Source organism: Micropterus salmoides, unplaced genomic scaffold (assembly GCF_014851395.1).
Source record: "Micropterus salmoides isolate LMB-PRFRI ecotype aquatic unplaced genomic scaffold, ASM1485139v1 Ms_hic_scaffold_19, whole genome shotgun sequence".
Classification (NCBI taxonomy): Eukaryota; Metazoa; Chordata; class Actinopteri; order Centrarchiformes; family Centrarchidae; genus Micropterus; species Micropterus salmoides.
The window spans coordinates 30262963-30329041 of record NW_024041039.1 but is presented as its reverse complement, the minus strand read 5'-3'; the positions used below and the strand labels follow the sequence as shown (position 1 = coordinate 30329041).

At 40.4% G+C, this 66079-nt stretch overlaps 4 protein-coding genes across 6 annotated transcripts; all 4 read left to right on the top strand.

Annotated features, from left to right (window-relative positions):
- Positions 1–6547: 6547 nt before the first annotated feature.
- Positions 6548–7803, top strand: LOC119910010 (GTPase IMAP family member 9-like; the record flags this gene model as incomplete). Its single annotated transcript, XM_038728347.1, has 1 exon — positions 6548–7803. A coding segment is annotated over one exon (990 nt), but the record flags the coding sequence as incomplete, so codon positions are not given.
- Positions 7804–11359: 3556 nt separating this feature from the next.
- LOC119909990 (GTPase IMAP family member 9-like) lies at positions 11360–14664 on the top strand. The gene has a single exon (XM_038728300.1). It carries the CDS (start codon positions 11825–11827, stop codon positions 12611–12613), a length of 789 nt encoding a protein of 262 aa, XP_038584228.1. The 5' UTR covers positions 11360–11824; the 3' UTR covers positions 12614–14664.
- A 228-nt stretch (positions 14665–14892) lies between these two features.
- Positions 14893–28428, top strand: galcb (galactosylceramidase b). Of its 2 annotated transcripts, none has more exons than XM_038728297.1 (17): positions 14893–15080; positions 15259–15327; positions 15427–15490; positions 16287–16400; positions 17264–17403; positions 18699–18737; positions 20858–20988; positions 22877–23032; positions 23446–23570; positions 24592–24719; positions 24932–25021; positions 25103–25192; positions 25300–25444; positions 26617–26797; positions 26897–27060; positions 27230–27306; positions 28028–28428. In XM_038728297.1, the coding sequence occupies exons 1-17, from the start codon at positions 14937–14939 to the stop codon at positions 28169–28171; spliced, it is 2001 nt and encodes a 666-aa protein (XP_038584225.1). In that variant the 5' UTR covers positions 14893–14936; the 3' UTR covers positions 28172–28428. The 2 variants fall into 2 exon arrangements, with proteins under 2 accessions (XP_038584225.1, XP_038584226.1); XM_038728298.1 differs by lacking the exon at positions 20858–20988 and adding an exon at positions 18952–19079 and having other exon boundaries at positions 14894–15080.
- A 539-nt stretch (positions 28429–28967) lies between these two features.
- On the top strand, positions 28968–55826 carry ak7b (adenylate kinase 7b). 2 transcript variants are annotated; one of them, XR_005445575.1, is made up of 18 exons: positions 28968–29216; positions 29428–29586; positions 31037–31145; positions 33195–33289; positions 34891–35001; positions 35094–35177; positions 41554–41642; positions 41865–41955; positions 42283–42360; positions 45091–45240; positions 47010–47138; positions 47236–47341; positions 50854–50982; positions 51112–51174; positions 51387–51584; positions 53312–53532; positions 53979–54051; positions 54668–54801. XR_005445575.1 is itself a non-coding variant. In XM_038728296.1 (18 exons), exons 1-18 carry the CDS (start codon positions 29136–29138, stop codon positions 54957–54959), a joined length of 2091 nt encoding a protein of 696 aa, XP_038584224.1. In that variant the 5' UTR covers positions 28970–29135; the 3' UTR covers positions 54960–55826. The 2 variants fall into 2 exon arrangements, 1 of the variants encoding a protein (XP_038584224.1); XM_038728296.1 differs by lacking the exon at positions 53979–54051 and adding an exon at positions 54921–55826 and having other exon boundaries at positions 28970–29216; positions 54668–54826.
- The last annotated feature ends 10253 nt before the right edge of the window (positions 55827–66079 follow it).

Genomic DNA, 66079 nt, shown 5'->3' with positions numbered 1-66079 from the left:
TAATGAATGAAATAAATAGGCCTACTAGGCGCCTCTCTACTTTGACATTTAAGATTAGCTTGTTTGATCCACCTTCATACCATGTGACTTACTGTACAACTTGAGAAAGGTGAGTTGTTTTCTGCTCCAGCCTGCCTAAAAGAAAAGCGTTTTTGGATGAATGGACTTATTAGCTGCTGCAGTGCAGGATGACTCAGAATAGACCCATTTCTCACCTTATTATTCTAAATCATGCAACGAAGAAGAAGAAATGCTAAGAAATCCTGGGACAAATCTGTCCACAAATACTGTACGCATGTAGTCTGCTGACAAGACTTGTTTAAGCTGACTTGGCAGTGAAATGTTTAATTTTTTTAATTCATGTGGTCATAGTTGTCCACAACTCAAATCAGAAATAAGAAGAAATGTTTTATCCAACCTCAAGAAGGCTTCCTCAGAAAGGATTAGGAAGGTATTTCAAATGTACAACTGCAGTACTTAAATCTAAGTAAGTTAATTTCCCTGACATTTTTGTTTCTGTTACTTTTAATAGACCCTGTAAGAGGTTTTATACTTCCTGTGAGTATAATCCAATCAATCTTTTTCATACTGTATATCCGTTGTGTAATTTGATAATGTGTTGTATGGTCGTGCGCGCTCTCAGAGAAGACTCTGACTGCAACATCGTCTTTGTAAAGAGAGAACAGACAGAAAAAGTCTCTAACTCTGCCTGTCAGCTCGCTCTGCTCCGTTAAACTGAATTTACCATACAGAATTGAATACGAGTGCACTCCAGATTTAGCTGCAGCCAGCTGACCGTGTGCTTCTCCCTATACCGCAGTTCTGTGTCCATGCATGCAGCAACTGAAAGCACTGTCTGTCGGTGCTCTACGTGAAAAGAGAAGACATTGCTGGTAGTATTGTCTTCAGAGTTGTTAAACACCTCAGGCACTGAAGGAAGCCATCTGACTGTGTGAGGGGCAAGATCGTTGATGTCTGCAGGCAGAGTAGGAGCTCTCCTGTCTGACTGGTCCACCAATAGCAGAGAAGATGACCCCTGAGCACAGCCCCTCCTCATTTGCATAGTGAGGCAGAAATGCATACAAAAATTTAAGACAGGCAGAAATAAATACCATGGGTGAAATAAATAAGGTAAATAAATACAAAGGAAGAATAAAAGACAAAATATTAAAACACACACAAATAAATACATTAAAAAATTAGTAATAAATAAAGTTGAATAAACAAATAAGGTAATTATAACAAAGGTGAATAAGTAAAGGCACTAATTAAAATATATACATTTATGTCTCCTTGTATAATTTAATTACTACCTACATTTATTTATTTACTTAATTTTTTTGTGTATTTAATTGGATGCTTATTTATTTATTGAGCATTTATTTATTTGTATTTATTTCTGACTGTGTCAGGATCGGTCCTCCATAGCGGGGTGGGAGAGTTATCAAGCACGTAAAGTTTGGTTCAGATGTGAGCATGTACACTGAAGTTACAACAACTTCCTGTGTCATGGCGAAGACTTGATCTCTGACCACGCCACGGACACACCCATTGACGAAAACTCGCAAATAGCACAACTTTTCATCTTCAATGCCTTTAGAAGGCACAGCACAAATTTGAAGTCGGTCGGACTAAATCCCTAGGAGGAGTTCGTTAAAGTACGAAGTGTGTAAATCATCCAAAATTTGACGTAAAATTCAAAATGGCCGACTTCCTGTTGATTTTAGGGCATCGCTCCAAGAGGCTTTTTGTGCGTCTGGACAAGATACACGTACCACAGAAAATTCGTGCACGTAGGTAAAACGTGCGGCGGGGGCTGCTTCGTTAAAAGTCACTTCCTGTTGCCAGTAGGTGGCGCTATGACTGTCTGTGAATGTGAGCATGTACATGTGTTCAGGGCGGGACTCTCATCCTACATGTACAGTTTGGTCCAGATGTGAGCATGTACACTGAAGTTACGACAACTTCCGTGTCATGGCGAAGAGCTGATCTTTGACGCCACGTCACGGACACGCCCATTGACGAAAACTTGCAAATAGCACAACTTTTCATCTTCAATGCCTTTAGAAGGCACAGCACAAATTTGAGGTCGGTCGGACTAAATCCCTAGGAGGAGTTCGTTAAAGTACGAAGTGTGTAAATCATCCAAAATTTGACGTAAAATTCAAAATGGCCGACTTCCTGTTGATTTTAGGGCATCGCTCCAAGAGGCTTTTTTGTGCGTCTGGACAAGATACACGTACCACAGAAAATTCGTGCACGTAGGTAAAACGTGCGGCGGGGGCTGCTTCGTTAAAAGTCACTTCCTGTTGCCAGCAGGTGGCGCTATGACTGTCTGTGAATGTCAGCATGTACATGTGTTCAGGGCGGGACTCTCATCCTACATGTACAGTTTGGTCCAGATGTGAGCATGTACACTGAAGTTACGACAACTTCCGTGTCATGGCGAAGAGCTGATCTTTGACGCCACGCCACGGACACGCCCATTGACGAAAACTTGCAAATAGCACAACTTTTCATCTTCAATGCCTTTAGAAGGCACAGCACAAATTTGAGGTCGGTCGGACTAAATCCCTAGGAGGAGTTCGTTAAAGTACGAAGTGTGTAAATCATCCAAAATTTGACGTAAAATTCAAAATGGCCGACTTCCGTTGATTTTAGGCTATGGCTCCAAGAGGCTTTTTTGTGCGTCTGGACATGATACACGTACCACAGAAAATTCGTGCACGTAGGTGAAACGTGCGGCGGGGGCTGCTTCGTTAAAGGTCACTTTCTGTTGCCAGCAGGTGGCGCTATGACTGTGGGTGAATGTCGGCATGTACATGTGTTCAGGGCGGGACTCTCATCCTACATGTACAGTTTGGTCCAGATGTGAGCATGTACACTGAAGTTACAACAACTTCCTGTTTCATTGCGAATCATCGACGCCACGGACACGCCCATTGACGAAAACTCGCAAATAGCACAACTTTTCATCGTCAATGCCTTTAGAAGGCACAGCAGAAATTTGACGTCGATCCGACTAAATCCCTAGGAGGAGTTCGTTAAAGTACGAAGTGTGTAAATCATCCAAAAATGGCCATAAAATTCAAAATGGCCGACTTCCTGTTGACTTTAGGCTATGGGTTCTTGAGGCTTTTTGTGCGTCTTGATACGATACATGTCCCCAGAAAATTTCGTACATGTAGGTTGAACGTGAACGAGGGGCTAATCATTTCCAATTTTCAAGGTGGCGCTAGCGAGTCATTTTGCCACGCCCATGTGCGAAACTTGTAGAATACGAAATTTTCACCGGTTCTGACATGTTTGCAAATTTTGGTGAGTTTTCGAGTATGTTTAGGCCATGTCATTTGGGCCTACTTTGCAGAAAAAAAAAAAAAAAAAAAAAAAAAAAAAAAAATATAATCCGAGCAGATTCAATAGGACCTCGCACGGTCGTGCTCGGGCCCTAATAATCCGAGCAGATTCAATAGGGACCTCGCACGGTCGTGCTCGGGCCCTAAAAAAAAAATAATCCGAGCAATTTCAATAGGGACCGAGCACGGTCGTGCTCGGGCCCTAATTAATCCAACTTGTGAATCCTGTCATGTGAATCCATCGCTCTCTGTCGGCTAACTTCTCTCATCCTGCACCGTGTTGTTGTTTTCGTGAGGTTGCTGCCTTCAGAATAAAAGCGCATAAGCCGTCTGTCGGAGCTAGATCAAATGAATGACGTGTATTTGATATTAATTGATAATTTTTACATAAGTATCATTCTGTTTGAAATAAATAAACTGTTTCATGGTAGTTTCAGTTTTGTGCAAAAAGAATTAAAGGCCTGTCCCATATGGACGGCTGTCCCAAATGAAGGCAGGGTCAATTCAGTGAGTTTCACAGTATGTGTCACTATTAGCAGTAAAATAAAGGGCAGTATTCAACAGAAGTTTAGCTGCTGATCTGAGCTTCCATGGTATTACCGTTTTATTGCCAATAATATTCATCATCTGTCTCAGGAAGGTAACGGCACATTTCTGTCCACGCTGCAAAGCCATGACAGAGCGCTGTAGAATAACTACATGAAATTACAATCCAACTACACATTTCTTCTACCAGCGCAGTAAGAGCTTCGACGCTGGAAGCTGCCAATAAGTGATCAGCTGATTGTCTCATGAACATAACAAAACCAAAACAGCGCTGGAGAGAGAGAGTAAGAGTTTCCTCTTCTTCTTCTACAGACGCATTTAATGTAGTGACGGGCGGAATTACACAAGCAGAAGAAGAACGCCATAATGAGGAAACTGTTTGTCCGTTGTCGGCTACGGTAGAAACATGACCACACAATACAGCGACCTCCACAGCAGGGGGTGCCTGCGGTTATGTAGATTCTCATTCTAAGGTAATAAAAACATAACAGTTCATTATGTAAGGTCTTTATACACCACTGAAAACATAGTTATGGATCTTATATTGCATTTCTGTCAATAGATCCTAAGAAATATTACACACTGGACCTTTAAATATCATATACCTGCCTTTACCGTCACAAACTGACGCTACAGGGCTTCCCCCACTGCGTTGACCTATGAAGCTATAGGGATCCCCAGTACGTTACAAACAGACAACGATGGAACAGATGTCTTTTTTTTTTTGGTTTTCCGTTCCAGTTTTAAAACACAGAAACCAAAAAACGACTTGGTTTTTTAGTTTTTTCTGATTTGGTTTTGAAACAAAAGAACGAACCATACACAGATTTATCCACCGGGGCTAAGCTACCTGTTGATGGTCAGTAAATGCTGCCATGTCAAAGGCTGACTGCTTGTTAAACTACATGTCTCGTTTTGAACTTCTTCATGTATTAAATTTAGAATATGTGACAGTGGTGTGGAGGATTACGAGATGTTAAAAGCACCATCGACCGAGCTGGACCAGGTAACAGTGTAATGTGGCACGTAATGTGATTTATTTTACTGTGGAGTAATTTAAGTCCTTCGTAAATGAGTAATGAAAAGACTAATTTATTAAAATAACTTGGCCACCACTGCTCTACAATTCCACTAACCATTGTGACGACAATTTAGTAATCTAGTTATAGTAATAGCAGCAGATCTTGTTAATTGACATTTTGACATTTCATAATAACAACACATTTTATTTATATTGAGTACTTTTGAAGATATGCATATGCTTTATGTGACAAATCAGACAGATTAAAACCTACAAAACACTTCTGTCTTTACCTTTTTTAATTTTGCATACCACAAATAGCAGTTTGACAGCAGAGCATAAAAAAACAGATGAGACCTTACACAACAGGCACACTGCAATAACATGTTTTCTCACTGCAGACATTTTGACTGTTCACAGTAAGAAAAGCACAGGTGTTTCTAACAACATTAGGGGTGGCCCTGTTCAACTGCCCCGGTAAGCCCAGGCAGTGTGGCAGTGTGAACACACCCTGAAAGTGACACAGCTAAATGGAATTCAGCCATCACACCCTGAAACTGACACAGCTAAATGGAATTCAACCATCATGGCTGGGAATGTTTTCACCAACTTGTGTGTGTCAAACAGTAGCCCCTGGCACAGGCTAAAAACTGTCTGTGTCTGTGGACAGATTTTGAACGTCACCACTGTGCAGGTGTGTAGTTGCAGCCTGTCCTCACCAGAAATATGAACGTATATGTCGTTTGTTCAAGCAGCTTATTATGACCCATATTTGCGTTTATTGCTGCAGTGACCCCTTGTGGCCGTATGATGAAGTCAGATGACATAGCATAAAGAGCGAGACAGTCCCTGTTGGAACGGGGTGGATGGATAGCCTTTCACACTGGAGGCTGGTGTTGGAGTCTCATGTGAAAGTCAATGTTGAGGTATTTAGAGTTTTAAGGCAAATAGTATTACTGACTTACGTCGACGTCACGTGACATGTGATTTATGTTAAAGTTTTCCTAAACCTAACCAAGTAGTTTTGTTACTTAAACCTAACCAAACTGCGACCATTTGAAAACCATTAATCAAGTGTTTAACGTCATGTGCAGCATTGTTGTTCAGTCTTTTCAATGTTTGACATTGGAGTAAGAGCCGAGTTTGCAAGACAGAATTATTTTGTCGCTTCAGTTCATGATGCTCAGTATTTACTTGTGGATTCAAATGCCTAGAGTCTTGTACATGGCTGTGCTTTGAGGATAAATATTTTTAAGGCTTTTAGAGACACCTGTAAAGGCAGCAAGTCAAGCCCACTGAAAATAAACATACGGACAGGTTATTCTAAATCTTATAATTCTTTCTGACTATTAGAATTTAGGACTGGGTCCATGACTACACCAAGATTTCTGACTTGGTTTGCTTTTCTTTTCTTTTGCCACTTTGAATTTCCTCATGGTTGAAAGGTGCTATCATCAAGCTAAACATAGGCTATTTTTTCAGCTTTGTAACCCAGCTGTTTGATTAACAAGACATTGTCTCAAGAGAGGTGACTCATGAGACAAAAATGTGGTCAGAGATCTTTTTTTTTCATCTGGAGTCTGCACACAGTCCCTCCGCTTCACAACGCAGCTCTGTATGACGAACGCTGTATCTCTGTCCGACAGGGTTCAGAGGTGCCACAAATCCAGATGAAAGGAGGATTGTTCTAGTCGGGAAGACTGGAGTAGGGAAGAGCGCTGCGGGAAACACCCTCCTGGGGAGAGAAGCTTTCGAATCAGAACTGTCTCCGTCTTCCCTGACGTCTGAATGCCAGAAAGCCAAGGGGAGCGTTGGAGATCGAAAGGTCGCTGTCATCGACACTCCGGGGCTGTTTGACACTAATTTCACCCAAGAAGAAGTGTTGAAGAGGATCAAGATGTGCATCTCTCTGTCTGCTCCTGGTCCTCACGCCTTCCTGATAGTTCTGCAGCTGACCAGATTCACCAAGGAGGAGAACGAAACTGTGAAGATGATTCAGACCACTTTTGGTGAGGAGGCAGCTAAATACACAATAGTGTTGTTCACACACGGAGACCAGCTGAAGACGCAAACCATTGAGGATTATATTTCAGCGAGTGCTGACCTGAAAGCCTTCCTTCGGCAGTGCTATAATCGATACCACGTCTTTAATAACGAAGTCAAAGACCCTGTACAAACCAGTCAGCTCCTGGACAAAATTGACAAGATGATTATGGCTAACGGTGGAAGCTACTACACCAACGAAATGTTCATGAGAGCAGAGGAAGCCATAGAAAAGGAGAAAAAGCGACTCCTGAAGGAGTTGGAAGCACAGAAGCAGAGAGAGCTGGATAAACTGAGAGCCAAATATTTAGAGCAGGATTTGAGAAGGGAGGAGTCACGGCTGCAGAGGAGATATGAGAATGAAGCAAGAGCTCAAGCTGAAAGATCTAATGAGTTTGTCGCCGCTCCGGTAATAGCTATAGCAACAGCCTGTGGTGCTGCTGTCGGAGGTCTGATCGGAGTTGCAGGAGGTCCAATCGGCATGGTAGTTGGAGTCGCAGCTGGAGCCGCTGTTGGAGCTGCCGTGGGTGCTTTATCACTGAGAGTCTCAGAGCATTGCCATGTGCAATAAGGACAGTACAACTTACAGATAAATGTTTATATTTAATTGATTTCTTGAAAAAATATAGTCCTCTACTCTAGTGTACCATTGCTTCTTAGTAAACTCTTTGCATAAATAATTTGCATTAAAGATGATTAATAATCACTTTTTGTCAATAATTGAAATATTTTGTACCTGAAATAGAGCTAATCGACTTGTATTACTATGCATCATTAACAGTGTCTTGACTGTATAATATTTGTATAACATAATAAAAATCATTGATGTACTTTTCATGATGGATTATGACTGAATTATCATCATTTGGATTCTGTGCATTTGCATTTGATGTGTATATGAAGGAGGAGAAACAGATCATTTCCATCTTTTTGTAAAACGTTACTTAGACAGGAATAAATGCATTTGTTGGGGACTTTTTTCAGTGGATGATTATTCCACATTTGGTGCTCTAGTGAGTATTTGGGGCAGCAGGGTGTATGTGGGATAGTTCAGTTATTTATTGTTTGGCCAACATGAGTTCCATTTTGTCCAGACTGGACCGTTAGTAGCAGTCTAAGCTGGGCCAACATGGCTCCTGACCAGTTCTCTTTCCTCTCCTCTGAGCAATCACAGCACCACCATGGTACCTGGTTCGGTTGATCTGGCTGGTGGATTGGCTAAGGTCCACTGCTCTTTAATCCAAAACCATGTCTTTCTTTTCCAATTAGCATATTTCTGTCATAGGTAGCACAATAAAAGTGTAGCAAAGTTTGAACGCGCTACCGGCTGCTGCATCTACATGGGCTGCTCGTTGCCATAGCAATTTGCAATTTGGTTAGGGTTAAGCAGCGGCGTCGTTAGCCCTGGGCATCCACAGATGTTTTTTGAAAAGCCCTGGATCTCAGAAGTATTTTTATAAAACAAACAACAAAAGGCTGAAAATTGAACTAACTAATGTTACGTGCACAGGAGCGAGCGAGAGAGAGATTATTGTTATTATTTATTCTCCTGCAAATTAGCGGAGAATAAGATAATACAGCTGTAGCTCTGTGTCTGCCCTCTCTGCTCCACCTGAAGTTTTATTTCACAATGCCTTCCTGGCTCAGGCAATTTCGGAGCTGGCTCATATAGGAGGCGGTTTACTAAGAGACCAGTCACTCACTCACACTCTCTGCATCAGTCGCGGACAAAATGTAGCCGATAGAAATGTTGAGGGAGGAAAAAAGAAGTTGCTGAGGCCGGTGCAGCTTCTTCTTTTGTGCTTTCATAAGCCGGCAAGTGAAATACTTTCACTTTCCATTAATGATGCATTAAAAGTGTCTCTGCAGAGCAAATGAAGACGACTACACACTGTAAGATCTATGTCAGATGATCACTGCATTGATTGAGATTTTTAAAATATATTAAAAGTGTCCTGTTGTTGAACAGAGCATCACTTTGGACATAAGCCTGTTTCTTTTATTCAATTATTATGTGAAGATATGAAGTTTTATGAGCTGGGCTAAGCCCCCAATGTTTCAAGATCCTAAAAATGCCCCTGGGTTTAGGCAACAAAACCACTGGGTTAGGTTTAGGTAATACAACTACTCGGTTAGTTTTAGGCAATAAGGCGACTCGGTTAGGTTTAGACAACGAGACCACTCGGTTAAGTTTAGGCAATACAACTACTTTGTTAGGTTTAGACAACAAGACCACTTGGTTAGGTTTCAGTTAGGTTTAGGCAACAAGACCACTCGGTTAAGTTTAGGTAATACAACTACTCTGTTAGGTTTAGACAATAGGACCACTTGGTTAGGTATAGGCAACAAAACCACTTGGTTAGGTTTCAGTTAGGTTTAAGCAACAAAACCACTCAGTTAGGTTTAGGTAATACAACTATTCGGTTAGGTTTAGGCAACAAGACCACTCGGTGAAGTTTAGGCAGTACAAATACTCGGTTAGGTTTAGGCAACAAAACCACTTGGTTAGGTTTCAGTTAGGTTTAAGCAACAAAACCACTCAGTTAGGTTTAGGTAATACAACTATTCGGTTAGGTTTAGGCAACAAGACCACTCGGTGAAGTTTAGGCAGTACAAATACTCGGTTAGGTTTAGGCAACAAAACCACTTGGTTAGGTTTAGGTAATACAACTATTCGGTTAGGTTTAGGCAACAAGACCACTCAGTTAGGTTTAGGAAAAGATTGTGGTTTGGGTTAAAATACGTTTGTTACGTTAAGTCACGTGACATTTACCATGTGACTTAACTCATGTGACATAAGTGGGTAATGCTATTTAACTTAAAACTTTACATTACTCAACATTTACTTGGTCTCCTGTGTGAAAGTCCTGGGTTTGACCCATTCTTTCACCCCATGCATCTACTTAAGCTATTTCTCGCTCTTTATAAGATGTCACCTGACTTCCAATTTGCCAACTTTTCTGCACTATATTTAGAATGAGCCACTTATATCTACTAAACCGCGGGCACCCCCTTCCATGGAGGTAGCAGTATTGTGTCTTCATGTTTCTATGATAGCTGACAATGGACAAACAGCGTTACAGAGCGTGTTTCGTCATCACGGCGTTCTTCTGCTTGTATAATTCCAGCAGTGTAGACGCCCGTCACTACCTTAAATGCGTCCGTAGAAGAAGAAGAGGAAATAATAATAATCCATCCATCGTCAACCGCTTATCCTGCATACAGGATCTTGTATGCAGCCAATCCCAGCTGACATCGGGCGAAAGGTGGGGTACACCCTGGACAGGTCGCCAGTCCATCGCAGGGCCACACAACCACTCACACTCACACTAAGGACAATTTAGGGTCGCCAATTAACCTATCCACGTCTTTGGATAGTGGGAGGAAGCCAGAGAGAACCCACGCAGACACGGGGAGAACATGCAAACTCCACACAGAAAGGCCGGGGCAACCGGGGTTTGAATCCATGACCTTCTTGCTGTGAGGCGACAGTGCTAACCACTACACAGTCTCTGATTACTCCTCTGGTTTATTAGAAGTTAGAAGAGAAGTGACATTTGGACAAATGAACGAGCACACGTGTAATTTTACACGAGAGCCGACAGCATGTGGATCTTAATAAGATGAAGCCAGATGGAGTTGGGACAGATACAGAGAGCTGACGGCAAAAAAATCACGGACATGATCGGTGTGGATTTTCCCAGATGGAAGGCTACAATATGGGACAGATGTTTTCAAAGCGGAGCTTAAGTTTTTAATTGAGGTTGTCAGACTTTAGCGACGCAAATGAAAGCTGCTGTTTTATAGCTTTAGCTAGAAGCTAATCATAATCAATGACAGACCTGGCGTGTTTCTCCTTTCAGTGGTGTAAAATATGTAACATTAGTTGGATTCATTTAATGGAGCCTTGTTATTCTCCAGTGCTGTGGTTTGGCTTTTCCGGTCACGTTAGCTAGACAATCAGCTGATCAGTAAAGTTAGTTGGCAATAAAACAGTAACGTTAGCTCACAGCATGGAAGCGATCAGCCAGCTAACCTATTACTGCTCTGGTAGAAAAAACATGTAGTTGGATTAATTTCATGCAGTTATTCTCCAGCGCTGTACTTTGGCTTGTGGTGTAAAATATATAGTTTGATTAATTTCATGTAGTGACTCTCTGTCTCCAGTGCTCTGTTTTGGCTTTGTCACTACTTTGTGAGACAATCAGCTGATCGTTAATTGGCAATCAATCAGCTGATCACTAATTGGCAATAACAGGTAGCTTCCAGCATGAAAGCTCAGATCAGCCAGCTAAACTTTTACTGCCCTGGTAGAAATAAATATGTTGTTGGATTGTAATTTAATGTAGTTATTCTACAGCGCTCTGTTATGGCTTTGCAAGGTGGACAGAAATGTGCCGTTACCTTCCTGAGACAAACAGATGATGAATATTATTGGCAATATAACGGTAACAGCATGGAAGCTCAGATCACCAGCTAAACCTCTGTTTTATACTGCCCTGTTGGAAAACAGGTATTTACTTAACTGCTAATAGTGACACATATCATGACTGTGTGCCTATCAAGTGACCAATAATTAATACTTTCCGAATATGCATTAAAAAAGGTGTTTTTTGGATAGTGCCACTGTGCACGCAAATATGTAATTTGTACTTTCACATGCTAAATACCCATTAAAAACGTTGCACCATTTTACCACAAGCTGAAATTATGGCTGTCAGTACTACTTTGTGTTTCTGTTGTATTTCAAAAAATTAAAAAGACATTTTGGTAAGATTTGCAGAGTGCTTATCTAATTAAGCAAAGTGAGAGGAGCCTTGATCCTCACCAGCCAATGCCTTTGTAAACTTCATGTATTATGTTGCCATATTTTATCTCAACAGTATCTCGGAAGCAGATGAAAAGTGATGAACTCCGAATAATTTTGGTGGGGAAGACAGGAGCGGGGAAGAGTGCCGCAGGAAACACCATCTTGGGGAGCGAAGTGTTTCAGTCACAACTGTCTGCTGCTTCCTGGACATTTCAATGCAAGAGGGCTGAGGGAGAGGTTAGAGGTCGAAATGTCACCGTCATCGACACTCCGGGGCTGTGTGACACAAATTTCACCCATGAAGAAGTGTTGGAGAAGATTGAGCAGTGTATTTCTCTGTCTGCCCCTGGTCCTCATGCCTTCCTTGTGGTTCTGAGGCTCGGCAGGTTCACCCAGGAGGAGAAAGACACCCTGAGGATGATTCAAAGCACTTTTGGTGAAGAGGCAGCTAAATACTCACTAGTGTTGTTCACACATGGAGACAAACTAAAGAAACAAACTATTGAAAGCTTTGTTTCAAAGAGTGAAGAACTCAAAGAGTTCATTCAGGAATGCTATGGGAGATATCACGTCTTCAACAACCAGGTGAAAGACCAGGAACAGATTGACCAGCTACTGGAGAAAATTGACAGAATGACTCTGGACAATGGCGGAGGGCACTACACTGCACGGTTGTTCACAAAAGCAAAAAAGGCCTCAAAGAAAGAGAAACGAAGACTTTCAAAGGAGCAGAAGGTGGCAGAGCGGGAGAGGAAGAGCACCCTGAAGGCTAAAGTTAAGAGCGAAATGAATTTAACAGGAGGGTCAACTAAACGCAGTAAATGTATTCTGCAGTAGGTGATGGAGGTGTTCTTCAGAAGCAGTGGAATTTGTGAAGCATGTTGTGATGCTCTGATAATTATGGATTAAATGATATGATGCATTTTGTAGTGCCTATACAGATACTTTCATTTTGTGTCAAAAGTTTAGCACATTGGAGTCTGTTTGAGCCAAACAGTTGTAAAATACTTTATTCCAAAATTGCCTCCTCTGCCTGGGCTGCTTCTAGTAAGACTGTCCATGTGATGCTGGATGGGTCAAGTTCCTCCAGACCAAAAAGGGAAAAACTTTTCTTTAAGGGGCTGCTTTATGCATGTAGACATAGTCATGTTGAAACAGGAGAGGGACAAAGACAAACTGTTGACACACAGGTGGAACAACACTGTATATATTGTACATGTTAATTATTGTGTTTACATGTAGGCGTATTGTATAGAGATTTTCAGGTACAAAACTGCAGGAATGGTGTTGATTTGGATATCAGGATGGTGTCTTGAACTCTTTTTGTTGACTAGGATTGGATGCATTTGATGCAGGTGGTGGAATATTATTTTTTAGTTAGACAGTCCACGTGTGTTAGCCCTGAGGCAGCTGTACTCTTCCTCTTGCGCAGTGCATGCTGGGATACATTCCATCCCCCCATGGCGCTGAACAGGATCAGCAGATAGATAGAATTGACTGATGGGTGGCCACATGGTAACTTGGAGTAAATCTGTTAAGCTTGACAAATGTACACCACAAAAGTACTTTAAAACCTCAAAAAAAAGCCTAGTCCCAATCAGACGCCTGTCCGTTTTACTGGTCTGGTGTGGCTACAAGTTTTTATAAATAAACACAGGTCTCAATTAGATGGCTGCTCTGTTTTTTATGTATTAAACCTCACTGGGTCGCTGCTTAGATTGTGCATACCAATATAAATGTTTAAACCTTTGCCAGTATGAGAATGCTGTACGTCGTTAGATCATTTAGATTCTCCACTTTTCAATCGTTTAGTTCATTTCTCTGAAACAATAAGCTTCAAAGTATTATTCATTAAGATTTACCGGTGTGGTAAAGGAATTAAAGGCCTGTCCCAAATAATGGCATGGTGAGTTCAGTGAAGCTACGGCTTATTAATTGAAGTTTTATAGTATATATTATATTTTATCATGACTTAGTGTGCTGTATACATATGTATAAACAGGGAAAACAGGTAGTTTTAGAGCAATTTTAATTCAAATTTATAATATTCAAAATGTATCCAGTGAAGTGGAGCCCGATGATTTCCTACTCAAGTGTATTCATGTGCCAATATTCTACATTTAGCTACAGTTCAGCTGTATATTTCACTCTGGTGAAAACAGACACACCTCTTCAGACAGCTCAGTTCACATATCAAACAACAACTCCAATGACAAATAAACATACTTCCAAGCAACTATATTTAATGTCCTGTCCTGCTTTTAGTTTCTGACATGAGATGATGAATCATTTCCAAGCAAACAGATGAATTCAGTCTATTAAGGTGAACAATTAGCCTAAGGCTAACTCTGGTGTAATGCATCAAAAGTTTACATTTATGTTATTAATTGCACATGGTCCCTTCTAAATAAAAATCAATCAAACAACAGTGCCACCCAGTGATTGTGTCCTTTATTGCACATTTTGCTTGTTGCTCACATATAAAATACAGACCTCATTTGTTACAAAAGTTCTTTGGAACCATAAGTGACAGAAAATGTATTTTTAATTATGTGACTTCAGGCATCATTTAAATCACAATTTTGACAAAATACCAATACTATTTATGCGTTATACCTATAGATACTCTCAAAGAAACTTAAGAATACTCTTTTAATTTCTCTTTTTTCTTTTCTTGAAATAAGATTGGTAAAGGGAAGGGAAAAAAGCTTGATCATTTAAGTTAGCTGCAGTCAAACAGGTTTTTCCATCTACTGATGACAATTTCGTCTGTGCTCCTGTTTACTGGGAGAAATGCCCAAATGTCAAATAATTGCTGCTATGTACTTTTATTTTTCATATTTATTTTTACAGAATTTTTACATTTTTCATTATTATTATTTTTTATTAACACACACAAACACAACTTTTACTGTTTTACTTACTTATTTAATGAAATGTATGAAATTAATTGTTCTTATGTAATCTCTAGCTTTGGCAATATTGTTGTTATCCATTCATGCCAATAAAGCTGATTTGAATTTAATTGACTTGAACTGAATCGAAATTTGTTTACATATTTGAGACCACATGACCCCAGCAGCGCTATCACGTGACGTGCTTAAGTCGTGTGCGCGCAAGCAGCATCCGCGCGCATTGTGCGGACACTCCGGGCACCGGGATGGACCGCCGGGTGTCTGCGGCTGCTGTTTTATGTTGTTTTTATTTGTCTTTGGAGTGTTGCTCTTGTCAGACGTATGTGCTGAACGACAAAGAAGGGCTGGGCAGGGTTTTTGACGGAATTGGAGGTCTGAGCGGCGGAGGGGTGAGTTCACTCGGTGTCGGACGTTAACTTCCTGGTTATGATAGCACCAACGTTACAGTCCACACAGGACAGCGTGACGTTCGCTGTCTGAATCTTACTGTTGTTATTGTCCTTGTCCATGTAACATGTAACATGTAACATGCTCCTCATGTAACGTTGTGTGTACTGGTTCCTTCAGGCGACGTCCCGTTTACTGGTCAGTTATGCTGAGCCATACCGCAGCCAGATATTAGACTACCTGTTCAAGGTATGATGCTATGATGTCTAACGTTAGCACACATGCAGTGCTGTGTGAAGGACCGCTACCCGGGAACTCACTGTTATGGTTTTATTTTACTGTCTTAAGCCAAACTTTGGAGCCTCTTTGCACATACTGAAGGTGGAGATTGGAGGAGACGCTCAAACGACTGGTGAGTGATATTTAGTAACACTATAACGTTTTTAAAACTTGCTTAAAAGCTGGGGAAGGCATTTTTTCCCCGTAAGTTTATATATAACGTTATATGTGTGTGTGTGTGTGTGTGTGTTATACTATAGTTGTTGAAATTCTCTTTACATCCAGACAGCAGTCAATAAATCAAATACTCTTATCAGTGGCTGTATCATGCTGTGTTCCAGTCAGGGTTGAAAGGTTGGAATTTCCCCAAAGCTTCAAGGTGCATGACAAACACTGACATGTTTATTCGGACCAAAGATATTTAGAATGAATCGCTGAGAATTACTAAACAATTAAAAAAGACAAAATATTAATATAACCATGGTAATGTCATGTTAAATGGCTGCTAGAGTGTCAACAGTTGACATGTGGTGGAAAGACTTCATGTATTTCTGTTTTGTTGCTTGCAGATATTAAGTTGTGATTACATGGTTTTGGCCTTATGTAGATAGAATATCTGCTATCATCACTAAATATATAAATACTTCTTTCATACTGGCATTGGGCTGATTAGACTGATCGTTTATAGATCATGTATGGTAGTGAAACTGAATTGTTTTCTTTCTAACTCATCCTAGCTACAGAGCAGCAGACCTCTAACAGTGGACCAGATGTCATTTAGGATAGTCAGCTGTTAAGACCTACTGATAGAGAAAGTGGGTTGCGTCAGGGCCACGGGTAAACACTGTGTACGCCTTGGATCCACAGATGATGGATTGTGTTATGCTATCATGGTTTTCCCAATACTTTGGACTATTGTCTTTTTCAAGATGGAACAGAGCCGTCACACATGCACTATGAGAATGACGAGAACTACTTTCGAGGCTATGAGTGGTGGCTGATGAAAGAGGCCAAGAAGAGGAATCCAAATATTACACTTATAGGTAAGGAAGCGTGTGTAATCTGCACTGCAGGAAACTCGAACTAACCGCTGTGAAAAGGAAATAAAGATAACATAAGAACATGATACTAAGACACTGACATTAATTAATATTCAAAATATGACTGAATGGATGTCAGGAACTCCTGGTTGAATGCACCATGAATACTTTTTTGAATGCTTATACATACTCATTAGGGTTGGGTACTGTTTGGACTGATGCCCAACAGTACCTTTTCACAGTCCTGACTTCTCAATTTCAACATTGTGATTTAATTAGAACATCATTATTGTTAACATTAGTAATACGTAAAAAAAAGTAATTAAAATGATAATATTTTACAACTTAAAGTATAAAACAAATTAATAAATATGTGATAAAGGCAGCCCTGCTAGGATGTGTTTTCTTTTTTAAACACTAACCATTTCCCTTACTCACAGGATATCTGTAATCTGATATCTGTATGTGGCTACAGTTTTAAGGGACTCAACCTTTACTTTCTGGTTTGACAAGAGGCTGGATGTCATATTTATAACGTGCACCATCACGCGGGGATACTGCAGTGAGAGTGAGACCTGCCTGAAGTGTGGAACAGCGTGCTTATTAACAGCTTATTCTCGCTGCCGCTTGTCAAGTTTACAGTTAACGGCAAACAAAAACGGCCCTCAGGCCGGTGGTGGCTGCAGGGGTGAAGGAATCTCACTCTCGTAGTCTCGCTCGCTCTCTTTCTACTCTTTTACTCAGATGCTCTCTCAGAGACCAAAAAATGGCACCAATTGATTTTACGTGTACTCGGTACTCTGTAGAACCCTGATACTCATTAGATGTGGCGTGACATGTTTCACAAGGTGTGTGTCTTCATGTAGGTTTACCCTGGGCCTTTCCTGGTTGGGTGGGCCATGGAAAGAACTGGCCCTATGATTACCCAGACATCACTGCAGCATATGTGGTGAACTGGATCCTTGGTGCCAAACAGTACCATGACCTGGACATTCAGTATGTTGGGGTGTGTATTCATTAACTTTGAATCTAATTCCTGTTTAAGCTCCATGCTGTGTGTTGTAGAACTGCCCCTTATATCAAGACAATAGAAGTGTGCTTTGCTAATTATAATGCTGACATTTGGAAAAGGTACAACTTGAGTCTTCTTTTAATAGACCAATTAGACCAATATTTCTACACTATTGGTAATAACATTGTACTCACCTGTTAATAGCTGACATCAGTGTGATCAGACAGGCTGAAAACAAATCCCCGTGTTAAACACTTATTTGGAAGTGAAAACAAAGGTGAGTGGTGGAACTGTTACCAAATTGTCTGTTGGAAATGTCCATCACAAATAACGGTTTGCAGACCAACGTCCTGGATAAACTTTTAACATACATAGTGTAGTTGCGTGTTCTCAGTTTCCCTGTACAATAAGGAATGAGGAAATTGACATTTCAGGTAGGACTGTCGTGGTGAGGTCATTTCCCCTTTTGGCTTAACAAGGTATTATTGACATTTTTGTTTTGTTTCATGAAAAACTTAATATATCTGGTAATGTTATGTATAATTTTAACTTAAGTTAAAAAGGCTACAGCTGTAGAGCCCAAAGAAGCTGTTGCCATGGTTACTATCCATACAGCGCCTGTTTTATGCTCGTCTCCTTGTCTATTCACCTGAGAAGCGCAGAGCGACCCCTGTGACCCCAAGCTTCCTGTGTGAAAAGATAGTCTGAGCAAGCTAGGTGCTGAGTGCTAGTCAGAGTGATAAAACCCTACCAAACAAATTTTATTATTAAGTAAATTTACATAAACCGGCAACTTACACAAATACACACGCTGGTGCTGAGCCGAATGGTCTTTATTAACAACTGACAACTGCGCTGAAAGTTAGTAACGTTATAGTTTAAGTTCCACAAAAAGCAACATGAAAAAAGCGCTTGAATCGTTACGGCCCTCATAATGCATGAAATTTTGAAGCACTGATTTATTCATTTAGCATGCACTGAAGGGTAAAAGGAGAAGGTATGAACATTGCGGTTGCTTGCCCCACATTTAAACACTGAACTTTGGTGAGTACAATGTTATCGTAATCTATTAGAATAATAGCCACAGGTATGAAAAACCTTGCCACTACCTTGGGGACAGCATTTCAAGTAAATATAGGAGCTGTTACACAAAGCAGGTCTGACAGAGTTCAGTTGCATGTGGTATGAAAACCATGTAATGCTGGATTGAGGAGTTTGTTTGAACAACAGATTACATGTTACCTTGAGGAGGGTGCTGTGTAATTTATAATTGACTTTTATCTCTTTAGATTTGGAATGAGCGAAACTTTGACAGCAAGTACATCAAGGTAATCCTCAACTCTTATCTTTCAATGTCCTATCATTGATTTGACTGGCAAATGTTAATTGTGGGTAAGCTTAGCCTAAACTTGGAAGGAAATGAGAAAAACAGCCACCAACTTTGAGTTGGTTCCCACATGAGAGATTCAGTTTGATTTTCAGCGGCTGACACGATTTGAAGTTCTAGCTGGGTTCCTCTGAGAGCATGTGTTTGTTGCCAAGGTGCTCCGGAACATGCTGGATAGAGTGGGTCTAACTGGGATTGGCATCATCGCAGCAGACGGCGATTGGAGCATCGCTAAATCTATGATCCTTGACCCGTACCTTAATGATTCTGTTGAGGTGGTTGGGTAAGTACAATCGGCTTGAAGTAACACTCAGAGGTGGCACGAAATTAAAACTCCCGTGTGCTGCGAGTCAAGACAATTTGATACCTTTTTTGATACCTGAGAACTGTCCGCTGCGTTTGGGGGTGTCTTTACTCAAATCTCTTGGCGAGTTGGGCTTGTCCTGATCTGGCAATTTCTTCTTTGCTATAAATCTAACTGCTGTGCTGAATCAAAGCTGAATGTTTGTGGCTGTTTTTCTGTTGGGCTAGTAACAGTACAGTCATAGCTGCATGTGTGCATGCTTCAGTATGGTCCACCTACTGTAGGAGCATGGGAAAGTATTTTCCTATAAAGGGTGACATATTTAACACTAAACATTGGTCACTCATTTGATGTATGTAACTGGACAGTATATTGCTGCCGTCATGTAAAATAAAAACAAATGCAACATTGCATTTTTCAAGTGGTTTAAAAGCTGCGCTCCATACAGTGGATCAAATGACTTTGTGTAATGTCAAAGGTGTCGTAGAGTGACAACCTCACAGACAATAATCACCGGGACTGGAAAAAAATAATTACATCTTTTTTTCACATATAGATGACGCTTTACAAAGCGACTTACAATTGCTCTATATGTCAGAGGTCGCACGCCTCTGGAGCAGCTAAGTATTATGTGTCTTGCTCAGGGACACGTTGGTGTCTCACAGTGGATTCGAACCGGGGTCTCTCACACCAAAGGCATGTGTCTTTTCCACTGCCCCATCACCAGCCCTTAAGCTGAATTATCCAGTATTGATTGCTAAATGGTAAAATTGAAGAAGTAGTTAATTCAATGTACATAAAGTTATTTGCGGTCAAAAAATAATTCAGATGATGGCCGGCTACATTAGCTGTTTTGAGGCATGTGCACTGTGACATGATTAGCTACAGTTTACGGGCAAGATAGAATGATAAAATACTTGTCTTTGGTGATGAGACATTATCTCTGCTTATGAGAGGTGAGGCCATGGGAGCAGACTAAACTGTGGATAAATGACCTTGTTCGCCCTGTCACTACTATATAGCCAGGTAACCAACAATGACTCACACAACACAAAGAGTGGGCACTAAGCAATAATCGTCCAGCAATAACAGGCCTTTTAGCCTCTTTTAGTTGTTTTGGTGTTGGTGAACATGGAGGAGCATTTAACAGCTAAACAGTTGGGCTGGACGACATTTTGATTTTTGACATTTGTGAATTGGAAAAAAAAATACCCCCCCTTAAATAGTTATACAGTTATAGTAACAGTACGGGCCTTTTCGGTGAACTATGAGGGCCAAAACCAAATAAAAAACAAAAACAAAACAATCTTTATAATCGAGGTAAAATGTTCAATTAATTGTAATTTTGATTTTAGGTCATATCGTCCAGCCCTACTAAAGAGCCAGATATTTTTTTCTCAGCTGTCGATGGAGACCACTCCAGGACAGTGAGCATATGGCAGTTTCACAGGAAGACAACTACAAATGAATGAATGAAAAAATGTTAATGCTGCTCCGTTTCTGCTGGAGGTGTAAATAGTTAACATGTTAGGCACGCCGACGTAAGATCAGAATATGTCAGGTGTCGTGCGTTCAGCTTGTTTAACTCAGCTTTAAAGTCAGTTTTCTTTATTGCCGTATAGTCTTTGCAGGTGTTTGAGTTTTACATGGCCGCAGCAAATACTGTAAAGCCAGACCAAGTCAGAAATGTCACAGCGGTGAATCTGTGTCTTCCTCTGTTCTACGTCTTCCTGTGTGACTATGACTGGCTGTACCAGCTGTTGCGGTACACTCTGGATAAGAATGGTCTGGAGTGGGTCAGGATCATAGCCAGTGACAACCTGTGGGAGCCCATTGCCCTGTTTCTGCTGAACGACTCTGATCTCAGCAGTGCTGTAGATGTGATAGGGTAGGATCCCCCTCATGCATGACATGTGCACCTAACATCAGCTTGTTGTTGTTACTGTCTGTCTCTAACTTGATGCTTGTGCCTAAAAATACTGAGCTATTAACAGGTGATACATTATCTGTGGTGAGGGCTTGAGAATATAGTCTTTACCTGCATGCTTTATGTACAGTACCTACAACACTAATATGCCTATGATCACAGCATTTCTGTTTTGTGTGTGCGCATGTGCAACTTTTTTGAATTCTTCCACGTGTTTGTGGCTTTTAAGCTACTAGAGAATCACCAATCATATTATCTGTGGCTGAAGTTTCTGGAGTTTTATTTCCGTTCACAGTATTAAAAATATGCACTGCAGAATGTTCAGGGTGTATATGTGTAGGTACAATATATAGCCTTTGTGTATAGCTGTATATAAAATAAATAAAAGAAAACAAGATATGTTATTATATTTTATTACAAATTTAGTTTTCTGTTAAGGGGTGTGTGTGTGTGTGTGTGTGTGTGTGTGTGTGTGTGTGTGTGGCATGAAGGGACTACAAACCTTTGTACCTTGTGTATGGTGGACTCCTGTCTGTTGTGTATGTGTAGAATAACGAACATGAAAAGATGACTTAAGTAGATTTTGGATTACTGTAATGTGAGAGTAAATTCTGAAGTTGAATATTCAGAAGGATAAATGGATTTTGTCAAAGCTCTGTGAAGAAATGTTAGTTGGGCTAGGTATCGTTACGTATTAATGTAAAATAAAATATTATATATTATGAAATTTAATAATCAAATCAGGAAATATCTGATTGTTGATTGATTTTGGCCTGTTTGGCTTTTGGCTTGTTGATTGCAGCATCTGTAATATCTACTAATCACCAAAACCCAGCAACCACATATTTGGCAAAAGTTTAGTAAGACTGAAGTCTTTTGACTTCTGTTTTAACCTATAAATAAGCCATCGCTAGCTTTGCTAAATCTAAATTTACTTAACCTGGCTTTCATTTGGAACTGAAAAATATCAATGTGGATAAACTAGGGCTGGGCGATGTGGCCAAAACTGTTATCACAATAAAAACATTTCATATCCGTCTATATCGATATCACGACATATGTCAAATCATTATTTCTTTCAAGTTTAAAGGCTGATTTTTGCTCCTGAGTGAAAATTGAAGGAACCAGATGGTTAATTGCGTGGTTAAACTATTCTTTATAATCAGAACGTGACAAACTTGAGACCAAACCGTTCAAACACTTCACAAATCTGAGGTAAGACATTCAAAACTATTATGAAAAAATCTTTTTCAACAAATATGATTAGTAAATATTTTTAAGTCCCTTTTCCTCAACAAAAATACTTTTAATAGAAAAGTACTAATTTCTTTGTGATTCAAATTAATTAAACCAAATATAGTTATTTTTACAATTGCTTTTGTATTAATGTATATTGTCTGCTACGTAGCAGAAGGAGTCACAAACTCAATTTCCCTCTACAACCTGTTGTATTGTGACAAATAAATCAACCTTGTATTCACTTTCCCTGACGATCATCCAAAGGCAGTGTCTGCATTTTTTAGCTATTTTGTAGGTTCTGTTGCAATGGTTTCTTTGACGAAAATAATCAGCCTGAAAAATGAAGGGATTATAACCTTTCCTTTCAGACAGTGTCTGTAATATTATGGTAAAAGACCATAAAAGTAGTGAAATTTCAATTCTTTTTTTGTTTCTTTAAAATGACCAGAAACAGAGGCCCACACTTGGTCGGTGTAGAATGAGTGTTGGGAATGTAGGAATTTGTGTGTGAGAGCACAGATCTTGCCTAAGCACACGCACATGTTTATAGACCTCTGTTATTTTCTGATTATATTGAACTTGATTGTGTGTGTGTATGTGTGACACTCAGGGCCCACTACCCAGGCACCACCACAGTGAAAGATGCCCTGAAGACGCAGAAGAAGCTGTGGTCGTCAGAGGACTACAGCACTTTCAATGATGAGGTGGGGGGAGGCTGCTGGGCTCGCATCCTCAACCAGAACTACGTCAACGGACTCATGACTGCGTAAGAAAATACAGAAGCAATATATTGTAAAGTAATGAGCATTTCTGACTGCATGTTTATTTCATTAGGATTTCAGATTTTCATCAAAGGCTTTATTTGATTAACCAGAAATTGATGGTTTTAAAGAATTACTTTCAAAGCAATAGCAAGTTTATTTCCACAGCAGATTTTGTACACAGGGGCAATGCAGTGTGCTTAACGTGACTAAAAGCTATAGGAACATCCATGTTTAAAATAAATATATACAATTAAAAGAAAGTACCTTAAATAGAATAAAAACAGAAGAAGCAGCCTCGGCAGTGTTTTCATATCATCATTTAAGTCATTAATCCATTCACCCAGTTATCTCTTTCTTTTAAAGTGAATGTAACTATGCAGGGAAAGCCTGGATTAAGCCATGATTTTTCTTCCAGCACCATCTCCTGGAACCTGGTGGCCAGCTACTATGAGGACCTGCCATTCGGCAGAGACGGGCTAATGACAGCTCAGGAGCCCTGGAGCGGCAACTATGTGGTGGAGGCCCCTATCTGGATCACAGGTCTGCATTTCATCTTGCACTTACTGGATACCGTGAACTACGAGGCATATTATTTCTGTTGATTCTAACAGTCAAGGAGAATGTCAAACAGGACATTCCATGTTGCTTTTGAAAACAATGCAAATGGAAAAAGCAGTTGCGCACATTGGTCGGGAGACGCAGCTCAGAATTATTGAACGTTTTAGACTGGTCATGAAAGGAATTGAGTGAAACGTCAATTCGTGTCCCCAAGGTGGTGCTAGACAACACCCGCTAATGCTATGTTGTGTACCAGTACATGAAGTGTGGACCATGCTGTGAAAAGGCAATAAAAATCCAATTTTTACAAAGTGCCTACTTCCTGTTGCCAGTAGGTTGTGCTGTGACATTGAGTGAATATTAGCATGTAGATGTGTTCGTTTCAGGACTCTTATCGACCACGTAAAGTTCGGTACAGATGTGAGCATGTACACTAAAGTTATAACAACTTCTATTTTCATGGAGAATCATCAATATTTGACTCCACACTGCGGACACGCCCTTAAGCGAAAACCCACAGATAGCACAACTTTTTATCTTCAGTGAATTTAGATTGCACAGCCAAAATTTTACATTGATCCAATTAATTCTGGAGGAGGAGTTCATTAAAGTACGGACCCTGTAAAGGCCATGAAAGGGCTAAAATTGCACATTCCGTCTGTGTAACAAATATATTGAGTAGACACTGACGGGCAACAGTGGATCTATTTCATTGTTTAGATGAAAATTATAATTAGGGACAGTTGAGTAGCTGCTGGATGTTGGTAGCAACATGTCTACGCCCTTGACTATGTAGAGGTGATATAAAAAAGCTAATGTAGAACTTTTGATTTTAGTCATTTAGTTACACTTAAGACAGATTTAGTTTGATAGTGGACAGTTACAGGACCTCTGACTGTTACAGAAAGGACTGGGTGTGAAAAGAAAATCTGTCGAACTCTGTTATCAGAAATGATTTAATAAAGAAATGATACAGTATTGCAGTGTATTATTTTCCTTATAGCCCACACAACACAGTTCACCCAGCCAGGATGGACCTACCTACAGACTGTTGGACATCTGGCACAAGGTGGAAGTTACGTGGCGCTGACTGATGGGAAAGGAAACCTCACTGTTGTCATAGAAACCATGGCAAGTTAGGCTTTCCTATTTACATTTTTAATAATGTTTTCATCTTCTGGTTCTGTAAATTGAAAAGAATATTTAAATATGAAAAATTGTTTTATAAAGAACTCTACTTTAAGGGAGATTAAATGAAGCTCAGCTGTTTGGTAACATAAACTAACAAAGCGGCAAAAACATTCATTACATTTACACTGCTTTTTTCAATATTGCCTTTACAGACTCATGATCAGTCAGTGTGCATAAGACCTCCACTCCCTCCTTTCAATGTGACATCCCAGAACGCAACTTTCCAGCTTCAGGGATCCTTTGTAAGTTTCTCTGTCTTCATCACACTGTTGAAAGTTGGTGAGTGATACTTTGTCTTATTCAGGGATATTTATTTTTCCTAGGCCTCCATCAAGGAACTCCAAGTATGGCGGTCACAGTTTAACGTCAATACAAAGAAGCCCTCCTTCTTCGAGAACATAACTCCACTGAAGGTGAAAGAGACGGTCCAAAAAGATAAACGAGGAAATATTCTTCCTACTAGAAATGTTGGCAAGTTTATCACGGCTTTATTGTTTTTACATGCTTATGATGACTTCAGCTTTTAGATGGATCATTCACCTTAAATCTGGCTGAAGATGAGGTTTACACATTAACAACAATTACAACGGGACAGAAAGGCTGTTACCCTGACCCACCTCCCTCTGCTCGCTTCCCTAACGTCTACAAGGACGACTTCAGGGTTGGTAAGTATAGCATACACACAATCTCTCTCTCTCTCTCTCTCTCTCTCTCTCTCTCTCTCTCTCTCTCTCTCTCTCTCTCTCTCTCTCTCTCTCTCTAACGGATTTAGTTTCATGTATGTATGTATGTATTCTTGTACTTCCCCAACATAAGGACAATCAGCCCCATACATTTCATTCAACAATTAAAGCGTAAAGTAATCAAAGTGTATGTGTGTTTGTGTTTAAAGAAAAAAAGAAAATAAATAAATAAAACAGTAAGCGTGTGTGTGTGTGTGTGTGTGTGTGTGTTAAAAAAATGAAAATATATTAAAATAAAATAAATAAATAAAACAGTAATTGTGTGTGTGTTTGTGTGTTAAATGATAAAAATATATTAAAAATAAATAAATACAGTAAGTGTTTGTGTGTGTGTTAAATGATAAAATATATTATAAAATAAATAAATAAAACAGTAAGTGTGTGTGTGTGTTTGTGTGTTAAATGATAAAAATATATTAAAAATAAATAAATAAAACAGTAAGTGTTTGTGTGTGTGTGTGTTAAATGATAAAATATATTATAAAATAAATAAAACAGTAAGTGTGTGTGTGTTTGTGTGTTAAATGATAAAAATATAAAATAAATAAATAAAACAGTAAGTGTTTGTGTGTGTGTGTTAAATGATAAAAATATATTATAAAATAAATAAATAAAACAGTAAGTGTGTGTGTTTGTGTGTTAAATGATAAAAATATTAAAAATAAATAAATAAAACAGTAAGTGTTTGTGTGTGTGTGTTAAATGATAAAAATACATTATAAAATAAATAAATAAAACAGTAAGTGTTTGTGTGTGTGTGTTAAATGATAAAATATATTATAAAATAAATAAATCTGTAAGTGTTTGTGTGTGTGTGTGTGTGTGTGTGTTAAATGATAAAATATATTAAAAATAAATAAATAAAACAGTAAGTGTTTGTGTGTGTGTGTGTGTTAAATGATAAAATATATTATAAAATAAATAAATAAAACAGTAAGCGTGTTGTGTGTGTGTGTTAAATGATAAAAATATATTATAAAATAAATAAATAAAACAGTAAGCGTGTTTGTGTGTGTGTTTAAAAAATAAAAATATATTAAAAATAAAATAAATAAATAAATAATAGTCTTCATCCATCTGTGTCTGACCTGTAGAAAACCCTCCTTTCTCGGAGGCTCCACACTTTGCTGACCAGACGGGGGTGTTTGAGTACTACATCAACCTCACTGACCCCGGGCCTCACATCTTCACCTTCAGACAGGTTCTGACTCAGAGACCTGTCACATGGGCGAGTGACGCTGACCAGACCATCAGTGTCATAGGAGACTATCAGTGGTGAGTTGATGGTACCTAAAAGTGTTCATTTTCAGCACTGGTGGCCCAGTGGGAGTATACCTTGGCAAATGTGCTAACTTAATTGTTGTTACGTTGCAGGCAGAACCTGACGGTTACATGTGATGTCTTCATGGAGACCATTGAGGCAGGTGGTGTGTTCATAGCAGCCAGGGTGGATAAAGGCGGCCAGTCAGTCCGCAGCGCTAAAGGAGTCTTCTTCTGGGTGTTTGCAGATGGCACATACAAAGTTACCAATGATCTCGGTCAGTAGTATTATCTTCTGCATCATTACACATTTTATTATGGAGAGCAGAAGATAAGAAACATCTCAAGGGAAAAGGTAGAGATATTACAGACCGACCTAAGTACAAGTTTGAATAGGTGTCATTGCTGTACCTTTTATTGATGTGTGTCTTTTCTTTTTGTCCACAGATGGAAAGACTGTACTTGCAGAGGGACAGTCTGGTACCCGAGCATATGGTTGGCACACCTTATCACTTACTGTGAAAGTAAGTGGAGAATTCTTATTTTGTTGTTGTGTTTGGAAAGTGTTTGAACTCACACTACTTTTAGTTCAACAGTGGGAAAGTGTCACTGTTGAATTTGTAGGAAAATAATCAATCTTTAAATTTATTTGTCAGTTTGGATCGAGTGCCACAGGTAGGGATTGAACACTAAGCAGTGGCAGCACACCAAAATAAAGCAGGATTATTCTGTGAGATTTTCTCCAGAATAGAGCTGAAACTAGTCTTCTATTAATCAGTCTATTAGGCGATCAAAGCTGCATCAATGTCAATAATCTATCATTTCTTTTAAAGCACATATACCAAAAAATATCTGAATATCACTGACAAAAACATGTGAATACTTGGGCTCCCATTTTCTAGATTAAGCAATTCACAGAGAACAATCTGCTAATGAACTGATAATAAAATGAATTGTTAATATTTAGTACTAAGTTCATGTAGAGAGTTTTGATTGATTGAACTTGTGTTGCTTATGTCTGGAGACTCAGGTCAGGTTTTACTGGATGCCTCACTCTGTAGGAAGTGAAAGGCCTCGTAGTGACTGGTTATTAATGTTGGTGTGATCACATGGTAACTGAACCTCTCAGCCAGATCTTTATGTTTTTTGTCCCACCCATGTGACTGACTGTCAGGACAGTCTATAAAGCGTCATACTGTAAACCCATTTCCTGCAACTTGTCACTGTGATCCCTCTCTCCTGTAGGGCCAGTATGCGTCAGGGCTGATGAATGGATACCTGCTGTGGAAGAATGCTGTGGTACTGACACCAAAGAATGGCTGGGCTGCTATAGGAACACGCTCATTTGAACTGGCACAGTTTGATAACTTCGCTGTAGTGGCAGAGTAATGATTTGACTGCAAAATAATGATTTGAGCTATGCTGGGAATATTGTGATTAATTTATTAACTTGATCAATGCATTGGTTTAACACTTCAGTGTGCTAAATAGAGATTCATTTTATTTTGTCTTTATAAAGATTTAACGCTCTTAAACAAGAATTAATAGAACAAGAAGGCACATAATCTAACGGAACAAACTGCAGCCTTGTATAATTGTAAATGATTTTGCACTGTTTTTTATGGAATAAAAACCTATAAAATTTTTATGTTTTTAATACTAAAATACTTTGTAATGTTTAAAATCATGTGTAGTATGAGAATACATTAAATAAATGATTTCAGAGTTCCTACTGTAAGTAACCATGATCTAGGCATTGGTATGAAAAGGTGGTTATGTATTGGTTTAAACTACTGTAATGCCACACTTGTTATTTTTTCAGTCCCCTCCAAAAGAATTGGAACAGTAAGGCAAATTCCTTTGTTTTTGTTGATCACTGAAGACATTTGGGTTTAAGATCAGAGTCATTAAGATGAGTATGAGACAAGAGTTCAGAATTTCAGCTTTCATTTCCTGGTATTCACAGTGTAGGATGGAGCATATGTTAACTGTGGACAGTGAAAAGGCCACGAGAGATTTAAGGGGCTCTAAACATTTTATTCTGAGATTTAAGTAACGTTAGGTCCGTAACTTACGTCCACATCCTACCAGACTGTGGCCAGGTGTTCTCTGTTAAAATGATAGATTGTGCTTTGCCTTTGTACAGTGTAGTGAGGTTACGTGGCGCCATCTGTAAACGTTTAATACGGTGTTTTCGGGTGTTTGTCCACCTCCCCCCCGCTTTTAAACGGTGATCTGTGTGCACTGCTCCTCCGCACTGCGCAGCGCAAACACTCACGCGACGCTGGCGCGAGAGGGCCATCTCTATGGCAACGGGACAGCAACACTTGCAAGCTGCTGCTGGGAGGCTAACATGGCGGAGAATCACAAACAGCCGCCTAAAAGAGTTTTTATCAACAACATAGACTCATATGCTTCTAAATGTATCGCCAAGGTAAATATATTTAATGTGGAATGTCTGAATTGAGCTAGTGAAGCTGGTAGCTAGCGTTAATGTGAGTTAATAGCAGTCATTGTTTCATGGTTTGTAACGTTAGTCATGAATTAGCGTGAAGATGCCACAGCAGGAAATCCACGTAGCACACACTGACGTTCGTCGACAACTTTGTTCAGCAACGAAAGTTAGTTATTTATCTTCTTTGCAGTTTTTGTCTGAATTTGTGGTCAGGACACCTGTTGATTCTGAAGGAGAAGAGGAGGAGAAGGTGATTTCAAACCCCAGCGGAGCAGGAGCTTTTCACGTTGTTGGAACTGTCTCCGACAAATTGGACGAGGACAGACCATATGTGCTGGAGGAGTATCTAGTAAGTACTCAATCTGACAAACTGTAAATGAACATTATTAATGTGTGGAAGCCTATAGGGGACTATATTAAAATCATAATATCATACCTGTCCACATATGCGTTATTTGAGTTTTAAAAAGGCAATAATCAAATTGTTTTAATTTCCATATGGGCATTCTATGACCATATTGAAATGAAAATGGTAAAGCTGTTCGACATTTAATTTTTTAACATTGTGCCCTGCTGTACAGTGGACAGGGTTCAAATGTTAATTTAAATGTCTACAATATTTACATTTATGCAACATTTATGCAAGGAATTTGTAAAATTTGTAAATTTGTAAATTTGTCAAAATGAAACTGCAGACCCTAACCTGCTGTACAGAGGGCAGTAATTGAATTCAATAAGCGAATCAGCGCCACCAGTCTTTTGCATGTCTTGTCTTTACATGTCACCACACTATTTTTGTGTCAAAATGAAATTGCAGTCTTTCAGTCTTCTCATCAAGGCGGGTCTTCAGTTAGGTCATCACTTCTTTCTCAGTGAATTGGTTCATTAACATTTACAATTTCTACCTACCGGCCATGGACAGCTTCATGTGCCGACCAGAAGTAGCAGTGTTTATCTGTCAGTGTGTGGGAAATAACTAAACTAAAACAAACAAAATCAATATGGGGTAAATTTTGCTACACTGACCTCTGCAGCTTCTCTTAGGAACAAAGCTACGAACTTTTCCAACATGCAATGACTGCAGAAGTCAGGTTCTGGTAGAAAGCCCATGGTTGATGTCATAATTGAAGACCCGCCTTTGATGAGAGGACTGACCAATGTGCAGGTTAAGTTTTTGAAAATGAAATGTCAAACGCCGTTTCCATATGAAGAGTGACTTTAATGTTGTTTGCACAAATACAACATTAGGCTACATTATTTATGCTGCATTTTAAATTCATATTTAAATGAACATTTGAATATTGTCAATTGTACAGCAGGGTTTGACTGTGAAAATTAAATGTCAGAGAAATGTCTGCCAGAGCTGCAGCATAACCAGGCTCAGCAGCCTCTATGGACCTAACATTAGCTAATAGCAGAGGCGAAGAGGTTGTTAACGGAGGAAGCTAAGACGAGAAAAACAGTGACCAAGATGAGAGCTTTGTGAAATAAAAGGCTGTACACAGCTGGACAAGTAAGTAATATTGTTATGTCTTGTGTTGTTGCACTTGCTTGATGTTTGACAGTTGGCAAAGTTGTTGACTTGCTAATTTTTTATTGTAATGTAATCATAGCAAATGCTTGTGTACAGCTATGACAGCGGTGGATTACACTCTGAAGCAGTAGGTTATCCAAAGCCAAGGCATTGGTATCGGGACTGAAAAAGTCGGATGGGTGCATCCATAATTTTAATGTAGTCCCCTAGAGGCTTCCATACAGGACTTTAGACATTTCTATTTCATTTCTTGTTTTTATGGAAGCACCTGAACAGGGATGAGCTACTGTCAAAACTGAAGGAGTGTGATGTTATCATCTACAACATTACCCAACATGCTGATCAGGTGGAAGAAGCCCTCTGGGCTGTTTCAGGTAAGCAGTTCTCAGTCTCTGTTCAGTGTTGATGGGTTTACTTTTCTTCAGACTGTTCACACTTAGTTGGTTTGTGCTTTTGAAGTATTCAACTGCATCTACAATATATAACTGGTTTGGTTCTTTCGGTCAGTGTCCGGTCAGATATTAATATTATCTGTCCTGTAGTGATTCATTGAGGTACCATTTGTCTTTCTCAGTGCCACTGCTATATCGCTTCATTATGTTATAATGTTGAATGTTAAATAGTTTCATATAATGAGGTAAACATATGTAAAAGTAATCCCTATGAGAAAAAGGCTGAGGCTTCAGACTGCTCTGAATGTTTTATAACGTTTGCTAGTTAGCTAAGTTAGCCTGGGCCTTAAAACCTCCTCCTTCCAGCTGCCCAAAGTTCCTGTGCTAGCAGTGTTTACAAACACCAACGAGCTCCGAGTCTGGCTTATTGCCTGTGTAAAAGAAGTGGACATAGTCACAGATACGTCACCCATTAGCTTGTGGACTACTGTTTTGAAGCCTCGAGTTTGGCATTTTGGCCGTCGTCATCTTTGTTTTTTGGAACCAGACGTAACCAGCCTGTTCAGTTGTACAGTGTTTTCAACTTTCTCTCTCCTACTGCTCCTGTGCACGAGTGTGATTCCGCCACCTGTTGCTGATTGGCTGGAACAGTGATGTGGAGATCGTACCGCACCACTTTCTTTGTGTTCCATTTACAGAGCCAGGGCTGCGTAAGAAAACCGGATTTTTTTCCCGAGCACACAAGATGGAGAGCAAGTGAACTTTGAGGAAATATTCGCTGAATTTAACAGGAAGAATATTGGATTACAATCGTTTAGTCTAGATATGGCTTGTTTCAGACAGGAAGAACTGAGAAGTTGCATGAAGCCAAGGGCCAGTAGAAGATAAATTAGGATTTTTTAAACAGTTACTGTTGTGGAGTCCCAAAATAAAAATATAATGATGAGCATAACAAGTCAATTTAAATTTGTAGTTTCTGCTACATACTATACTGGTTGTTTACATAGGCTGCATTAACCTCTTGACGCCTGAATTTATTTACAATTATATAAGAAAATGTATTACTTGTGCTTTCATTTGCTTTCAAGCTGATGCTTTAATTAATTATTAATTAAGTGGAGATTGTTAATTTGTCTATAGAACATAGAATAGATATAAATGATGTAGGTATGATGCATTAGTGACAACAGTCATAAACGAGAAACCTGCGCTTGCAAACGGTTCCTAGTTACATATTGAATATGCACAAACTGGCATTGGGGGAATCCATATGCTATTTCGGCTGCAGTCTGATAGGAAGAGGTGTGATACGAATTCACAACAATCAGCGTTAAGCGGTTAAGATCTTTTCTTGTGCCTTCATTACCAGTAATGCAATACCCATTACTCTTATTTTGTATTAGTCAATAATTTCACATTTAAAATACATCAAACTAAATTATATTAACAAGGAATATGTACAGTTGTGTATATACATACAAAAAATATATACAATATGTAATGTGAGTATTTTCAATTATGGAGCAAAATATAATACTTTGTTGTAGTGATATAGTATACATGAATATTTTCTCATAATGCTGCTCACAAATACAATATGTCCATTAATATCATTAATGAAACTTTTTAGCAGGGTTTTTGCACTGTTTCTGGCCTGTGACCCCATTTTTCATACTAATTGTCATGGCCTCAGCAATTAAAGAGGTTTCATGTTGTCAGTTAATTTGAGTCTTTAGTTATCAGGAACAAGGAATGGTCTCCTTGTGGGACTGTCCTTCTGTTCTCAGAATTGCTACTACAATGACTTCTAATATCACAGCAGTCGTCCTATAAACCACATCTGCGTCTAATATTGTACCATGTTGGGACCCAAGTCCAAGTTTGAGACACTGACCTAAGATGCCAAAAATAACCCCAAAACAATTGAAATTGTCCCAATAAAACAGACATATCTGGATATGGTCATTGTGATTTAAGTAGTATTTGTTATAGAGATGTTGTCTGCCAGTTCTTCTTGTGTTGTATTTGTAGCTCTCCACAATGAAATGAGTAATTTTTCTGGACCAAAGATGTTCATCCTCATCTCCACTGTGATGACCTGGGCGTGCAGCAAGCCAGTTAAGCATGTAAGTGCACACATACTGTATCTTTGGCTAGCCTAATATATTCTATTTTTGTGAACATGAATCCCTTTTTATTCCTCATTAAATGTTTAAAAATAATAACTGTCCATCACCAAATATTTTCTTTCGTCGACCCAGCCAACAACCCCAAATATGTTCAGTTTAAAATGATACAGTCTAAAACAGAATGCCAGCTGACTCCTCACACTATATATTATTGAAGTTTCAAGTGAATTGAAAATATATTTAGTTTTTTGTAATTAGTGATTTTGCGTGGGTTTCCTCCGCGTGCTCTGCTTTCCTCCCACAGTCCAAAGACAGGCAGGTTAGGTTAACTGGTGACTCCAAATTGTCCGTAAGTTTGAATGTGAGCATGAATGGTTGTCCTGATTGACTGGGTGTACCCTGCCACTCGCCCAATGTCCGCTGGGATCATCGTCAGCCCCCCGCTATCTATCGATAATGGAAGGATTGAACAATATGTTTAAGAGCCATACTATAGCCATACTTTAATAAACATACACCAGCTACTTTATTAGGTACACCTGTTCAGTTGTTTGCACACAATTAGCCAATCAGCCAATCACAGGGCAGCAACTCAATGCATTTATGTAGACGTGGTCAAGACAACTTACTGAAGTTCAAACCGAGCATGGTCGTTGGTGGCAGACGGGCTGGTCTTTCAGAAACTGCTGATCCACTGGAATTTTCACGCACAGCCATCTCTAGGGTTTACAGAGAATGGTTTAAAAAAGAGAAAATATTCAGTGAGCGGCAGCAGTGTGGACAAAAATGCCTTGTTGATGTCAGAGGAGAAGGGGCAGACCAGTTCGAGATGACAGAAAGGCAACAGTAACTCAAATACCCAATCTAGGGATTGGGTGGGGATTTAATAATAATAATAATAATAATAATTTTATTTGTAGAGCACTTAGAAAGTACAATTAAAACAATTAAAATCACAACAGTTAAAAAGGCCCTTATTGCAAAGCCTTCTCTAGATTTCAGCCTGGATTCAGGGATGGAGGATGTCAGGCTGCGTACAGGTTCGTAAGGGGTTAAAAGGTCACGAATATATTCTGGAGCCAGGCTATTAAGAGCTTTAAAAGTAATCAATTAGAACTTCAAATCAATCCTAAAACAGACAGGGAGCCAATGTAAAGAGCTTAAAATTGGAGTGATGTGGTCGAACTTCTTAGTTTGGGTTAATAACCTAGCAGCTGAGTTCTGCACTAATTGTAGGCGGTTCAGAGTTTATTATTTAGAAATGAGAACATGAGAATGCTATCATGTCAAGTTTCCAACACCTTGTTGAAAGTATGCCATGAAGAATTAAGGCAGTTCTGAACGCAAAAGGTGGTCCAACCCTGTACTAGCAAGGTGTACCTAATAAAGTGGCCAGTGAGTGCTTATAATGAGTACCTGCACTCTGTCATTTATTAATCAATACTAATTTGTTTTTGCAATAACCCCAATGAATTACTGTTCATTTTTACAATATCTCAGGTCTGGTTACTCATCAGCTCTGCCGACATCACATTTATGCTACGGTGGGAGACTTCATTGCTAGTAGCATCCCTGTTGTTGTCTGTGTTGTGTAACAGGATGGTCTGGAGCTTCCTTTCACTGACGAGATTTTCAGGAAAAGAAGAGCGCATCCCAACTTCAAACAACACCTTGACCTGGAGAAGAGGGTGGTCAAAATGGGTGAAACTGTCAGTTTCAAATGTGTTTAAGTTGTCACATTTTGTATAGGAGACACATGCTATTGACACATGCCACCTGGTCACATGGTTGTTGTTTGTAGAAAAGGAAATTGTTCTCAACCTACGTGGTGGCATCAGGACTTCAGTACGGGATGGGAGAGCATGTCTTCCACTTCTTTTTCAAGGTGAGATTTGAAGACTACTGTACATTGTTGCTTTAGCTATCAACACCATCCACTTTTATTTTCCTAATATACCGATGTGTCACTGAAACGTAGGCTACGTTCAGACTGCAGACTGCAGGCCTTATGCTCCATTCCGATTTTTTCCCAGATCCAATTTTTTTGTTTGACAGTTCACATTATTATTTAAATGTGGCCCATATCAGACTCCAGTGGGAACTGTCCACGGCCTGAAAGTGACCCGCATGCGCAGAAGAATAACACGACGTCACACGCAGCACACTGTCGTACAGACGTAAACAAGCTACAGCAGTTAGCTCCAAAATTTCACGGGAGACTCCTGTATTTCATGGTCCTCTCCTGGTTTACTCCCGGGGTCACATCTCTCTCGAATTATGACAAATGTTCACAACTTTCTGTTCTTTTCATGACATTCTTTACTGTTTCTGTTGCTGTATAATGTATATGCCGCGCAACACTCTCTCAATTCAATTCAATTCAAATTAGCTTTATTGGCATGAATGTATAACAACAATATTGCCAAAGCATCATACAAACTACATAAGAACAATCAATCCCATACATTTCATTAAACAAGTAATTAAAGTGTAAAGTAATTAAAGTGTATGTGTGTTTGTGTGTGTTAGAAAAATTTAAATATATTAAAAATGTAAATAAAATAAATAAATAAAACAAGCCTGTGTGTGTGTTAAAAAAATAAATAGATTATACATGTGTGTATATTAATAGACGAAAACTTAAAAAAATTATTGATAAAAAAAATCAAATCTATCAAATGTAAAAACAAAACAATTACTAAAATATCAAAATCAAAATAATAATAATTTGAAAATGTATACATTCTTTATCAGTCTGAGTTTCCACTGGTTGTCCTCACTTCGTGGCATGAGGAGACTTATTTTGAAGCAATTATTTCACATTTGGGCATTTCTACCAGTAAATAGGGGTTTCTGTGTGTCTGAGATGAATTTGAATTCGGAGTATACTTGGGAAATGTTTGCAAAGTGTTTTTGTCTTAATGTTTTATATTTAGGGCATCAGGTTAGCCAGCTCTGTCTGTGGCAACCCTTTTCTATGGCCAGGCTGTGTTCACTCAGTCTGTATGTTGTCAACATTTTTCTTAGTTTAGGACATTTTATTGTGCTAAGGTGATTTGCCAGTGTGAATTCTCTTTTTACGGTCAGATAACATTGTAATTTACTTTGTGTTTTGGTCGTTTCTTTCCAGTATTCAATATATTTTTCTTTTTGCTTGTTGATAATTTGGTTTGGTCTGCTTGAGTTGGTGTTGCTGTCCTGAGGCTGTCAGGGGAAGTTACTGCAGAGAGCCTCAGGACCAGCTGGCTGAGGGGACTCTTCTCTGGTTTCAGCTCCTGGTATGTTAGGGCTTTGTGATGGTATGTCTGGGGGTTTAATGATTTTAAGTGATTGTAAAATTGAATTGATCTTTTATGTATTTTTAGTAAGAGGGGGTATTGGCCGAGCTCTGCTCAGGTTATTTGGTGTTTTTCTCTGCACCTGCAGGATGCTCTTACAGAACTCAGTATGGAAAGATTCTATGATGGTTTTGTCCCAGATCTTTCACAGCCATGTTGAAGTTCCCTGTGTATGTAATGTTGTTGTTGTGTGTAACCTGATTTCTGTATTGTTTCTGAAAGATCATTATCTTGGTCTTTGCAGTGTTTACTGTCAGGGCCCAGGTCTGACAGAATCTTTGCAGGAGATTAAGGTGCTGCTGCAAACCTTCTTTAGTAGGTGAAAGCAACACTAAGTCATCTGCATACAGCAGACCTCTGATCTCTGTGTCGTTCAGGAGGAGGCCAGGTGCTGTGGAACTCCCTAATTGGTTCGCTAATTCATTGAGATATAGATTGAAGAGAATTGGACTGAGATTGCATCCCTGCCTCACTTCCCGGCCCTGGGCGAAGAACTCTGTTTGTTTTATTCCAATCTTTATGGCACATTCACTTTTTATATACATGTTCTTAATCAAATCATTTGTTTTTCCTCCAGTGCCACTTTCAAGTAGCCTATAGAAGAGGCCCTCGTGCCAGATGGAATCAAAGGCTTTTTGAAAGTCAACAAAACAGGCATATACCTTTCTTTTCTTAATGTTTAATTCTTGATCAATTAGAATCTGCAGGGTAAATATATGGTCCGTTATGCGGCAGTTTGGCAAAAAAAACTTATGCAGAATATTGTGGTCATCAAGACAGTTGACAAGTCGTTTATTAATGATGTTGCAGAATATTTTTCCCAGGTTACTGGATACACATATTCCTCTGTAGTTATTTGGATCATATTAATCTCCGGATTTATGAATTGGGGTTATTAAACCTTTGTTCCAGATGTCTGTTTCAGCTGCTAGAATAGTGTTGAATAGTTTTAGTATAGCCCATCTGATTTTAAGGTCTGAGTATTTGAGCATTTCGTTGAGGATTCCATCAATACCACAAGCCTTTTTTCCTTTCAGGGACTGGAGGACTTCTGTTAAGTCTTGTTCTGTTACAGGGTAATCTAGAGGGTTTTGGTTGACTCCAGAGTTTTCCATTTCGTGAATATCTTGTGCTGATCATCATTTTTTATAATATTACTGTATAATTGACTAAAATGATTAATCCAAGTATTTCCATCTTGGATTGCCAATTTATCCTGCTGGGTTTTGTTTAGGGTGTTCCTTTTCTCCCAGAACTGGTTGGACTCCAAGGACTCCTCAGTTTCACAGAGCTGGTTCTTGCTGTGTTGTTCTTTCTTAGTTTTTAGGGTGTACTTGTATTGTTTCAGAGTGGCGAGCGGGGATGGCTGTGGCTCAGGAGGTAGAGTGGGTTGGCCGTTAATCGGAAGGTCGGCGGTTCAATCGGCTCCCCCAGGCTCCCCCAGGCTGCATGTAGAAGTGTCCTCCGGCAAGATACTGAACCCCAAATTGCCCCTGGCGCCTGTTCTGCCAGTGTATGAATGTGTGTGACTGGTGAATGCAGATGTAGTGTAAAAGCGCTTTGAGTGCTCGAAAAGACTAGAAAGGCGCTATACAAGTACGGAGCATTTACAGTGGCCTCATATTGACAGCGTATGTTGTGGTTATCTGGGTCCCTATGCTTTTCATTTGGTAATTTCCTTAAAGTTTTGGTGTCAAACCATTTGTTATTGTTCATTTGTTGAGGTTTTGGTTTGGAGGCTTTCAAATTAGACAATGAAGCCAAATGATGAAATATTGAATTGATTTTGTCCACAGCAGAATTTACACCAGAATTATTCTGGGGAAATGTTTCACTTAGAAATAAATGAGTTAAATCATGTATGTTTTGATTTTCCAGTGCCTTTTGGTACGCCCCCATGCTGTCTGGGGTCCATCTGTATGAGTATGTGCTGTTAAACAGTTCACAGGCAATAAGGGCCCCAGACTCAGACTGAGCCCTTTTCAGATAGATAGTGATTTTGCTGTGGTCTGAGAGGGGTGTGAGGGGGCTGACTGTGAAAGCTCTGAAAGACATTGGATCTAGATCTGTAATGAAATAATCTACCATATATAAGATTCTTCTTTTTTAATAACTATGATGGACTGGTTCAGTTCTGATTTACACCATATAATCAGGCCTCCTTAATCTCTGCCTTGGGTTATTGTGGGATTTTTTGTTGATGGTATAATAGTCTCAGTGTAGCTGTGAGGACGACCAGTGGAAACATCTCTGCACCATGTCTCCTGTAAAACTATGATGTCAGAGTATTTTAACTCTATTAAAATCTGAGTTTCTGCTCTTTAAACCAAAAGCTGATGATCTCAGACCTAGAATGTACACTCACAGTCCAACATGTTATTGTAAATGATTTCATCTCCAAGTGTAATCTGTTCAAAAATTAGACAAACACCTTAAAAAACAAATAATAATAATAAACTAGATATTAAAAAATAATACTAGAAACAAATGAAAAGGGGAAAAAAAGTGCAACAAGAGGAAAATAGTGTTGTAGGTAAAATAATAAGAATCACTCTCTGTCTCTCTCTTGCGTCCGCTCAGATAAGTAGCATGCACTTAACTCAGTAAAGAGCTCGCGGTCCGGTGGATTCAGGTGTAACAAATGGAATTTGTGAGCAGATGATAGTGAGGTAGAGGAGACACATGTTTAATAATGTCCTTTTGTACATCGCTGCTCCATCTGGGGGGGGAACAGCTGCTCTAGAGTGACGTCAAAGTCGCATCAATTCCGACCTGAGTGTCCAGACTGAGGTCGCATCCCAAAAGATCAGATCTGTATCGGATTTGGACCACATATGGAAGTGGCCCGAATCCGAACTGAAGATCAGATTACTTATGACTTGGCCTGTTACACTGTTATAAAAAGATCAGATCTGAGTCACATATGGGCAAAAAAAATTGGGTCACTTTGGCCTGCAGTCTGGACAAAGCAAAAGTTTGAATTGAAGATCCACTTGGTTCCTAGCAACTAAAACCAAACAAGGGTCCCAAGTCCGACCAGGTTCACATTAAGCTGAATCTTAATGGAGTTAAGCACAGTGTTACTTTTGGCATCTGATTTTGATTAAGTGTGATTAGTTTTACTCACATTTTCTCCAAAGTGAAATTTTAGTCTAATATATGTTCTGCATTTAGAAGCTACAGCTCTCACCATCTTTGTTGTGTACCGCTAACATGTGTTTTTATTTATTCAATTATTTTTGGATTTTGCCTTAATTTCAAATGTGACATCAAGAAATCTGAGGAGAAAGCAAGAGGTGCAGAAAAAGACGTAAAATGACTCTTGCAGCTGAATTTTGAATGCATTGCAGTTGCCTGCTGGTCTTTTTAGGTAGTCCTGTCAGAAGTCCATTGCAGTAGTCCGTTTTGCAAGAGACAGAAGCATGGATTAATTTTCTTGTTTTTTCAGAAGGTCCCTGACCATGTTTATAAGGTGATAAAATGTTGATATTGTTACTGCTTTTACATGACACTTAGGTAGAAGTTTCTTAACCTGCTCTTTTGTGTTTAAGTGCCTTTGACGTTTAGGTGAGCAGCAACCCCAAGCCTCTCATCTTTGCTGCCAAGTACAATTACTTCAAATTCAACAATTTAATTTTATCCAATTATCTTCCTTCTCTCTCTACATCAACTGTCTTTTTTCTGCATATTAAAGTAATGAGTAAATACCCTACCTTTTTCTCATGTTTCCTCACAATACACTACAAGCAGGGCCATTTTAAGTTACCTGACCTATAGCCTGTAGCCATAGCCTAAATAGCCAGTTAATCTTGAAAGTGAAAGTGTCTGACAACATGCAGTCAGCTGTCTTTGGTTTTTAGCAGAAGCATGATAGAGGCGGTACAGTTTATCAAAGAAAGACCAACATTGATTGAGGCTTGCAGCCACCTACACAGCATGTCCTACAGTCTCCTAAAGTCTGAAGTTCTGTATCGTTGTATTATGTATTCTTACAGAGAGACTGTTGCTGTGCACGTTGATCAACTCCTCTGTTTGACGTGACAGGTTTTCCACCTGTCTCTGGTCCAGCAGCATTAGCCTTGTTGCAGGTTGAACAACAAAAAGTGTTACCTTACACACAAGCCATAGATACACAGGTTCATCTCAAAAATTTAGAATAGGAAAATTTCATTTTCTTCTGTAATTTAATTGAGAAAAGTGAAACTTACATTCTAGATTCGTTACACATAAAGAGAAATATTTCACTTTCATTTTTGTTTTAATGTTGATGCTTACGATACTATATCTAACAGAAATGTCAACATGAGAAGAGCTCTAATCAGCTAATTAACTCAAAACAGCTGCAAAGGTTTGCTGAGCCTTTAACTCTCATTGTGGTGGTGAACCTTTCCACGATATTCAGATTTTTTGAGATGCACCTGTAGCTCCTTCTCCTTTCCTTGATTTTCTGGCCAATATTCTGGGATATCTTCACATCTTGTTCTTTCTTCCCGATCATTTTCAGAATCCAAACTGCCTGAACTTCCTGATTCATCATCTCTTTTTGGTCTTGGTGCTGTTCAACTACCTGCTCTCTCCTCTGCCTTGTTGCCCGGCTGCTGCTCCTTCTCCCTTGCCTTATTTGACTGTTCATTTTCTAAAAAAGTAATGATATGAATTTCTGTAAAACTGCTTGTTTTATTACAGCACATCTGTGTGAACAATACCAGTGGAATTTGTGTCCACCTGCTTAGTTCCTCTGTACCTATTTAACAGGAGCCAATTTTCATGCACATTTGATGGTCTGGAGAGGAATCAAATTCAGTATCATATCTCACCTGTCTTTTTCTTTTGGAAAAATTAACGAAACCATCACAACCCTTACAAACAATGTGAAAAGTGTGAATTTGTTTCACATGTGTAACTAATTAACTGTATTATTAGACATCATGGCTGGGACAAGAACGTGAAATACCAGTCTTTGGAGACGGCAAGAACAAGGTTCCCACGATTCACGTCAATGATCTGGCAAGGTAGGACACACACACGGACACACACGGACACACACACACACACACACACACACACACACACACACACACACACTATAATAGCTCCCTTGAACAATCATTGATATGACTCCTGCTTTGCAACAAGCTTTAAGAAATCAGGTCTATATTGACTTAAATTGACAACATTTAATATTTACAAGTCAATATTTCTATGCTGTAATAAATGTAATGTGTTTGTTAAAGTGTGATTCAGAATGTGATTGAACATCAGCCCAAGCCCTATTACCTACTAGCTGTGGACAATTCCACCAATACCATGGAGGACATTGTGAAGGTATGTGTAAGTAAGTGATCAAGAAATATTTTGTCACAAATTAGAAATGTGTCCCTATGAATGGGCTGAAAATGTAATAAAGCCTGTTCAACTTTTGCAGTGACACGTTTACAAACTCAACAATGTTAGACTTACTGACCAATTTAGACCTTTATTGTATTATACAAACAAAACTGTGTATCAGGTTTTACATCTGTCTACAGAGATTCAGTATATCCACCTACTGTATATTGATATAAATCCTCTATTTTTTTTTTTTGAGAGAGAGAGAGAGGAGGATGATGATGATGATGATGATATAATGAAAGTGAGTTCTTTCTCCACCAGACAATTGCCTCTGTACTTGGACCAGGGAAGATCCGGAAAAGGCCATTTGAGGAAGCCTTCTTTTCACAGGACTTGAGTGTATGTTCCACTGATGTTTAAATATCACTTAGTTTACTGTTTGTTTTTTTATGCCAGGACTAACACTGAATTGTTCACAATCTTGTTTTACTACTGCTAATACACTAGAAATTAAAACTGACTTCTTCCTAACCCTAACCCTAACCCCTAACCCTTCCTAGCTCTACATTTTACAAAACCTTAATGGTAAAGTGTAATGTGTAATTCCTGGCCACATGCTCCAAACAAATAGGAGGCAGCATTTCACCTCCTCCTCACCCACTCTAAGCCGTTCTGCTCTTTTGTAATCACATGTAACATTGGAGTTGATCTTAATAATAACCTCTTATATCAGACTCTTTGTGTGTTCCTGGATTAGCAGGCGTTGCATCTTCTGCAGCAATAAAGTTAAAGAACCACTGCCTTGTAGTTATAGTAGATGGGCAGTGGCGGGGGGGGGGTCTGCATGGTTAGCTTAGCTTAGCATTAAGAATTTGAGCATGGGCTAATTCAAAAATTCACCCACCAACAACTCTGAAGTTACTAATTACTCATTACATTTGTTTTGTTTAATCTGCACAATAAAGGGAAGGTAAAGAACATTTTGTATAAAACAATTAGCTATAGTATCTCACAAAAGTGAGTACACCTCTCATATTTTTGTAAATATTTGATTATATCTTTTCATGTGACAACACTGAAGATACTTTGCTACAGCCCCAATTCCAATGAAGCTGGGACGTGGGGTAAAATGTAAATAAAACCAGAATACATTCATTAGCAAATCCTTTTCAACCTATATTCAATTGACACACAACACACAAAAAAAAAATATTTAATGTTCAAACTGATAAACTTTATTGTTTTTTGCAAATATTCACTCACTTTGAATTTGATGCCTGCAACACGATCCAAAAAAGCTGGGACAGTTGAGGAATGCTCAAAAAACACCTGTTTGGAACATTCCACAGGTGAACAGGTTAATCACAACAACAGTTATCTCAGAGCGCCTTTCATAAGAGCAGGTCTAGACTGTACTATGTGATCATATTTACAGAAACCAAACACCACTTTGTGAACAAATGCGTGAACAAATAGCCCAGCAGTTTAAGAACAATGTTTCTCAACGTACAATTGCAAGGAATTTAGGGATTTCATCATCTTCGGTCCATAATATCATCAAAAGATTCAGAGAATCTGGAGAAATCTCTGCAGCAAGGCCGAAAACCAACTCTGAATGCCCGTGACCTTCGATCTCTCAGGCGGCACTGCATTAAAAACCAACATCAATGTGTAAAGGATATTACCACATGGGCTCAGGAACACTTCAGAAAACCATTGTCAATTAACACAGTTCGTCGCTGCATCAACAAGTGCAAGTAGAACTCTACCATGCAAAGCGAAAGCCATATATCAACGACACCCAGAAACGCCACCGGCTTCTCTGAGATGGACTGACGCAAAGTGGAAAAGTGGGCTGTGGTCTGACGAGTCAACATTTTTAATTGGTTTTTGGAAATTATGGACGTCGTGTCCTCCAGGCCAAAGAGGAAAAGGACCGTCCAGATTGTTATCAGCGCAAAGTTCAAAAGCCAGCATCTGTGATGGTATGGGGGGGTGTTAGTGCCCATAGCAGGGGTAACGTGCACATCTGTGAAGGCACCATTAATGCTGAAAGGTACATACAGGTTTTAGAGCAACATATGCTGCCATCCAAGGAAAGTGTTTTTCAGGGACGTTCCAGTTTATTTCAGAAAGACAATGCCATGCCACATCCTACATGTGTTACAACAGCGTGGTTTGAGGCACTAGACTGGCCTGCCTGCAGTCCTGACCTGTCTCCCATTGAAAATGTGTGGCGCAAAATACGACAATGGAGACCCTGGACTGTTAAGCAACTGAAGTTGTACATCAAGCAAGAATGGGAAAGAATTCCACCTACAAAGCTTCAACAATTAGTGTTTCTCAGTTTGAACATTAAATATGTATTCAGTGAGATTGCCAAACTTATCTATATCTTAACCTATATCTGTTTGCATACAGTGAATGAAAGAGATAAAACATATTAATTAGTGAGCTTTAGAGGTGTTGGTTATTTGTTTATGCCGGCTTCTAGACTTTAAGTGAAGTTAGGCTAACTATGTCCTGTCTTACTTAAAGGTGGGGTAACGTCTTTTTGTCATATTCAGCAAATATCTCTTCAGGGTTTGCTAGATGTTTGTTCTATGTGTGCGCTAAATAAAATATACGGTGCTTGCCTGGCTCTGTAAGTTGGAAACAAACAAAGGTGGCCCGCACCTCGCCACACAACACTATCCCAGCCATGATTTGTGTGTCAGGTAATGCTAAATGAACTTCCCATGGACATAGAGCTTACTTTTTAGTTTGCCAAGGCATGCTGTTGTGATGCTAGTTTAAGAGAGTCGTGAGTATCGCTGAATGGAGCTTGTGTGCTGGTTCTGGGACTGTCTCGTCCTCTCTGCATGCTAGCTTCACAGCAGCAGCTGTAGCCGCAGTTTGCTCACCCAAAACGTAGCTGACATTAGTTACATTACTTTCTGTGTTGTTTGCTCTACATCAGATATTTGTCATGTTGTTGGATTTCTCCAGAATCGCTTACTCCACCTTTAACACACCTCCATGAAATTTGTAGCTTTATCTTACTCCCAGAAAAAAATGTGAATGAGCTTATTTTCCAAAGCATTTAATTATTCTTTGTAGATCTATTGACATGTTATTTCCCCTTGCCAGGTAATGGAAATTGATTCCATACTGGTCAACCTTCACATGGAGGGTATCCGTGTTATGGAACTGTTCTCTTTCAACTGGTTGTGTGAGTTTGGTCTGGTGGAGAACATAGAGCTGGTGGTAGAGGAATACAGGCAGACCAGGGGACTGCAGGTAGGTACTAAGCAGAAAGCCAAAACATGTCTAAAAAAAAACAGTTATAATGAAATGGCAAAATAATGAACAGTTTCATAGACATACAGGTGCTGGTCATATAATTAGAATATCATCAAAAAGTTGATTTATTTCAGTAATTCCATTCAAAAAGTGAAACTTGTATAATGTATACATTCATTACACACAGACTGATATATTTCAAGTGTTCATTCCTCTTAATTTTGATGATTATAACTGACAACTAATGAAAACCCCAAAATCAGTATCTCGTAAAATTAGAATATTGTGAAAAGGTTCAATATTGAAGACACCTGGTGCCACACTGATCAGCTAATTAACTCAAAACACCTGCAAAGGCCTTTAAAACGGCATAATCATGGGGAAGACTGCTGACTTGACAGCTGTCCAGAAGATGACCATTGACACCTTGCACAAGGAGGGCAAGACACAAAAGGTCATTGCTAAAGAGGCTGCTGTTCACAGAGCTCTGTGTCCAAGCACATTAATAGAGAGGCGAAGGGAAGGAAAAGATGTGGTAGAAAAAAGTGTACAAGCAATAGGGATAACCGCACCCTGGAGAGGATTGTGAAACAAAAGCCATTCAAAAATGTGGGGGAGATTCACAAAGAGTGGACTGCAGCTGGAGTCAGTGCTTCAAGAACCACCACGCACAGACGTATGCAAGACATGGGTTTCAGCTGTAGCATTCCTTGTGTCAAGCCACTCTTGAACAAGACACAGCGTCAGAATCGTCTCGCCTGGGCTAAAGACAAAAAGGACTGGACTGCTGCTGAGTGGTCCAAAGTTATGTTCTCTGATGAAAGTAAATTTTGCATTTCCTTTGGAAATCAAGGTCCCAGAGTCTGGAGGAAGAGAGGAGAGGCACAGAATCCACGTTGCTTGAAGTCCAGTGTAAAGTTTCCACAGTCAGTGATGGTTTGGGGTGCCATGTCATCTGCTGGTGTTGGTCCACTGTGTTTTCTGAGGTCCAAGGTCAACGCAGCCGTCTACCAGGAAGTTTTAGAGCACTTCATGCTTCCCGCTGCTGACCAACTTTATGGAGATGCAGATTTCATTTTCCAACAGGACTTGGCACCTGCACACAGTGCCAAAGCTACTAGTACCTGGTTTAAGGACCATGGTATCCCTGTTCTTCATTGGCCAGCAAACTCGCCTGACCTTAACCCTATAAAAAATCTATGGGGTATTGTGAAGAGGAAGATGCGATACACCAGACCCAACAATGCAGAAGAGCTGAAGGCCACTATCAGAGCAACCTGGACTCTCATAACACCTGAGCAGTGCCACAGGCTGATGGACTCCATGCCACACCGCATTGCTGCAGTAATTCAGGCAAAAGGAGCCCCAACTAAGTATTGAGTGCTGTACATGTTCATACTTTTCATGTTCATACTTTTCAGTTGGCCAACATTTCTAAAAATCCTTTTTTTGTATTGGTCTTAAGTAATAATCTAATTTTCGGGGATACTGAATTTGGGATTTTCATTAGTCAGTTTTAATCATCACAATTAAATGAAATAAACATTTGAAATAAATCAGTCTGTGTGGAATGAATAAATATAATATCCAAGTTTCACTTTTTGAATGGAATTACTGAAATAAATAAACTTTTTAATGATATTCTAATTATATGACCAGCACCTGTAGTGTTGCTTTCCCATATGTCTGAAAGTGCTTTGTTATTATAGTTGTCTTGGTTCTCGTTAAGTTGTACTAGCTAATCTATGTAAATGTATTCTTTCCAGCCCATCCGTCTGTGTGTACTGGGTCCTCCTGCAGTGGGGAAGAGCACAGTGTCCAAACAGATCTGTGAACACTATAAACTCCATCACATCACGCTGAAGGAGACCATCTCTGAAACCGTCTCACAGCTGGTGAGCTTCTCCTGATTCACACAAAAACAAAAATAGACATACATTTCTAGTACGTGTTTTAATGCTCCTACAATTCCATTTCCATACCCGTTTCTAGAAAGATGCTGTGAAGAATGCTGATCCAGATGCAGAGAAGGAGGACTCTGCAGCAGAGGCCCAGGAGCTGCTGAAGACCCTGAAGGACAGTATGGAGCAGAATGCAGGTACACACTGAGACAACCAGGGTTTATCTCCCAGAAACAACTACTTTTCTGTCCTTACTCACTGATTTGGCATTCAATCCCCCTTTCTTTATCTTCAGTTTGTAGATAGTGGTGCAGAGGAGGGATGCTGGACAGAGTGAAACGCTTACTGAGTCATAGTAAAGAAAAGTGAGGCTGTTTAATCCGTCATACTGTCTTTCACCTGGCCGCCACCATGAGATAGACCTGTGGCCTATACTACGAAGGGAGTTTAACCTACTCCAATTTAACTCAGGGTTGACAAACTCTGACTGTCTACACTGGTGTTAAATGGTATTACGATAGTGAATAAGATGTTAGTTTGTTGAGTTGGTGCAAGTTCACTTGTGTGTTCTGCTTTTTTCAGCGCATACGCTGTATTTTCCCCAAAAGAATGCCCGATGATAGTGTCAGGATGTAAGGAGTTTAAAGACACGTTAACAGTAAAATCTAACAACGTGGCAGCCAGCATATCCAGGTTAAGCTTGTTGGTGCATTGAGTAAATTTGTAATTATCTTATTTCAAACAGTAGACACAGTCAGAGACTAGCTGGTGAACAAAGTGGAGCTTTTAGCATCTAAAGAGTCAGATACTTTCCTCAGGAGCTGGTGCACACCAAAATCAGAGCTAACAAAGAGTGAATATTAGACTTACCATCATCAGGTGGACATGATTTCAAATGAATACTAAAGTTGCTCTGTACAGCCTGGGTATGTAGATATGCGAGTATTTGCTAAGCTCGCTATATCAACTAAAAATGTGATATTAGGTGCGTTTGACTTCATGCGGCGCTGCGCAGCGCTGACTTAACATGATGCATGCCGAACGTAAAATAAGGCATGCTGGTTAGAAAATGTGTCCGACTTTTGCCGGCGCTGCAAAACGTCCCCATGTCACATGACATTAAAACCTCATGGGAGCAAGGCGGCTGCAGGCGCCGAGTCCGGCTGCACAAAGTTGAAACCACCTTTTGCCTGATGCCGCAAGATCAGTCGTTCTAAACTCACAGTAAACTAACGCAGGTAGATTGTGTCCGACTGGACAACACTGTTTTTATACCTCGCCTCTGCAGTAACGTGCAGCTCACGTTAGACTATCAAGTCTGCAAAAGTCAGCCGCGGTCATCTCGAACGCACCTAAAACGTTAATATTGTGTTCACAACTTGTTTCATGCCCCCAAAATGTATTATTGCAGGTACATTATGTAACATTAATATATTCTATTAACTTGAGCATGGAGATTCAATTATTAACTTTACGGCCTTTCAACCATATCTCACATTCTTCTTCAGCAGTAGAGTCCAGACTGCTGTGCATGAACACGCTTAAAGAGCTCTGTTTATTGAATGTGCTCATGTTTTTGGGGAACTGAACATATCCTTTTGTGAACGTGAAGTCACACACAGTTGAGTTAAACTCAGTAAACTACAAAAATAACTGAAAGGAGTACACATTATGAAGACAGGTAGATAAAGTTTCACTTTCTCTTCCTGGCTTAGCTGTTACAGGAAAACATGTTGTGTAATCCAGAGAGGAAAACAAATCATGGTGTAAATAGATGTCACAGAAAGTTATTATACAGTCTATAGAGCTTTTTTTTAGACCTGCGCAAATGAGAGGAGGATGTGATGTTTGATTTTTTGAGCTGGACACAGCGAAGGATCTTAATCTGATCTCAATGTGGACCCTGGAGACACCTGTTAATACCAGGTGTAAATGAAATCCGGTTAAAATCAGAAGTGTCAGAGATATAAAGCCCTGGGGTCTCATTTATAAACGGTACACGTACAAACAGGGCTGGAAACATGTCTCAGCCACTTCCCAAGCAAAGGTTGTGATCTATAAAAAACAAACTTGATGGGAGAATGTGCGTCCTGTAAGTAAACTCTGAACCATGCGCACATAAAGAGGAGAAATGAGAAACGGCAACTCACACGGCAGAAGGATGAAACTGTGTTAAATGAATTGAAATATTACCTTTAAATATATTATAGGCTTAAAGCCTTTCTAAATATTCAGACACTCCTTTGATTGTTTTTCCCTGAAGTGCAAAATAAAGAAACAAAATTTTATATAATTTGCAGCCCACAAAAAGATCCATGACTGAGGATAATAAACACAAACGGATTCTGTTTCTGCAAAAGAACACCTCAAATATGTTGTACACTTTAATCAGGAATCATATTAATTAATACTTGCATGCAGTGCAATTTATTCTCATAAATAAGGTGAACAGGAGGACAAATTCCATTTAAATTAATGCCGTTTTCAGTGTGTTCTCATTTTCTGTTGCTACTTGTCATGCCGTTTGTCAAACTGAACCTTATACCTGCTTTACCTATAAATCATTGAGCTAAATTTTCCTTTTAAATATCATAGGCCATACAGTTCTTATGCTTTTTATAATTACTACTGACTACTACAAAATTCAGGTGACAGGAGACAATTGAAAATATAGTGTAAAATAATGCAGTAAGACTCTCAGACATCCTGTATTTCTCCTGTAGATCAACTTTTCTCATTTAATTTCAACCCTGCTGAGTCAACACAGATGCAGGTATGGCTGAAGTAAAGTCTTTAAATGTGCATATGGCACCTTTTCACCTCACTGATAAATTTATTAATTTTACATTAACAATCTCTCACTATTTTCTGACATTTGCAGATTATATTAATTTTATATTATTAATATATTAATCATATCTTAAGATAAAAATTGTAATATTATGAGTATAAAATTGCAATCTAATGAGAATAAAATCATAATATTTTAACAAAAGCTACCTGCCCCTCTGCTGTGCATTACCCTGTGTTATCGCTCTGCTGATAGGGCAGTTCCCTTCAGACTGTCCAATAGAGCCCGTCTGGGGACGTACTGGATGAGATGAGCGCACTGCTCTTCATCTCACTACACATCCACACAAATATAAACTTGAGCATCTCTGATAAAGTGCAGCTCAGCCGCTTCAGAGGGAATTAAGCATCCTGGAGCAAAGAGACGGTCCAAACAGAGCGAAGGTGTCTCTGAGCGAGGAGGACAGAGAGTAACGAGAGCGACAGGTGTCTGTGTCGTGGCCAAGTGCGTCATGTTATTCTCTCGCTACTTTGTGGCGGACTGTTAACCGTTTGTGTAGCAAATATATTGACCAGACACTGACCAACAACATTTATATCTACATGTTGGATTACAGTCAGCAGTCAGTAGTGAGAAGCCCTGAAGCTGTGAGCAGTGCGCTCTCTCTCTCTAAATGCAGGCACGCTGAGTAACGGTGGTGGGGGGGGGTCACTTTACGTGAAGTTCAAACGAAATGTAACAACATTATTGTGAGCAGCCTCAGTTCTTTGAAGACCTGCGAGATTCGGGGCTAAAGCTCCGGAACAATAACCTGGCGACGCCGATTCCCCTGACTTAACCGACGTGTAGTACTAAATCATTGGATATCCTTTTAAGATTATGTTGCCACAACATAATGTCAGAGTTTCTGTCCTTTAGGTCTTTTGGAGGACCAGCTGTTGGTGAAGGTGGTGAAAGATAAGCTGATGTCTAACCCATGCAGAAACCAGGGTTTTGTTCTGGATGGCTTTCCCAAGACATATGATCAAGCTAAAGAGCTCTTCTATGGTGAGACACTGACAAAAAGCTCTTTCTGCACCAGTGTCAAAATCACACACAGGCTCAATTCGACATGGACACAGACTGTACATACTATACAAACACAACATATCTGTTTTGTTTTTCTTTCTTTTTTAGCTGTAGAGCAGGAATCAGAAGATGAAACGTCCCCGATTTCTTCACACAGCAAGAACATGCCAGGTCTCTGTATTGTCATTACAATCCTGTTATTTCCCCTGGAGGGAGAGACTTCGACACACAGCAGTGCCTGTAGACCTTGTAGCAATCAGAACTATAAGCTATGAATAAAAAAAATCAGTAACCACAAAAACATCCATATTGATAAAAAAGGCCTGAGCCTTTGAGTCTCCGTTGTTATAGTATTTGTTATGGTTTCCTTGTGTGTGCCACAGAGTTTGTGTTGTACCTGGATGCGTCTGATGCTTTCCTGAAGGATCGGGTGATGAACCTGCCTGAGGGGCTGGTACAGGGACACAACTACGATCAGGACCACTTCCTGCGACGACTGGCTAGATACAGAGAGAACAACGTGGAAGATGAAACTGTTGTCAACTACTTTAATGAGCTGGAAATCACCCCTCTGTACCTGGGTAATCCATGAATCATGTCTAATCCTGTGTGGGGGTGCTACAGATCTACAATTGCTGACTGGACCATGTTGGGGCCCAGGCAGATCTGATTAAATAGGCGTTATCAGTTGTCATTGGGAGCAGATTTAGAGCACATCAGCACATTTTAGAAGGTAATTTTTTGTTGTGCCGTCGAGGTCAGGGGATACAGTTTAAAGAGCGAGAAAAGTCCACCTGAGGCCGTGGTCGGGGTAGTGGTGTGGGTCAAACACAGGACTCTTACCCATGAGACAGCTGTTTGTTTCCAGTGTGAAATCAAATGTCGACACTTTTTTAACTAACATACTTATTTTAACCCAAACCATCATCATTTCCTAAACAGAACCGAGCAGTTTTGGAGCCTAAACCTAAGAATTCTATGACCGTTTCCACCGTTAACCACGCGTGTTATTGTTACCATGATGACGAACATCACCTTACTTCATCCTTTCCTGGACATCCAAAACTCATAATATGTTAAATGTTTCTGGATTACCGTTTATCACTGATAAAAATGATGGTTTGCACCTTCAGACCTACTGGTAGGTGCAGTTTGCCCCGTCTGAAGCTTTATAATGGCGCTTGTGCGTCTCCGCCAGGAATATTTCTTTCCAACGTGTGCTTACTGTGCAACAAACTTGATGAACTTGATCATGTCCAACCAGACGGGAGAATGTTCTGTATCGCTGTTACACTGCAATAAGCAGTGCCTATCACGTTATCCCCCATGCTGCAGTGGAACACTCAGAAATAAAGTTATGAAACCTGTATCAGGATCCTGTTTGTGGATTTCGGCTGCGCCTTCAGCACCATCATCCTGGCTCTGCTGCAAAACAAACTCTCCCAGCTGTGTGCCTGACTCCACCAGCAGGTGGATCACAGACTTACTGTCTGACTGGAGGCAGCATGTGAAGCTGAGAAAACATCTCTCGGACTCTTGGACCATCAGCAATGGTGCCCATCAAGGCTTTGTTCTTTACCCTCTTCTGCCTGTACACCAACAGGTGCACCTCCTGTCCTCTCCACCCTCATTGGGATCATCTCTGGTGGGGATGAGTCCGGCTACAAGTGGGACATTGACCTGGTGCAGCCAGAATAAAACAGTGGAGGCGGTTGTGGATTTTACTAAGAACATCAGCTCCCTCACTAAGAAAGCCCAGCAGAGGATGTGCTTCCTGCAGCAAGTGGGTTGGCAGAATTATCATTAGCCTGAAAGCCAAACGTTAATTTTTTTAATTATCTCTCTAAGGCTACGTGCCGCCTCAAAGTAACTTTTGGTGTTATTTGCTTTGATAAACACGACATACAGGGATAGAGTACTGTACTGGTCCCAGAAGGGGAAAAGGGACAAATCCCTGGCAAGGTCATCGTCTGTGTGGTCTCTGTGTGACTGTGTTGCTTCTTCCTTTCTCGTTGTGACCGTAATGAGCCTCACGCTGCGTCCTTTTGCCTTATTCTAACAGTTAACACTGTGAATGCATCCTTCCATTGCATACTGTAGTCCTTGGTCCCAATGTGAGTTAGCCAGGAACTGATTGTCTGAGTGTCTGCCACTTTGCAGTGTAGGGTTTGTTGGTCTGGCTGTATGTTCAGCATTCAGTACAAATACGAAATGTGTGTAATTCGGCCAAAAAAAATGTATCTGCCATAGATTCAGACATTTTCACCATATTGTCAAACCTTACTGTGTTTCTTGCCTTCCTCTTCAGAGATCACCAGTAGCAATGAACCTGACTGCCTGCTGCTGAAGCAGAAGATCTTTGACATGGTGGGCCAGCCCAGGAACTACGGCCCCAGCAAGCAGGAGCTAGAGAGAGAGGAGAGGAGGAAGGCTGAGGAGAGGATGAGGAGAGAGGTCCAGGATAAAGCTGAGGAGGAAAGGAGGGAGGCAGAGGAGGCCAGACACAGGGCTGCAAACTGGGACGAGTGGGTAGGTACTGGGATGAGAGCTGGAGTTTGGATATTGGGATGTTGTTTGGAGATGTATATGCGGCGCTTCACAAGTTAACTATCAAACACATCTGCTGATGCCCATAAGGACGTCCATAAGACATAAGTGTATTCCATGAATGTATTTGGGATCTCTGTCCCTCTGTGCGGTGTACACAGTAAATCGAAAAAGTATGAGCTGCATGTAACATTTCATATCACATTTAATAGCTCCACCACATCTAGGAGGCATCAGTGCGTCTGTTTAAGTCAATAGAAGCTGCTGACAATACACAAGCATTAGACTCAGGCCATGTGTCACAGAAACAAGGTCCACTTACTAGCTTTTACCAAAGCATTCAACAGCCTCTCACAGTCTTCTTCACTGGATGGAGTTTGCTCTGTTGTCAGCTCAGATGTAATAAGGCTTTTGCGCCTGTTTTTCAGGTGCAGATGTGACAGAATCTGTCCCAAACACATGAGCCGTATTTGGTTTGAGGAACACGACAACGAGTTCAAGGTGTTGACTTGGCCTCCAAATTCCCCAGGTCTCAATCCAATCGAGCATGTGGGATGTCAAAAAAGTCAGATTTATGGAGGCCCCACCTCACAACTTACAGGATCTGCCGCTAATGTCTTGGTGCCAGATACCACGGCACACCTTCAGTGGTCTAAAGTCCGTGCCTCAACTGGTCAGGACTGTTTTGGTGGCAAAAGGGGGCTCTACATAATATTAGGCAGGTGGTCATAATGTTATGGCTGACCGGTGTCATTTTTGTCATCTCTTTTGCATCTTTTGGAGTATCAAAATGATTTTAATAACTTTTGATTATGAGATAGGTTTTCCATATTTCATTATTTTGCGTCTTCTAGCGTCCAGTTGGCACCATATTTTGAATAGAGTCATGGTGGGGCATGGGAAGTTAGGGGCTCAATTTTCGTGTTAATTGGAAAATCCTATGCAGAGATATGACATCACTTCCTGTTCCGGAGTACAACGTTATTATCGGCAATAGAAATGATGGCCAAAACTACAAAATGTGTACTATTGCAAAATTATTTAATGTAAGTGTTGATAGCTAATTGTGTTTGATATGTTTGGATGAATGAAGTTTGGTGCATTTTGTGTGTGTCAGACTAAAGGTTTAAAGGCGGTGAGGCAGCAGGAGGAGGAGCTGCTGGAGGCCCAGTCAGTCCCTATGAGGAACTACCTAACTGAGCACGTCATGCCCATTCTGACCCAGGGCCTGATCGAATGCTGCACCTCCCGACCACAGGACCCTGTGGATTTCCTGGTATTCCGTTAATCACCCGTTATTTCCTGATTTTTAGCAACTGACTTCACTAGATTTTGATCATGATCATCTCTTTTGGTTTGTCTTGTTCCAGGCGGAGTACTTGTTGAAGAACAACCCTTTTAACTACTGAAAGTCATTTCCTCTGGTTGCACCCACACATGATGCAAACACAAAACAACAAAACTGAAATAAAATGTGTTTTTCCGAGCCCTACAGAAATTAGAAATTACATGCAGCATGTAGAAGACCTCGTGGAGTCTTTTAGACTTGTCACAGTATTTCAGACATCACCTGCCAAGTGTCCCTCGGTTCATGCTGGGATTTTGATTAGGTCTGATTTGTAAGTGGCCCATTCTCTTGCCCCTGTTGTATTTACGCACAGCTTTGTTTGGGCTCTTGTGTGCCGGCCATTACTTAAAAGCGCCCTGAAAAATTGGATGAAGGTGCGTATGAAGCCAAAAGCTAATTAGGAAGTTAATTTGCGTAATGAACTTGGTAAACTTCAAAGTAGGCACGCTCGGGTCATAATTGCTTTGATTTGGCTTCCGATATCCAGGAAGGATAAATGTTACAAATGGCAGCTAATTTGTGTCTCTCTCATGTTGCCACTCGCGACTCCAAAGTGTACATAATTGGTTGCGACGGAACACCAAATTATTTCATTGTACATACTTAATCACCACATGGGGAAATTAGATGAGTTTATTTGGGAAGACAATTTGACTGCACCATCTGTGAGTCCCAGGTACAAACACAACACGGAGAGTTTCCTGAAAGTGAAACACACACATTTTAGACGGTTGATATGGTAACACAATGTTCTCATATGGTCTCATGTGATGTGAAACATGGAGAAAATACTTTTTTATATATCTTAGCGTACAGTCTGAAGATCTCGTAATGGCATTTGATTAATGGCTGGAGTACAAAAGACACTTCCCCCGCAAAGATGTTTTGCACTGTTCATTTGGACCAAATTAAAAAATGTTTCCTTTTAGTTCTGGTCCTTTTTCTGTTCACAAAGTTTTTATGAACAAACCCAGTAAAATTGATTGACATGTAACTCATTGAGTGGTGACTGATACCACAACGACAAAATACTCTATTTCAAATAAAAGCCCCGTATTCAAAAACTAACTTGGGTATGGGCAGCAAAGTATTCAGAGTATCCAGAGTAAAAGTCCTATATGCAAAATGGCCCCAACGTGAGTGTTAAATGTATATGAAGGTAATTGTTGTACAAAAATACATAATTGTGCAGTGCATTTTGTGAATTTGCGTCTGGGGGAATGTAAACAGCAGTGATGATAACATGGAGTCCACTTTGTGTTTGAGCACCTAGTATCATCAGTGGAAAACGAGTCCGATTCCTCTCATCTTGCTGGAGTCTTGCGCTCTGTCAGCTCGGAAAACAGTCTGCCCAGCAAGTACTTGATCCGGGATGTTGATGGAGCCAGGAGCAGCCTTAAGTCGAAGCTAGCTAGCTGGCTGCTATATTTCTGTCATTGGTCACACATGTTTCAACAATAAAGCTTAAAAAAAAACATGAAAAAGAAAAATGTAGTGACTGAAGGCACATAATATTGTAAATTATTAGAACATTTTTCACTGATTGCTGATTCGTTTATGACCATTCAGTGGTTTACTGTGTGTGGAAGATATAAGTTCCTTATTCCTGGCCAAAATAGAAAATATATTCCATACATCAGATAAATGTTCTGCTAGTAAGTTACTGAACCAATACTGAATGATCCCTCACTTATTGCATGCAGGCGCTCTATTTTGTCCTGTCCTTACTTAATCCCTAACAGTGCACATGGCTTCTGATCCCATCAAAGTTCTTTTTACTTTCATATAATAACTCTTATCAATGCAATGCAAACACGTTATTTTCAAATATTATTATTGCAAGGGTTTTTGAATGCAACAATCTCATGACTGTCCAACACCTGGTCTACAACACTTGTTAGTGTACTTTCTATGCGAGAGGTGCCCTTTGTAGATTAACATGGGAGATGTCAGGTAGCTTAACATTGTACATGCAGCAGACCAAGTGATAGTGATCCAGGAATGCTTTGAGGACCATTAAGATCAACGCTTTTGGAATGGACTTGAAAGCACCATCCAACCATCAGCCCTGATGAGTGCGTGGTCAGCTTGTTTGATACCGAGTCAGTGGTTATTACGGCAGCGAGCAGCTACCGTGCTGCCCTGTGAAGACAGAGAACACTTTGAGTTCTTTTTTACCTCCTGTCCCAACAGATATCTGTGATTTGCTGGCACCAAAGAAATATTTCCCCTCTAAACGTCTCACAGAGTTTCATTTAAATAACTGAGGCCCAAAGAGGTGAAATGAACTTTTACTTAAGTAAGATTTTGAATGCTGGGCTTTTACTTGTAACTGTTCCATCACTGCAATGCATTATTTACCATCGGCTAACAGACAATGAGAACACCATATGCACAAGTATCAGAGCCCATACTTTCTCTTTTTAGAGTTATGCATCCTGGTGCTCTTATTCAAATTCTGCAGATAGAGCTGACAAGTTAGATTCAACTGTTCCAATCAATATGCACAATTCTGACTGAATTAGAGATGATATTTTGATGGATGTTCAAGCAGGTTTCATGTTTCTCCAAGCTGGTAACAGAAACTAGGCTGGCTGGCTTTGTCAACAGGAATTAATGTATATCTACTAAAACCTGGAAACCTGGAATCCTTTTAAATCTTAAGTTTCAAATGCAGAACCCAGTAACTCACACCATATGTGATAAATGGCTGTAAACAGACAGTGACAGTAAGTAAAATAATGGGTCCAGGTCTAGGCATATAGTATTTTACATTTGATGCACCAGACAGAAGAATACACACTGCAACCCAAGGTAAATCTTTATTATCCCAGAGGGGAATTTGTTGCCCAGCCAGCAGCACAGTCAACATGCTAAACGACACGTTAACCATTTGCACAGAGAATACATAGAAATGAGTCTGCTATTCAGAAGGCTGTGAGCAGCAGGGACAAGTGAGGTTTTACATCTATCGGCCCAGCACATTGGTAGGTCAGATCTGCAACCTGAACTCACTGGACAGGGGCAACTAGATCAGCGAGGACTGACTAGATAGTCAATTTGTATATTTGGCAGAGGTCAGATTCAGATTTATGGATGCAATTGTACTACACAGTCAAACAATTCCCTCTAACCTGTGACCCAAGCCAGCAGGTAAAGAGACAGAGAGACAGACTTATAATTCAAGCATAAAACATTTTCATTAAAGTGGTGTCGACATTAAAACCAATTCGCTTCCGATAAAAATACACTGATGGGCCTTTTCACAAAGAGCATCAGTATTTGGTTCCCAAATACTTCTACTGTTAAACAACTAACATCCTGGCCATAAATCAGTGGGGAGAATAGGCGGAGGGTTGCTCCTAAAGTCAATTATTATTTCCTTTTTTTGACACATTTATTATTTATTTTCCAAGAAGGTTGTGTTTGCACCAGTCACTGAATTCATCAACCACCAGTTTCATCATTCTTGAGCAAAGACAGAATGATGGAATCATCTGCAAACTTGATCATATGTCTGCCCTCAAGATGACACACTGTCTCTCACCTGTTGGGACCTGTCAGTTAAAAGGTCAACCAGCCAACATAGTAGTCCAGGGTCTGTGTTGTGAATGCTGGTAAAGCTCTCTTCTAAGAAACTGAGTTGAGTTGGATACAGTTGAAGGCAGACAGAGTGATTTTGGTGCTTTGACCTTGGGCACAGGTACACACACAGAATCCTAAGATGAGGGACCTCATGGGCAGGACTTTTGCTCTCCTTCACTCTCCTGAAGAGTTTACACACCGTATCTCTATCAACATGTATCTCATTCTGCTCTGTGAAAGCATTTCTATACTCAGAAAGTTCCTTGCTAAAATCATGAGTATTTAAACAGTTATAGAAAGAGTTTAGGTCATTAGCAACTTCAGAGTCGGTCTTATTGGCAAAGGAAATGGGACGTTTCTTAGGCTGCATGCCAAGGTGTAAAAATGTTGTAAAACAGGAGCCCAACACATATATTCAGGTTTAGGAGCTTTAAGCTTTGGAAGCAGGATGTTCCAAGACACAGATGACGTTGGCCCTTTAGGCCAGAGTTGTGGTTTGATTGAATTGAACTAAAAGATGACTCAGTTTCCCAAGTGTTTAGCTACCGGGGTTGTACCACTAGGTGGCAGTCTTAGATCATCTATTATTTGGAGGGAGGCACTCGCTGACAAGCTGTTGGTTATGGGATTTCTGTGTGTCTTGGTTTTCAGATGATCTGTGATGAAATGTTTTTATTGCTTTTTATTAAATGCACAATGTATGATTTACAACAGCAACCATCCACATATGTCAATGTGAATGTTATCACAAATGTTAAAGTTTGAGTTTCTGTAGCTTCTGCTCTTTGTCTCTTTAGTCATGATGGGTATCAGTGCTCATGATGACAACCCAGTCTGCCTGCTTGTTCCATAGAAACATAAAATGAAGGACCTCATCCAGCTGACGACTTGACACCCTACCAGACACTGAGTGTCTAAAGGCTTTCATGAACTGACTCCAGCGCTGTGTTACATCAAGTAGCAGCACATATTAGCAGACAAACATTTCTTATTCTTTACCAACAGCTGAAAAAGTGCTTTAATCATCTCTTTACAACCTGTGTGCACGGCCTAAAAGATAAACACTCCCACAAACACCCTGCCAATTTTCCACACACAGGTCACTGTGAAAACAGTGGTGTAATGCCTGCTGTGGCCCTTGGAGGAGTTTCGTGACGTAGCTAGAAAATAGCCCCGATGCTGTCAACAGGTTTTATTTACTGGAGGTGTGGAGTTAAAATGTGAGCATTTGCCAGAGAGGGAGGGTCTAACAAGAAGATGCCATTGCTTGGTGAGAAAACAATCCTCTTGGAATGTCCATTTGTTAACTGATCTGGAACTTTCTGTCACATCACATGATCTTCATCATGTGAAGGAGTTTGTCCTGTTGTCCTAGAATTATAGGTTAATTTTCTGAGCACTATGAGGACTTCTCATCCGTGTTCCATTATGGGAAATGTATGATCCAGTGTTTTGGTTCCTTCTAGGGACTTAAAGTCAGTGCAAGTGTATTTTGGGGGGAGCCACAGTTGATAAGACAAATGCCTTTTGTGTGAGAGATCCAGGTTCAGATCCCCACTGTGACACATCTACTATTGTGTCCCTGAGCAAGACCCTAGTTGCTCTGACATATGTAGCAATTGTAAGTCGCTTTGGATAAAAGCGTCAGCTAAATGAAATGAATAAATCTAATGTGTATTGGATTAAAATTGCCTTTAAACATACATGAATTGTATTTTCCGCATCTGCATGGGTGCGAGGGTATGTGTGATGTAAAATCTGTCATTTGCCCACATGCCAACTACATGTGTGAAAATGTCTGTGCAGCCAGCCAGTGTAGTCCAAACTGCGCGTGTCTGAGTAGATCTGGCCCTTGACTTCGCACTGTTAGAGAGCAGGCTCAGGATGACACTCTGCATTTTGTGGATGACTTTTTGCTCTTTTAAATTCAGCAGCTTTACTTCTTAAATTAACTCAATATTAATTAGCCTACTTAACAGAAGAACTTCAGCGGAATATGGGATTGTCTGTTGTTATTTATTAGTGAACTGACTTGCTGCTATGAAGACAGTACACTGCGACAGCACCAAATCACCTGGCAGTGAGAACCTTTAACATTTGGCTTCAGATGATATATGTTCCCCCATCATACCTAATACAATACTATCTGCTGCAGTAAGCCATATATGTCTGAGTGTGTGGCAGCATCTGGACTGAATCTACTCTCACTGATGCTGGTCACTGTTCCCTAACACCCCTTAATCCATGCAGAGATGACACAACACACACATTCATGCTCACACACCTACACAGACTTAGAACTACATACCCACATAGACAAAGACACGCATTTTAGCGACAGACAGAACGACATGCACACATCAAACTGCAGGTTTAAGTCGTCAAGGGAACCCCCCCTCCACACACCAACACACACCTCCCCAAAACCCCCGCCACTAGACTCGTTCTGAGCACTCGGAGGGAAAATGTGTTTTGTTGCTTAGGAACAGTTTGCCTTGCATCTCAGCAGGGGGTCTCCTTTTGAATATCATTATGTCCCCCTCGATTGGGGAGGACGACACATTTTTCTTTTCTGCCAATATTTATCTTCGGCTCCGCTCTCTCTCCGAAGGCCCACAAAAGGGTTTTCATTGATTAAAGGTGGTGGAAGGCAGATCCCGCCACCAGACGCCTCACCTCTTTTAATGTGAATTTATCAAAATGGCTGCGTGGCGCTGTGGCAGGTGTCAAGGTAAGGAGCTGCAGTGTTTTGCTTTTCTTTAGGTAGCAGGCTGAGGAGGAAAAGCATGGTTCACTTGAAAATATACTGGTGCTACAAAGCGGAGCTGGACAGAATCCAAATGTCAAAACTCATTCATACATACATGCTGACCATGGCCTGATTAACCCAAGGCCCAGGCCTCCTCTCAGGCAAAACCAAGACACCTGCACCTGTCATGTTCTTAGCCTGTATTTGTGTACATTTAGTCAAACCGGCTCCATTAAACACATAGCAGCACCTGTTTGCAGTATACCCATGGATGTACAGACAACTATCACTGGATTACTTTGATATGGAAGAAAACTTAAAAACATGATGATTCTCAGACACATTCTGCAGTTAAAAGGAGTGTTTTTTTCTAAGTGGATATGTGAACAGTTATGTATTATGTCTGTATGTTCAGCTTTGAGTTATGTTGAGAATAAATGGCTTTAGTGTCTTAATCACTTCCATGAGCTTTAGGTCTGTTTGGCCCTGCTGCAGCTCCGGCTGCCGACTGTGGTGATGAGCTGAGCCAAATCAGCAGCCAAACTAGAGTACCTAACTTCCTGGTGCATGCAGGTGTTGTGGGACACCTGCATGAAAACTTATGCCTTAAGAGTGGGGTAAGCAATTCTAATCCAATACATGTCTTTTTGTCACAATCAGTGAATGTCTCCTCAGGGTCCACTAGCTGTCTGTTCTGTGTGTGCGCTGAAAAAAATCTGGTGTTTATACTTAAAACTGGATCTGTAAATGGGAAACAAACAAAGGGCTTGCTCCGATCCACGGAACACTGTTCCAGCAATTCTAGCCTTGATTTGTTGCCCACAGACATTCAGCTTACGTTCTACTTCACCAAGACATGCTGTCTGCCTGTTCTCTTCCTGTTCGCAGTTGCACACTTTGCCCAGTTGAACCTTTGCTAAGCCACGGCCCGAATACTCAGCTGGCCAATCACAGCGCAGTATAGCACTCGCTCTAAATGAGGTCCGACACGTCCATGGATGCGATCCATTGACTCTACTGCAAAATGAGTAGTTTTCTAGCTTTTTTGCTGTATTTTTCCAAGATATGGTCAAAGATGTTCCTGGGGCACTAATAGTTAGAGTCGCTACCCAGAGAGGTTGAAAGTAGTACGATTTATTCACTTTCCAAAACCTAAAATATCCAGGAAAATGTTGGCTGTCTGTTGTTTCTAATGTTAGTTAGCTAATGCTGGCTAACTTACTACTAAATTCAATGTTATATAGCCCAACTGCTCTGCTTTTTAATGATTGGAATAGTGAATAGAGACCTACCCAGTGTTGATCCTTAATATCATTGTCCTCATTCTCAATAGTCAATAGGGGTGTAACAGTACATGTATTCATACCGGATCGTTACGGTACAGGACGTTCGGAACGGTGCACATGTGCACCGAATGCAGTCTTTTACGTCATATATTAGGCTTGTTTTGTGTGTGGAACATACATAAATTCCGAGTTTCCACACGGACATATTAAGTGGCGGACCAAATCTTCGCTACACAAGCAGCACACTTTAGCCCAGCCTCTCGCTAACTAGGAACTAGCATCACGGCCAGTGCAGAGAAGCCAAAGCTTGAAACCCCTCCCTTCTGAGATCGCTTTTCCCCCAAAATTTGACAATATTTCTCTCAGTGACTGCAGTAATAGACAGTGGCAGGGCCGTGCTTAAAGTTCAACAGTGTACAACAGTAACTAAGGGGGGCTTAGCGAAGGGTCAATTGGTAGTCTAGACTTCATACTAACACAAGTTTGGAAATTGAACAGGTGTAACAATGTGACGTAAGTGTTGAATGCTGCTGCACATAAGTGACATAAGTGACCAGATGAGAATGAGTGAAATTCGGGAGTGGGGGGGTCAATTTAACATTCCTACACGTGAAAATCTAAACACAATGCTAAAATTAATTATCTTTGTTCATGAAGTCGCCTGTTTGTCATTGGGGAGCCCACAACAACCATGGATATGTAACATTGGGTAAATCATGATCTTTTACCTAATTAGGGCCCGAGCACGACCGTGCGAGGTCCCTATTGAAATTGCTCGGATTATATATTTAGGGCCCGAGCACGACCGTGCGAGGTCCCTATTGAATCTGCTCGGATTATATTTTTTTTTTTTTTTTTTTTTTTTTCTGCAAAGTAGGCCCAAATGACATGGCCTAAACATACTCGAAAACTCACCAAAATTTGCAAACATGTCAGAACCGGTGAAAAATTTCGTATTCTACAAGTTTCGCACATGGGCGTGGCAAAATGACTCGCTAGCGCCACCTTGAAAATTGGAAATGATTAGCCCCTCGTTCACGTTCAACCTACATGTACGAAATTTTCTGGGGACATGTATCGTATCAAGACGCACAAAAAAGCCTCAAGAACCCATAGCCTAAAGTCAACAGGAAGTCGGCCATTTTGAATTTTATGGCCATTTTTGGATGATTTACACACTTCGTACTTTAACGAACTCCTCCTAGGGATTTAGTCGGATCAACGTCAAATTTCTGCTGTGCCTTCTAAAGGCATTGACGATGAAAAGTTGTGCTATTTGCGAGTTTTCGTCAATGGGCGTGTCCGTGGCGTCGATGATTCGCAATGAAACAGGAAGTTGTTGTAACTTCAGTGTACATGCTCACATCTGGACCAAACTGTACATGTAGGATGAGAGTCCCGCCCTGAACACATGTACATGCCGACATTCACCCACAGTCATAGCGCCACCTGCTGGCAACAGAAAGTGACCTTTAACGAAGCAGCCCCCGCCGCACGTTTCACCTACGTGCACGAATTTTCTGTGGTACGTGTATCATGTCCAGACGCACAAAAAAGCCTCTTGGAGCCATAGCCTAAAATCAACAGGAAGTCGGCCATTTTGAATTTTACGTCAAATTTTGGATGATTTACACACTTCGTACTTTAACGAACTCCTCCTAGGGATTTAGTCCGACCGACCTCAAATTTGTGCTGTGCCTTCTAAAGGCATTGAAGATGAAAAGTTGTGCTATTTGCAAGTTTTCGTCAATGGGCGTGTCCGTGGCGTGGCGTCAAAGATCAGCTCTTCGCCATGACACGGAAGTTGTCGTAACTTCAGTGTACATGCTCACATCTGGACCAAACTGTACATGTAGGATGAGAGTCCCGCCCTGAACACATGTACATGCTGACATTCACAGACAGTCATAGCGCCACCTGCTGGCAACAGGAAGTGACTTTTAACGAAGCAGCCCCCGCCGCACGTTTTACCTACGTGCACGAATTTTCTGTGGTACGTGTATCTTGTCCAGACGCACAAAAAAGCCTCTTGGAGCGATGCCCTAAAATTAAACGGAAGTCGGCCATTTTGAATTTTACGTCAAATTTTGGATGATTTACACACTTCGTACTTTAACGAACTCCTCCTAGGGATTTAGTCCGACCGACCTCAAATTTGTGCTGTGCCTTCTAAAGGCATTGAAGATGAAAAGTTGTGCTATTTGCAAGTTTTCGTCAATGGGCGTGTCCGTGACGTGGCGTCAAAGATCAGCTCTTCGCCATGACACGGAAGTTGTCGTAACTTCAGTGTACATGCTCACATCTGGACCAAACTGTACATGTAGGATGAGAGTCCCGCCCTGAACACATGTACATGCTCACATTCACAGACAGTCATAGCGCCACCTACTGGCAACAGGAAGTGACTTTTAACGAAGCAGCCCCCGCCGCACGTTTTACCTACGTGCACGAATTTTCTGTGGTACGTGTATCTTGTCCAGACGCACAAAAAAGCCTCTTGGAGCGATGCCCTAAAATCAACAGGAAGTCGGCCATTTTGAATTTTACGTCAAATTTTGGATGATTTACACACTTCGTACTTTAACGAACTCCTCCTAGGGATTTAGTCCGACCGACTTCAAATTTGTGCTGTGCCTTCTAAAGGCATTGAAGATGAAAAGTTGTGCTATTTGCGAGTTTTCGTCAATGGGTGTGTCCGTGGCGTGGCGTCAGAGATCAAGTCTTCGCCATGACACAGGAAGTTGTTGTAACTTCAGTGTACATGCTCACATCTGGACCAAACTGTACATGTAGGATGAGAGTCCCGCCCTGAACACATGTACATGCTGATATTCACCCACAGTCATAGCGCCACCTGCTGGCAACAGGAAGTGACTTTTAACGAAGCAGCCCCCGCCGCACGTTTCACCTACGTGCACGAATTTTCTGTGGTACGTGTATCTTGTCCAGACGCACAAAAAAGTCTCTTGGAGCCATAGCCTAAACCCAACAGGAAGTCGGCCATTTTGAATTTTACGTCAAATTTTGGATGATTTACACACTTCGTACTTTAACGAACTCCTCCTAGGGATTTAGTCCGACCGACCTCAAATTTCAGCTGTGCCTTCTAAAGGCATTGAAGATGAAAAGTTGTGCTATTTGCAAGTTTTCGTCAATGGGCGTGTCCGTGGCGTGGCGTCAAAGATCAACTCTTCGCCATGACACGGAAGTTGTCGTAACTTCAGTGTACATGCTCACATCTGGACCAAACTGTACATGTAGGATGAGAGTCCCGCCCTGAACACATGTACATGCTGACATTCACCCACAGTCATAGCGCCACCTGCTGGCAACAGGAAGTGACTTTTAACGAAGCAGCCCCCGCCGCACGTTTCACCTACGTGCACGTATTTTCTGTGGTACGTGTATCTTGTCCAGACGCACAAAAAAGTCTCTTGGAGCCATAGCCTAAACCCAACAGGAAGTCGGCCATTTTGAATTTTACGTCAAATTTTGGATGATTTACATACTTCGTACTTTAACAAACTCCTCCTAGGGATTTAGTCCGACCGACCTCAAATT

Bases quoted from the DNA above. Each gene is read 5' to 3' on its own strand.
- ak7b (XM_038728296.1), top strand. From the start codon at position 29,136: ATGGCGGAGAATCACAAACAGCCGCCTAAAAGAGTTTTTATCAACAAC. The intron at 29,587-31,036 runs GTAAGTACTCAA...TTTTTATGGAAG, and splicing joins ATGTGCTGGAGGAGTATCTA to CACCTGAACAGGGATGAGCT. The intron at 33,290-34,890 runs GTAAGTGCACAC...GTTGTGTAACAG, and splicing joins GCAGCAAGCCAGTTAAGCAT to GATGGTCTGGAGCTTCCTTT.
- LOC119909990 (XM_038728300.1), top strand. From the start codon at position 11,825: ATGTTGCCATATTTTATCTCAACAGTATCTCGGAAGCAGATGAAAAGT.
- galcb (XM_038728297.1), top strand. From the start codon at position 14,937: ATGGACCGCCGGGTGTCTGCGGCTGCTGTTTTATGTTGTTTTTATTTG. The intron at 24,720-24,931 runs GCAAGTTAGGCT...TTGCCTTTACAG, and splicing joins CTGTTGTCATAGAAACCATG to ACTCATGATCAGTCAGTGTG. The intron at 25,193-25,299 runs GTGAAAGAGACG...TGATGACTTCAG, and splicing joins AGAACATAACTCCACTGAAG to CTTTTAGATGGATCATTCAC.